Source organism: Saccopteryx leptura, chromosome 5 (genome assembly GCF_036850995.1).
Source record: "Saccopteryx leptura isolate mSacLep1 chromosome 5, mSacLep1_pri_phased_curated, whole genome shotgun sequence".
Classification (NCBI taxonomy): Eukaryota; Metazoa; Chordata; class Mammalia; order Chiroptera; family Emballonuridae; genus Saccopteryx; species Saccopteryx leptura.
The window spans coordinates 201,679,237-201,750,246 of NC_089507.1; the positions used below are offsets into that span (position 1 = coordinate 201,679,237).

The 71,010-nt window shown below is 48.6% G+C and overlaps 1 protein-coding gene across 5 annotated transcripts; it reads left to right on the forward strand.

Moving 5' to 3' along the window:
- Nucleotides 1–1,824: 1,824 nt before the first annotated feature.
- UBE2V1 (ubiquitin conjugating enzyme E2 V1) lies at nt 1,825–36,865 on the forward strand. Of its 5 annotated transcripts, XM_066387523.1 has the most exons (6): nt 1,878–1,901; nt 4,926–5,029; nt 23,150–23,298; nt 30,727–30,797; nt 34,030–34,155; nt 35,408–36,865. In XM_066387523.1, exons 3-6 carry the CDS (start codon nt 23,268–23,270, stop codon nt 35,552–35,554), a joined length of 375 nt encoding a protein of 124 aa, XP_066243620.1. In that variant the 5' UTR covers nt 1,878–1,901; nt 4,926–5,029; nt 23,150–23,267; the 3' UTR covers nt 35,555–36,865. The 5 variants fall into 5 exon arrangements, with proteins under 5 accessions (XP_066243619.1, XP_066243618.1, XP_066243620.1 ...); XM_066387522.1 differs by lacking the exon at nt 4,926–5,029 and having other exon boundaries at nt 1,825–1,901; XM_066387521.1 differs by lacking the exons at nt 4,926–5,029; nt 30,727–30,797 and having other exon boundaries at nt 1,831–1,901.
- Nucleotides 36,866–71,010: the final 34,145 nt, after the last annotated feature.

A 71,010-nucleotide genomic window follows, 5' to 3' on the forward strand; every position in this document is an offset into this window, starting at 1 on the left:
CAAGGCCCTGAGGAGGGAAAGGATGTGTTCCAGAGCCCTTGACAAATAGCTGTTGTAGCCCTGGCCGGTGGCAAAATGGATAGAGCACCAAGGTCACCAGCTTGACCCCAGGGTTGCTGGTTTGAGCCTTAGGGCATGTATGAAAAGCAGTCGATGGGTACACAACTAAGTGGTACTTCTCTCTCTCTCCTAAATCAACGCGTGGGGGGGGGGGGCAATGTAACTGGAGAGATACAGCAAGTCTCAGAGGTGCAGGCAGTGCCATTGAAGGGGGAAAGGGAGGTACCCAGGGTGCAAATTTTAGGGAGGCATTCACTTAGAGTTGTGCAAGTGCAGAGCTATGACCTCAGAGTGCAAGCCTCCTTAAATTTGGTGCCTTAAGACACTTAACTGGCCTCATTCTAGGCCTGGCCCTACATGCAGTATTGTGGGTAAGGTGGCCATCCATCCTGATTTGCCCTGGAGGATTCTGGTTTATTCTTGTTGTCCTAACAAGATTATACTAGGCCTCCTCTCATTCTGGTGATTGTCTTTGTTGGATGCTAATTCTATGGTTACTCAATTTGTAGAGTCTGTATTTTTATCCTGAGGGAGTAGAGAGAACCACTGAAAGTTTTAGTGGAAAGGTTTTTGAGCAGACTCTGCTACCATGTAGAAAATGGACCTTGGAGGCAGAAATAAAAGCGGCTGGCGTTATCGAAGTGGAAAACAAGGGCAGCCTACCCTGAGTAGGAAAAGTGGATGGTTGAGAAACATTCAGGAAGCATTGCTGTCTGAACAAGGTGATGAACTAGATGCGCTGGGTAAGGCTTCTGGCATTCTGGTTTCCTATACTGAAAGTTCTGGTCCTCCCTCTGCCAGTGTTTAGTTGTGTGACCTTGAAGCAGTCCCTTCACTTCTCAGAGCCTGTTTCCACAACCATGTAAGGGCTTCTCAGACCACTTACAGTAAAGAAGGATATATGTCTCCACAGCCTATAAACAAACTGCTTCCTCTACCTCCTCAACATTCAGACCTCCTTCTCATCATTCCGGTCTCCCTTGAAATGTGATCACCTTAGGAGTTCACCTTAGGAGTCTCTCTGACTACCTCCTGGCGCCCCTTCCCTGGTTTACTCTCTATCCTATCATAATTATGTTCTTTCCTATTTATTTGTTTACTTGCTCTGTCTCCGACTACAATGTAAGCCCATAAGAGTAGGGACTTGTTTCTTCAGAGATGTATATCCACTCTCAGCAACTAGCGCAGTGCCTGGCATGAAATGGATGCTTGTTTGTTTGGATGAACAAATGGATTGATCAGTGAATGAATGAAGGCTTTCCCTGCCACCTTAATGCCCTCAAAATCATTTAGCTGCCTCACTACAAGCTTCCTCTAGCCCAGGAGCATCAACTCGAAGCAAGACGATCTGGCCTGGCTTCAAATTCTGACTCATTCACGTAATAGCTGAGTTTAGAAAAATCGCTTAACCCCTTCAGCTTCATTTTTCACATTAATTCCGACCCAGTAGAGACGCTGTGAGGCTACAGCCAGATAGGAGAATGACCGAAGGGAAATAGGAGCTCTTATTATAGCTTTCTTCTTTTTCTTTTAACAATCGCGCCCTCCCAGACTGATCACCCGTGCCCTTCTCACCAAGTAGTTCAAGACCCCATCACACCCAAGGGCGCAGGACTTGCAGTTTGCTAGGCCCTTCCGCTCGCAAATATTTCCTCCCTTAGGCAGAGGGAAAAAAAAAACCTCGCCCGCGCCGGGTCGCGTGGTCCGCAGATCCGGCGTCAGCGGCAGCGTCTGCGCAATCGCGCACGCCTGCGCAGAAGGTCCCAGGAACGGGTGGGGGGTGAAGAAGGGGCCGGCCTTCGAGCGACAGCGACGCAAGATGGCAGCCACCACAGGCTCGGGTGAGCGGGGGTGCCGGGCCCGCCCGGCTGAGGGATCTGGGGCTCGGGTCGGAGGTCGGGGACTCGCAAAGGCCTTTGCAGCGTGACCAGGGCTTCTGCGCTGCCTCTGTCCGCCGGGATCCGTGGCGGCAACCCGGCCGGCCTGAGTGGGGAGGAGGAGCAGGCGGCGGCCGGAAGCACGGGCGGGGGCCTGAGGGGCCTGTGGGCGGCGCGGCGAGGCCCAGAAGCTCCCCAGGGCGGCGTGAGGGCCCCGTTGAGAGGAAGGGCCTGGTCCTGCGGCGCTGATGAGTAGCGGGAGCGAACGAATGGCGAGACCAGCGGCACTCCTCGGGGTCGGCGGCTTTTTGGGAGAGATCGAGAGGCTCCCTAGAGGAGGAGAAGGAGGCGCCCCAAAGCGGATGAAAGTCCTTTACTGGGTGCTGTGGGTCCGGGTGAGGGGGGAGTCTTGGAATGGCCGTTTGAGACTTCCGAGAAGCCCGTCGGGATGGATGAGAGGAGGAAACAGGATCCTGAGGGATGACTGAGGGGGATCCTCTACTGGCTAACTGGACGGCTCCAGCGTTAGTTTTGGGGATAGGATTAGTTGGGGAAATCTGTATTTTAATTAGAAAATGGAAGCCTTGGGCTTGTTGATTCTGGGGGGATTAAGGGCGTCTCCACACGATCGGTAAGGGGGGAGGGGAAAGGATCTCTTAGATTGCTGAGGGTGCTGGTTGGTGCGGCCGATAGTGAAATGACCCCGTCATTACCAGCCCCTATTGGAGGACACAAATGTTACCTTTCAGGAGGCAGGCTCCGATGGGGCAGTAGCTGGAAACTTGCGATATTGGGTAGAAAGCAGCAGAGATTGGGAGCCTTGGAAGTGTCTGGTTGGGGCGGGATCCCAACTGAGGGAAGCCCCTTGCAGTGTGGGTAAGAGTGGGAAGAGGTCACGTTTAAGAGAAGGAAATTCTCCCCCATTGGATGAGGGAAGCATACCCTGGTTTTATGGAGACTGGCACTCCTGCCCACTCCTTTGGACATTAGGAAAAGAGGGCTGGATGGGCATAGGGAGAGGAATACAGGCGATGGGAATGTTTGGGGAAGGAAGGCTGGGCAGCAGGAAAGGGGGGCTCCACTTTGGGGGAGGGGGGAGTTCTCCCAGTAGGTTATGCAGTACTGATTCTGAGGCTGAATTCCCTGCTCCTCACACCTAAGATGGGCCTGAGAATCACATCCGGAAAAGATCTTTTTCAGATTCAACATACCCGGGTGGGACATCGGGGGATGGACTCAGACTGGCCTTCCTGAGGTGGGGGGCTGATGAGACAAGAGAGTCCGATTCTGGAAGCGCAGGATTTGAGGGAGACAGTGCCCTTTTGTTGCTGAGGAGGCTGTACCCTGTAGTGCCCACCAGTGAAGTTGGCCAAGGAGGTCTTCCCAGATAGTGGGTGAGCTCTGATGGAGGAAGTAATCCCGACTACTAGCCTGGTACTGAAATCTTCTAGCTATTGAAGGCCCCACCGCAGCAGCCCAGTTTGGAGAGGGTTTGATGACCTAATATGAACATGTTGTTCCTCTAGTATCCTAAGGAGTCATCTTTGTCTGTTGGGTGGGAAGAGAAGGAAATGGATGTAGGGGATCCAACTAATGTGACCTACCACAGTTGTTTTTTATACTTAACAGCAGTAGGTGGAGGACCGAGGAGAGCTCGCAGTGCTTAGTCAATTCATTTACCAAGATACTGCCACAGATACTGTCAGAGAGAGAGGCTGAGTCAGGCTGGGCTGCTGTGCTAAACTTCTCACTAGAGACACTCCTGCCGGGCTGCTATGAACTGGGGGAAAAGGGATACAATGTACTTGTAGCAGCCAGTGTTATGGGGGTATTGCATCTCAGCCCAGTTGTCAGTCACTTGAGATTGGCTACCTACAACCTGGTTTAACAGCTACTTAATTCTAGTTTCTTGAGGCCCTGCCTATTGAAGAGTGCCTCATGAAGGCAGTAGTGGTCAGATAAAGCAATGTTAGCTGCTGTCTAGTGGAATACAGGAGCACTCGGCATGATTTAGGTAACACAGAACAGGTTTCCAGGTGCCTTAAAAGGGTTTCCCAAAACTCCTTTGTCTGTTTATTCAACAGATATTTACTGAGGGCCTGCTGTGTCTCATCGTGAATAGTGAACAAGGTGGGCATGGCCCCAGTCCTTGAGGAACTTCTGTACTAGTTAGGGAAAAGGCTATTATGGAGCAAATAGTAAAGAAAATTTCAGATAGCAGTAAATGCTAGGAAGGAAATTGTGTGATGTGATAAAGGGTGTCTGGAGAGGTGGTCAGGGAAAACTCTGAGAGGGGGCATTTGAACTGAGACAAATGATGGAAGGAGCCAACCCTACAGTGTGTGTTACTGGCAGGAGGGGAGGATACAGTAAGTGCAAAGGCACTGTGGTATACTGAAAGGAGAAGCCTTAGAATGCAAGGGAGGCTTATTAGCGATGGTGAGTTAGATGTGGCTTTGGATTTTATTTAGTCGTAAAGGGAAGCCATTGAACAAGTGCCTGGTGTGAAGTAAGCATTCAGTAAATATTTATTGAATAAATGAACAAAAGTCTGAAAAAGAGGGGAATGACAAGATCTGACCTATGCCCAAGGCAGTGAAAGGAGGACAGAGTGCTAAAATGGAAACTGAAAGATCTTAATTGGGTTAAACTAAAATGAACGTACTGGCTTGTTTGCTTTCTAATCCTGAGAAGTCTTTGAGTGTGGTCAGGGGCCCTGAGGCCTTCCTTAACTAAGTTTAGAACAGGCCCCTCTATTAGTTTGCCCCTGGTTGCCAGGAAACAGCTGTGAATCCTTTGAGTTCCTATAAGGGCTGAACTTGGTATTTTATGGTCACTGCTTTCACACTTGGTTAGGTACCTTCCCACCTCACTTGGTTCTGCAGGGTGTGATTTCTGCATAGATCCTGGAGGGTGGCATTATTATGAAAAGCGCACTAGAATTCCTTCAGATGCTTGTGATAGGTGACTTTCTCTTGCCTTGTCCAGGATTGCAGGACCTCGTACAGTGGCTCTTGGCTGCCAGGTCCTTCTTCTCACCCAGCATCCCATTGGCCTCCCTGACACATAACCAGAAACCGGGTGCCGGAAGGGTAAGCCCTGGCTGGGTGTGATTTTAAATTTACATATATTGGCATGGCCTCATACACACACTCAACTTATGAAAATTTAACCATATGGGCAGTAGAGCTTAAGTAATCTTCCATTCCATTCAAGGGTGTTCCCCACAGAGAGGTGGAGATAGGAGATGAAAACCTATAGGCTCTTAGTTGGTCTCGTCCCGAGTGTCTCACTGTGTGAGCATCTCGTTGTGCCTGTCGTAGCTAAGTGCCTTTTGTACAGCATGAGCCTGGCATTCAAGAGAGCTGCTTCCTACAGTGCCCAGCTGAAGAAACAGCAATCTGCTCCAGTGCTGGAGGGGTCACGCTGTACTGGGCCTGGACAACCTATTGCTGTCCTTAGGGATTCCCATGGTGAAATTTATTTTTTTTAAGATTTCTATTTAATTATTTATTTATTTTAGAGAGGAGAGAGAAGGGGGGAGGAACAGGAAACATCAACTGCCATAAGTGCCTTGACCGGGCAAGCCCAGGGTTTCGTTTGAACCAGTGACCTCAGCGTTCCAGGTCAACATTTTACTCTCTGCGCCACCACAAGTGGGGCCCCATGGTTGATTTTGATGATCATGATTTTTCCCTTCACGATAACTTTAAAACCACCCTTCTCCCCCAACCACATTCTTTTTCTCCCTCCCACTCTCTTTCCCCTGAATATTGCTCTGCAATAATTGGATCAAAGTGGAATACAGAATGTAAGGTCAGGAATCCTCTGTAATTCTGAAAAGCCCCGGTGAAGTACAGAGCAGCACATTGGTGAAGTAAATATTTGAACACTTCTACTTTTATATTATGTATTGTGCTTTAGAGTTTTCCAAGCATTTTGATTTACCTGCTGTGTCATCTCATCCAACTTGCCCCAACCCAGTGAACTAACCAAGGGAAGTGTCGGCCCTACCGTATTACTGAGGGAGATTGGTGGCCGGCCAAGGAGTGGTCACGCTCAGACTAGAAAGAGCCCAGGGGTTTTGACTTCAGTCCGCTCCCCAGCCTGCTCCTAGGAAGGCGTGGCTTTGGGCGTGTGCTCTTCCTAGGACCTAGGTCTTAGAGTAGTTACGCTTGTGAGAGAAAGGGCTTTAATGAGAAGCATCTGCCACCTGTAGCAGGAGCCCTTTTTATACCATCCCTGGCCCCTTTTTTATCCCGTTCTTAGCAACGTGAAGTCCTTTCTAATGTAGCTCCTGCTTCTACCTTATACTCAATAATTCAGTCATTGTGCTTGGGACCCCTCATATCATGTACAAAGTAGGTCCTCGTCTTCGTTTACATGCCAGCACTTCAGATTTCTTTTTAAGCTGCACATCTAAGGCTTACTGTGTGCTTACACGCTGCATTAAACATCTCATTTCTCAGAGCAGCCCTTTGGAGCAGGTTAACTGTTGTGAAGGTGAGGAAACAGGCTCAGAGCCAGTTACTTGCAGAGCCAGGGTACAAACCCGGGACAGTTCTGTTCCAGGACACATGCTCTTGGCTGCACTATCATTCTTCCAGCCCCCACTGTCTGTCCTTCAGCTAGGCATCTCAAGTTCCTTCAGCCAGTGACAGGTCTGTTGACACTTCTGCCTTGGCGGATTATTTCTTTCATGGGTAGGTAGCAGTGACTGTCAAGTAGGATTCTTTCCTCATCCTCATTCCCCCATCACAAGTCCAGTAGGTAGAACTGAACAATAGATGCCAAATCCTCCTGTTCTCCATAATGGTCTTTGTCCAGCCAGAACCATCTTCTACTTAGAAGTCTGCAAAAGCAAAAGCCTCCTCCGTCCAGTCTTGCCCTTTTCTAATACATTCTTCATGGAGGAGGCAGAATGATCCATAGAGGAGACTGAAAGAGAAACTGCCACACCCCTGCAGAAAGCTCTCCTTGCTGCACTTGGAATAAAATCGGTCTCTTCTCCATGGCCCACAAGGCCTTCTGCGATCTTGGCATTGCCTGCCCCCTGACCTGATGTGATATAGCAACACGCCTCTGCTTTTGTCTTTCCCTTTTGGGAATGTGTGTTCTGCCCCCAGATCTTCACATGACTGACTGCTTCGTGTTCTTCAGGTCTCAGCTCTCCAGAAAAGCCGTCCCCAACCACCCCATTCAGTAGTCTTCTCCTCAGTTGTTATCACATCTCTGTTCTCTTCTCTTCCAAAGTGCTTAACTTGTCTGAAGTTTTATCTGTTTTGCACGTTTTCTGTGCCTTTCCACCAGGATAGGAATCTGCCTTGTTCTCTGCTATGTCCCTAGCGCTCACACTCAGCATAGTCCCTGATGTATATATAATGGGTGCTCAATAAATATTGAAGTTTCTGTAAATTAATTCAGGCCTTACCTTGATGTAGCCAAATGTATAAACTTGACATATTTGAAGAAAACAATGTATCTGATAGGGCAGAAGCAAAAGTGATTGTTCAGTCTTTCCAAAAAGAAAGCTCTTGCCCTGATAAGCTGGTATTTATAAAGGGACTTAAGGCCAGAATTAAAACTGTCCTCTCCTTCCCTTACTGTCCTAACACACTTCCCACATCTTATTCTTTGTCTCCACCCCATCAGAGAAAGTCTGACCTTTGGCCTTGGTCATCTCAGAGCAAAAACCACAGGGTCTTGCATTTTGTCATTGGCTGTGTGCTTTCATATTGTCTGGCCTGTAAAGATTACCGTTGTTTCTTCCCCTCAATCAGTGGTTCTCAAACTAATGTGCATCAGAGTCACCTGGAGAGTGTATCAGACACTGAGCCCTACCCCCACCCTCAGTTTTAGATTCAGTAGTTCTGTGGTGTACTGTGGTTGTCCGGTGTGTAGCCTGAGAATTTGTATTTCTAGCAAGTTCCCAGGTGGTGAGTAGGCGCAGGTCTGGGGACCGTACTTGAGGAGCCACTGCTGTAAAGGAGAGGAAAGGACGCTCCTGGGCAGGCGCTGACCAGGCGGCCAGACTGCACCTGCCGGTTGCTCACAATAAAAGTGAACTTCCCCTGACTTCACATCCTCTGCTCAGGAACATTGAATCCAGCCAGGTACATCATCTTCCAGGCATCCTGATTTCCCAGCCAGACTCCTAGCTCAATGTAGTCTTCCCTGAATGGGCAACCAGATCAGTTTTAATTAGCAGTTTTCTTTTCAGGAGAAACCTGTGAGCCTCTACCATTTTTAAATCAAGACGCAGGCCAGGATTTTCCTAAGATTGGCATGCTGTAATAGCTGCTGCTTTGTGGTTATGATTTTCCCAAAAGCTGTTTCAAAATCCTTTTTTGTACCAGAAATACTTTAATATGTTGCTGTGTTGCATATTACTGCATTAAATGTTTTACTGTCATATGGTGTAAACCCCTACCAAATATTCATGCTTTTTCAACCTAGTTGTCATATTTTCCTTATAATACCCTGAGGCTGCTGACTTTTCAGGTTTTTTTTGTTTGTTTGTGGGTTTTTTTAGACGGAGAGAGAGAGACAGAGAGAGAGTCAGAGAGAGGGAATAGACAGGAACGGAGAGATGAGAAGCATCAATCATTAGTTTTTCGTTGTGCGTTGCAACACCTTAGTTGTTCATTGATTGCTTTCTCATATGTGCCTTGACCGTGGGCCTTCAGCAGACCGAGTAACCCCTTGCTCGAGCCAGTGACCTTGGGCTCAATCTGGTGGGTTTTTGCTCAAACCAGATGAGCTCGCGCTCAAGCTGGCGACCTCGGGGTCTTGAACCTGGGTCTTTCGCATCCCAGTCCAACGCTCTATCCATTGCGCCACTGCCTGGTCAGGCTGACTTTTCAGTTTATATGTAGCCAAGAGAATGACTGGCTTTTTAAAAAATTACCAATTTTAGAGAACCATCGATTTCTCTCATCAGTAAGTTGTTCCACTTATTCATTCATTCATTGGTTGATTCTTGTATGTGCCCTGACCGGGGATCAAACCCACAACCTTGGTGTATCTGGATGACACTAACCAACTGGGCCACCTGGCCAGCGCAACTGACTTGATACTGACAGGTCCAGGAAAAGTCCTTCTGGAAAGAACTCTAATTTAACGGGAACAAATGTTTTCTTTTTATTATTTATTTATTTATTTATTTATTTATTTATTTTTAGATTTTACTTATTCATTTGAGAGAGAGAGAGAGAGAGAAGGGGGGAAGAGCAGGAAGCATCAACTTCCATATGTGCCTTGACCAGGCAAGCCCAGGGTTTTGAACCGGTGACCTCAGTGTTCCAGGTCAAAAATAAGTTTCTTGACCCACTGCATGACTGAAGGTCAGGCAACGTTTTCTTTTTAAAATCTCATATTACTGTGATATTTTAGCACCTGGATGAAGTTATCTTAACATTTTCATAGGTACAATCTGTTAAAACTAATAAGGGTCAATATTTACATCTTCTGTATTGTCACTTGAAGCTGTTTCTCCAGCTGCCTCTTAGGAGTTAGACTCACATTAATGTAGGAATTATAAAATTTAGGTTGATTCAGTGCATTAAAGAAAAACATGTTAGAGTATTTTGAGTTTTTTTGATCAGCTGTGCTTCTGAGGGGTTTGGGCATATATAGATTTATGTTAAATATATTTATTGAAGCCCTGGCCGGTTGGCTCAGCGGTAGAGCGTCGGCGTGGCGTGCGGGGGACCCGGGTTCAATTCCCGGCCAGGGCACATAGGAGAAGCACCCATTTGCTTCTCCGCCCCCACCCCCTCCTTCCTCTCTGTCTCTCTCTTCCCCTCCCGCAGCCAAGGCTCCATTGGAGCAAAGATGGCCTGGGCGCTGAGGATGGCTCCTTGGCCTCTGCCCAGGTGCTAGAGTGGCTCTGGTCGTGGCAGAGCGACGCCCTGGAGGGGCAGAGCATCGCCCCCTGGTGGGCAGAGCATCGCCCCTGGTGGGCGTGCCGGGTGGATCCCGGTCGGGCGCATGCAGGAGTCTGTCTGACTGTCTCTCCCCATTTCCAGCTTCAGAGGAATGCAAAAAAAAAAAAAATATATATATATATATATATATATATATATATTGAAATCCTCTGTTAAAATTAATATATCTTGATTTTGAGCTTATACTCTCCATTTAGGATGGGATGAAGTCTTCACTGATATACTCACAAGGTCTACAGGATCTCTGAACTCCACCAAAGTTTGGGTTTATGTCCCTGGACTTCCCCTGAAAGTCTAGAACTAGAATATTAGAATATGGTCAGTTCATTTGGAATTAAATGTTACATTCTTGCTTTGTAGAAAATATTGATGTATTAACTTTATGTGCAGTTTCTAATGGTTTGACATGCTTCATAGGCATTTTATGAAACAAAGTTTATTTTGTAGTGGAGAATCCTTTGTTTTATGGTTTGAATGAAAAAACCATTTTTCGCTCATTAAAAATAAGTTTCTCTACCTGACCTGGTGGTGACGCAATGAATTAGAGTGTCATCCTGAGGTCTCAGATTTGAAATCCCGAGGTCACTGGCTTTAGCTTGGGATCATCAACATGATCCCATGTGGCTGGCTTGAGCCCAGAGTTGCTGGCTTTAGCAAGAGGTCACTAGCTTGGCTGGAGCTCCCCAGTCAAGGTGTGTATAAGAAGCAATCAATGAACAATTAAAGTGCTGCAACTACAAGTTGATGCTTCTCATCTCTCTCCCTTCCTCCCCCCCACCTCTCTCTCTCTCTCTCTCTCTCTCTCTCTCTCTCTCTCTCCCTCCTTCTCTTATAAAAATAAAAAAGAGTTTGCCTGACCAGGCAGCGGCACAGTGGATAAAGCATTGGACTGGGATGCGGAGGACCCAGGTTCGAGACCCCAAGTTCACCAGCTTGAACGCAGGCTCATCTGGTTTGAGCAAAGTTCACCAACTTGAGCCCAAGGTTGCTGGCTCAAGCAAGGGGTTACTTTCTGCTGAAGGCCCACGGTCAAGGCACATATGAGAAAGCAATCAATGAACAACTAAGGTGTCACAACGAAAAAACTGATGATTGATGCTTCTCATCTCTCTCTGTTCCTGTCTATCCCTATCTATCCCTCTCTCTGACTCTCTGTCTCTGTTTAAAAAAAAAAAAGTTTCCCTAAAAGTCTTGATCACACTTCATTTAAAAATAAAACTAAAAATAAAAAAATTAAAACTAGCTATCAAGTATAGTTATCCCAAACATAAAAGTGAAACTAAGAGACATTGATAAGAGTGTGGTGGTTACGGGGGGGGGGGGGGGGGGGGGGGGGGCACAAAGAAAACTAGATAGAAGGTGACAGAGGACACTGACTTTGGGTGATGGGTATGCAACATAATTGAATGACAAGATAACCTGGACTTGTTATCTTTGAATATATATATCCTGATGTATTGATGTCGCCCCATTAAAAAAATAAAATTATTTAAAAAAAAAAAGAAAAAAAAAAGTATAGTTATCCCAAAATAGAAAATGGTATCAGGGTCCAATATTTTGTCCACAATAGACCACATTTGAGTTTACAGTAGGAACGGAAAAGATACTGTTTAATCAGGAAATATTTATTGAGTACCATTATATGCCAGGCAGTATACCAGATTCCGGGGAAGCAGGATTAAATGAGTCACAGCTCTAACTTAAGAAGCTCAGAGAGTGAGTCAGACAATAAAAAGAAAGAAAAGATAATTTAAAAAAAAGAGTACAGCACAGACATTGTGTGAGGGTCAAGGTATCTGAGGGGGCAGTTCTGAGAGGACCTCTACAGACTGCCTAGCTTCTAATTTAAGATTTGTGTTTCTTCTTGAAATCTTTATACTCAAATTTTAATGTATAACTTTTCTCAGGCTATTCAAAATCCATAGTAAGTCCCTTTGATGATCTTTATAATGTTAGACTTACTTTTAATAATGCCATGAATGTTTCCTTGCTGTGTTCTCAGAAATACCAGAGTTAGAATTTTGTGACATTGAGCATCATTCATTCTGAAATAATATCCCTAGCTATTATATCCCTGGCTATCCCAGTCACCTGTTCGTTCGTTCATTCATTCATTCAACAAGCATTTGAGTGCATGCTCTGAGCAAAACATTTCAAGTATGGGAAAGTCAGCAGTAAACAAAACAGGTGAAGTTCTACCCTCATGGAATTTATGTTCATATGGGACAGATAGACAATAAACTGTCATGTGGTAATGAGTGCTGTGAAGAAAAATAAAGCAAGATACAGGAACAAGAAGTTAGACCTTAATGAGGATTAAGGGAACCAGCCAGCTGTGTAGAGCTCTGGGAGAATCCTAGGGTGAGGGAACAGCAAGTGCAAAGGCAGGAAGGTTGCCCATTCGGGAACTTAAGGATGGTACGGCGGAAGGAGAGTGAGGAGCCAGGAAAAGGGTAGCAGAAAATGGTGTTGGAGAAGCAAGTGCATCGCTAGGCGATGCAGGAAGGATTTGGGGTGTATGCTGATTGCAAGGGGAAGCCAGTAGAGAGGGCTTAGAGTAGGGAGTGATTGGGTCTGAGTTACCTTTAGAGGCTCACTGTGGAGAGTCTGCTGTAGGTAGAGACCATGTAGACTCAGAAACCAGGTAAGAAGCTGAGGTGGCGTGGACTGCAGTGATCCTATTGGAGATGGTGAAAAGGATCATACTTGGGCTATATTTGGAAATGGGCTGGATATGGGATGTAAGGGAAAGATTTCTTATTATGACTCCAAGATTTTGGCCAGAGCAATCTGGTAAATGTTCCATATACTGAGACTGAGGAGTGGGTAGCTTTGAGTTTTTGAAGAGTGTAAGGGAGTTCTTTTTTTTTCTTTTTTTTCAACAGAGACGGAGAGAGTCAAAGAGAGGGATAGATAGGGACAGACAGACAGGAACGGAGAGAGATGAGAAGTATCAATTATCAGTTTTTCATTGCGACACCTTAGTTCATTGATTGCTTTCTCATATGTGCCTTGACCATGGGCCTTCAGCAGAAAGTAACCCCTTGCTGGAGCCAGCGACCTTGGGTCCAAGCTGGTGAGCTTTGCTCAAACCAGATAAACCCACGCTCAAGCTGGCGACCTTGGGGTCTCGAACCTGGGTCCTCCACATCCCAGTCCGACACTATTCACTGCGCCACCGCCTGTTCAGGCTGTAAGGGAGTTCTATTTGGAAGTGTTTTAAGTTGGAGAGGCCTAATAGGCATCTAAATGGAGATGTCTAGAAGGCAGTTAGTTGAAAATACAAATTGAAGAGTCATCAGCTTCCTTGGTCTAGGAGAATCACTTGGGTGGTAGAGTAGACAGGCAGCAGAGGTCAGTGGGCTGTGCCCTGAGGCCTGGCAGTCTGATGTGGAAAGGGAACCTGTGACTGAGGGAGGGAAGGGAGAAAGTTAAAGGAAGAGGTGCTGCTGGGAGCTCCAGGGACTTGGGGTGGGGACTGAGAATTGACCTCAGGATTTGCCTGGAGTGTGCTGTTTGGTGCCCCTGACAAGAGCCCTTATGGTGAGTGACTAGGTAGAAAAGCCTGATTAGAGTAGGTGCAGGTAAAGTGAAGAATTGCAGACAAGGAGTCTAGACAGCCCTTTTGAGGTTTTTTGCTAAGGAACAAAGAAATGAGATGGTAGCTGGAAGGAAATTATGGGTCAATTTCCTTGACCCATAATTTTTTTAAAATTTGGGTTTTTTTAAATCTTTTGATTAAACACAGGACAATACAGTGCAGGTGGTGATTCAGTGCTCAGTGTCAGGTATTCTACAAGGCACTTTTCAGGTTTTACTTCATTTATCCCGCTATAGAGCAGGGAGTATTGAAATCCCTGTTTTTCTGAGACTCAAGGTAACTTGCACAGTCACACAACTAGATTGCTTGAAAGTTGTGGAGCCAGGACTTGATTCTAAACCTGTGCTCTTAATTCTCTGCTGAGAAATGAATGAATTTTCTCTAAAGTAAACTATACTCTGAATCTTATTTGTGGAAGATAACTTAGCCAATTACCCTGACCAGCCTTTTTTATAAATGGAGTGGTGACATGGCCTGGTAGTGCAGTTGATAAGAGTGTTGTTACGCCAAGGTTGTTGTGGGTTTGATCCCAGGCCAGGACACATACAAGAATCAACCAATGAATGCATAAATAAGTGGAACAACAAATAAATGTGTTTTTCCCCCTCTTTCTCCCTCTCTTCTCGCCCTTTCTGTCTCTCTAAAATCAATAAATTAAAATTCTTTTCTTTTTCTAATGGAGTGGTAGACACTTATTCATGGTCATAAAAAGTATCTAAAGATCATTTATATGAGTATGTACATACTGGGAAGCCTGAGTTGACTTTATATAGTCTTTGTATAAAAACTCCGTTTGCTCAGTTCTTTTAAATTTTTTGACAGATATTTATCTGAAGCCTGCAGGGTGAAGGCCAGTTGTTTTTTGTGTCACTGTTGTGAAAATAGCAGCCGCCACCACCAGTCATGCAAATCAATATGCCCTGCCTTAAGTCTCTTAATATTCCTCTGTTTTCTACCTATGTAGGCCTGGAAGAAGTTTGATAACATGTCCCAGTATAGTATTTGCTCTAAGCAGATTCCTTTGGCTTTATAGTCTGCGAAAATGCCTCTGGCGTTTGAAACTGTGAATAGTAGCACTTCCCTCACCTAGCCTCTAAGTCTCCCAGCCCATCCTGAACATTCCCCAGGAGACTGGTCTTATCCCTTGCCCTACTCAGAGCCTTTTGCAGCTCCCCACTACTTACCGTCAGGATCAAGTCCAGTCCCTCCTAGTAACATGGCCCTGCCTCTTGAGCTTTCATCAAATTCAAAGGGGTCCATGGTCCTCCCCTCAGAGGGTAAGACACATGATCTTGTGATTATACTTCTCATATATTTTAATACTGTTTTATTGAACTTGGTATGTGTAGATCTTGTTTCCATAGTGAGAATTTATACTCTGATTGGGAGGCCCTGATTTTATTTCATAGCCCTTAAAAGTTCTAACATGGTGTTGGGTAATATTGCCCAGAAAAAAAGGTGTAGGTGTGCATGTGTATGCATACATATATCACTGACTTCTTTTTTTTTTTTTTTTTTTTTTACAGAGACAGAGAGTGAGTCAGAGAGAGGGATAGACAGGGACAGACAGACAGGAACGGAGAGAGATGAGAAGCATCAATCATTAGTTTTTCATTGCGCGTTGCAACACCTTAGTTGTTCATTGATTGCTTTCTCATATGTTCCTTGACCACGGGCCTTCAGCAGACCAAGTAGCCCCTTGTTGGAGCCAGCGACCTTGGGTTCAAGCTGGTGGGCTTTTGCTCAAACCAGATGAGCCTGTGCTCAAGCTGGCGACCTCAGGGTCTCGAACCTGGGTCCTCTGCATCCCAGTCCGACGCTCTTTCCACTGCGCCACCGCCTGGTCAGGCTATCACTGACAAATTTATGAAAAGGGAAATTAAGTCTCCTTTAAATGCATTCCAGTATGTAGACTAAATTTAAGATTTAGTTAAATAAAGGTTAATAGAGTACTTAACCGCCTGATGCCTGACTAGCACAATGTTTATCAGTCTCTATTTAATCTTCTGATAAAAGAAAGAGTTTAAAATATCTGATCTAAACCTAGGATGTTAGAGTCCAAAGGGATTTTTGAGAACTTTTACGTGACCCCCGATGTTGGAAAGTGTTGGACCATAAGCAGAGTCTGATCCACAGACATTTGGTCAGAGCAAAGGAGTGACTATTCCCTTTGGACGGGACGTGTTTTCTCTAGCTTTCCTCAGTTCTTAAACCTGTTTTAAGCCAGACATGATAGAAATTTGCAAAGTCATACCACTCTCCTCACTAATTTATTTTGTTCTTTGGAAAATATAGTTATCTCATAAGGTATATTATTTATTTATTTATTTATTTTTATTAAGTGAGAGGCAAGGAGGCAGGCAGACTCCCACATGCACTCTTACTAGGATCCACCAGGCAAGCCCCCTACAGAGTGATGTTCTGCCCATCTGGGGCCACTGCTCCGTTGCTTGGCAACTGAGCTATCTTAGAGCCTGAGGCAAGGCTATGGAGCCATCCTCAGCATCCGGGGCCAACTTGCTTGAACCTTTTGAGCCATGGCTGTGGGAGAAGGGGGGGAACTGGAGAAGCAGATGGTCGCTTCTCCTGTGTACCCTGACCAGGAATCAAACCCAGGACTTCCATACACCGGGCCAGCGCTCTACCGTTGAACCTACCAGCCAGGGCCATGTTATTTATCTTAATACACAGTGGTTCATAGGGTTAGTTGTAAATGAATTAAATATATTTTTTAAGACTTTATTTATTTATTTTTAGAAGGGTGGGAGGAAGAGAGAAAGTGGTGGGAGCAAGAAGCATCAACAACTACATGTGCCTTGGCCAGGCAAGCCCAGGGTTTTGAACCCATGATCTCAGCATTCCAGGTCCACACATCATCCACTGCACTACCACATACCACAGATCAGGTGAATTAAATATTTTTGAATCCGTTTAATTTCTAAATTCAGTATATATCAATAGCTATAATGCATTAAACAAAGGCTCTTTGAAGTCTTAAGTAATTTTTAAGAATATAAAGGGCTTTTGCTCAAACCAGATGATCCCGTGCTCAAGCCAGGCGGTGGCGCAGTGGATAGAGCATCGGACTGGGATGTGGAGGACCCAGGTTTGAGACCCCGAGGTTTCGCCAGCTTGGACCCAAGGTTGCTGGCTCGAGCAAGGAGTTACTCGATCTGCTGAAGGCCCGCAGTGAAGGCACATATGAGAAAACAATCAATGAACAACTAAGGTGTCACAATGCGCAACGAAAAACTAATGATTGATGCTTCTCATCTCTCTGTTCCTGTCTGTCCCTGTCTATCCCTCTCTCTGACTCTCTCTCTGTCTCTGGAAAAAAAAAAAAAAAGAATATGAAGGGGTCTTAAGACCAAAAGAAGTTTAAAAATTGCTGTTCAAATGGAGTGTTACTATAATTAATCAGTATATAGTACAATTATTTTGATATTTGTATGTGTATTCCAACTCCTGCTTGGGATATTTTAATAGTGCCTAATAGATATCAGCCACCCAAAGTTTTTCATTTATTAAACTGTTTCTGATGCCTGCTTTATAATTAAGTCAAATCGAACTATCCTATAATGTAAGTACTGCAGTAATAACAAAAAGCTGGCTTTGCCTTCTGTGGTGCTCCGTTACATTACTAATCTAAAATAAGTTTGACTCTTTTTGTTGTTATTCAGTGTCGTGTATATGGGCTTTGCACTCTTTGCTTTTAAGTAATTGAGTGTCTAATTCCATGGAAATGTCTGTTGGAAGTTTAGGAGTCATTACTAATAAATACAGTTTGTCTGTAAAGTCATGGTGCACTTTTGACCGGTCACAGAAAAGCAACAAAAGACGATAGAAATGTGAAATCTGCACCAAATAAAAGGAAAACCCTCCCAGTTTCTGTAGGATGATGTGGCAGCATGTGCGCATACGCAGATGATGACGTGACTTCGTGTATACAGCAGAGCAGCCCACGGCCATGCCAGTTGAGATGTGGACGGTACAGAGGAAAGTTCAGTGTGTTCTGTGGCTTGCTAAATTCGAATCCGTGACCGAAGTGCAACGTGAATATTGATGCATTTATAACGAAGCGCCACCACATAGGAATCACATTACTGGGTGGGATAAGCAGTTGAAGGAACCCGGCAGTTTGGTGCAGAAACCCCGTTCTAGTAGGCTATCAGTCAATGACGAGTCTGTAGAGGCTATACGGGATAGCTACCTAAGGAGCCCTAAAAAATCTGTGCGTGAGCCCACATCAAACTGCACCAAATAGGTATGAAACTAGGAGAGTTTTCCTTTTATTTGGTGCAGATTTCACATTTCTATCGTCTTTTGTTGCTTTCCTGTGACCAGTCAAAAGTGCACCATGACTTTATAGACACACTGTATATTTTCCCCTACTTCACAAGTAGGAATCAAACATCAGAAAAATATAACTTGAGCCTGACCGGGCAGTGGCGCAGTAGATAGAGTGTTGACCTAGGATGCTGAGGACCCAAGGTTTGAAACCTCAGAGTTGCCAGCTTGAGCAAGGGGTCACTGGCTCAGCTGGAGCCCCCACCTCCACCTTGGTCAAGGCACGTATGAGAAGCAATCAGTGAACAACTAAAGTGCTGCAACAACAAGTTGATCCTTTTCATCTCTCTCTCTTTCTGTCTGTCTGTCCCTGTCTGTCTCTCTTTCTTGCTAAAAAAATAAAATATAACGAATTCATCACTTGTTTTGAAACTAATAGCAATGAACTTGTGACACTTGGATTCAGATTTCCTGATGAGCCTGACAAGGCAGGGGCGCAGTGGATAGAGCATCAGACTGGCACTCTGAGGACCCAGGTTCGAAACCCTGAGGTCTCCAGCTCGAGCATGGGTGTTGCCAGATTGAGCATGGGATCATAGACATGACCCCATGACCTTGGCTTGAAGCCCAAGGTCGCTGGCTTGAGCAAGGAGTAACTGGCTCAGGTGGAGCTCCTTGGTCAAGGCACATGAGAAAGCAATCAGTGAACAACTCAAGTGCTACAACTATGAGTTGGTGCTGCTCATCTATCTTTCTTCCTCTCTCTCTCTCTCTCTCTCTCTCTCTTTCTCAGAAAAAAAAAAAGAAAAAAAGGATGTCCTGCTCAGAGCTGGTTGTTAGATTGAAGAGGTAACATTTCTAGCCATAAGGATGTTCTTTGCCAAAGTTTACAAGAGAAATGGTCATACCAGAAATAGGTAATCCAGCCTGACTTAAATTTTATCTGACACAAGAAAGTAGCATATTTATCTTGCCAAAAACAGCAGCTTCCATTCAATAATGAAGGACTTCACTATGGAAACTGTTGTGCTTTACCATTGTGCGTTTGACTTGAACAAGTTTGATAATATTTTAAAACAGACACTTTTACAGTTAGTCACTTAGGGAATGCATTAAGTGAGGTTCTTACTCTCAGAGAATCTGTGACCCTTACTGCAATCAGGTTACATAAACTAAAGCCCTGAAGAAGGTGAGGGAGCATGACTGGTAGCTATCTGGGGGAGGGGCACTCCAGGCAGAGGGAATAGCAAGTGCAAGTGAAGTATGATGGACACGGGTCCTTAAGTGTATTGTTATTGTTCTGTTTCACAATAATAACGAGAGGTAAAAGAAATAAAAAAATACAGAAAAGGGGGTAAAATCATCCATAATCTTTATACCCAGAGATAACCACTGTTACCATCTTGGTCTCTAATTCCTTCCAATTTAAGATGTCACTTAGCATCTGTATTAGCTTACTAGAGCTGCCATAACAAAATAACGACCGGGGCGGGGGTTGTTAAACAACAGAAGTTGATTCAGAGTTCTGGAGCCTAAAAGTAAAAAAATCAAGTCAGCAGGTTTGGTTTTTTCTGAGGCCTCTCCCGTTGGCCTACAGCTGGCTGCCTTTTCACTGTGTCTGCACATGGCCTTGACTCTGTGGAAGTGCACATCCCTGTTGTCTCTGTGAGTGTCTAAATTTTCTCTTCTCATTAAAGACATCAGTCAAAATTGGATTAGGGCCCAGCCTAATAGTCTCACTTTAAATCACCCCTTTTAAAAGCGCTGTTTCAAAATACAGCCACGTTCTGAGATGCTGGGAGTTAGGGCTTCAGCGTGAATTTGAGAGGACACAATTCAGCTCATTATGCCATCTGTGAACAGGTTCTGGAGCTATTTATCAGTCCTATTAGTATGATTCTGTGCTCTTTGAGTATTCATTTTTATTAGTTTAGGTTTATAAACTCACCAATAGTAATGCACAGTGGGGTTTTTTCCCTTTAAACCAAATTAGAATTATTAAAGATTTAGTTTTAACTCTTTCTGAACAAAAGATGTTGTATTTTCTGGCTTTTTGCCTATAATGTCACAAACATTTTCAGTTTTGTGGTTTTTTTCTGGAAGAGATTTAATCCAAAATAGTTGAATAATCCAGTTGGCATTCTATGGATGAAGAATCCCAGTGTTTCCCAGACAAGCCCTTCAACTATGCTGTCAGATTTTTGCTGTGCTATTTGACATTTTACTTCAATCATTGACTCTCTTGCTTACATTTATTTTTGAAGGAAGATTTTTACTATTAACATAAATAGGAAGTTAGTATAATATCACTTGCCTTAATTAAGTTATTCTTAAAAATAAATACATGACTGTAAAAGCAAATGTTCTATCATGTGCCACCTAAAATCATCTAATGTGTCACTCCATCCTTCCAGTTGCTCAGACCAAAAGCCTAGGGCCCATAGTTGACTCTCCTTTCTCTCATACTTCACAGGCAATCTGACAGCAAGTCAGACCTCTAAACATCTAGAATTGGCCTGGCCAGTTGGTTGGCACATTGCCCCAATACACCAGGGTAGCAAGTTTGATACTGGTCTGGGCACATACAGGAGGAGTCAACCAATGGGTGTATGACTGAATGGAACAATGAATTGGTGTTTCTCCCCCTCTCCCTTCCTCTCTCTAAAATCAATAAACAATTTTTTAAAAAGAAAATAGAATTGTGCTATTTCTTACCACCTTCGCTGCCATCACCGTGGTCCACGCCAGCATTATCTTCTGCAGGATTCTTGCAGTAGCCTCCTTGTTGTTTCTGTCCTCGTTCCCTTCTCTGTGTTTTTCACACGGTAGTCAGAGGGATCCTGTTAAAAACAAGTCAGATTCTTTTACTCCTCTGTTAGAACTCTAGTGGCTTTTTTATTTTTTTACAGAGACAGTGAGTCAGAGAGAGGAATAGACAGGGACAGACAGACAGGAACAGAGAGAGATGAGAAGCATCAATCATTAGTTTTTCATTGAGCGTTGCAACACCTTAGTTGTTCATTGATTGCTTTCTCATATGTGCCTTGACCGTGGGCCTTCAGCAGACCGAGTAACCCCTTGCTGAAGCCAGCAATCTTGGGTTCAAGCTGGTGGGCTTTTTGCTCAAACCAGATCAGCCCACGCTCAAGCTGGCAACTTTGGGGTCTCGAACCCGTGTCCTCTGCATCCCAGTCCGATGCTCTATCCACTGCACCACCGCCTGGTCAGGCTCTAGTGGCTTTTTTTGTGTCACTCAGTAACAGTTGGAGTGCCTAATTTTCTGCTGCAGCTAAAGTGGCGTCTTTGCTGTTCTTTGACACTGTGGGCAAGGTCTCTGCCTGGTAGCTTTTCCCTCCAGCTACCCATAGGTCAGGCTCCCCATCCTCAGGTCTTGAGTCATGACACCTGATTGTAATAAGACTTTCCTTGATCACCCTACATTGTAACTCCTCCCCTCATTACTTTCTGCTCTAAAACACCAACTTCTGCTAAACTATATAATTTGCATATTTATTTTGGCAATTATATGTATCCTGCTAGAATGTAAGCCCCATGAGGGCAGGTATTTTGGTTTTATCATTGCTTATTCCCTGGTGCCTAGAAAAGTGGCTGATATATAGTAGAAGCTCAGATATTTATTAAAATTGAATTATTGGCAGCACGCATCTGTTTTTGGGAAATACAGGGAACACTGTCCATAGTCCTGAGTGCCCCCACATTGGGTCTTTGGTCTTTGTTCACAGTAATATGTTAAGAGCTGCTTACCTCTGAGAGTCTAGCTGGTTGGGGACTTAGCGTTTGAGTCAAAGAAAGCTCGAAATTTGCCTGGATCCTGAGTTTTATCCAGAGAAAGAGGTAGGAAGAAGGAAAGGTAGGCAGGACTGGTTGGGAGAGCAACCTGAGGATATACTAGGACAGTGGTCCCCAACCTTTTATGGGCCATGGACCAGTTTAATGTCAGAAAATATTTTCACGGACCGGCCTTTAGGGTGGCACGGATAAATGTATCACGTGACCGAGACAAGCGTCAAGAGTGAGTCTTAGATGGATGTAACAGAAGGAATCTGGTCATTTTTTAAAAATAAAACATTGTTCAGACTTAAATATAAATAAAACGGAAATAATGTAAGTTATTTATTCTTTCTCTGTGGACTGGTACCAAATGGCCCACAGACCGGTACCGGTCTGCGGACTGGGGGTCGGGGACCACTGACTAGGATATATGCTCTATGCTCCCCCACAGCCTCCTCTCCCCTTGGCCCCAGTACCAAGGCTTTGTTCTGGGAGAAACCCAGGAACTGCTCAAGCCTCAGCTGGAACTCTGAAGTAGTGGCTGGAAACTGAGATGTGTCTGTGTACTTGCTTTCATGAAATCCTTGTCAGCCTTTGGGATTTGTAAAAGCAAGTAAATCAGAGAACTGGCTACCCTCTTTAACTTTCTCTTTTAAGAGGGAAACCTGGCTTAACCAATTGAAAATGTTGTCCTTGGTCCCTTCATTTGACTCTTAGTTGATCAAGAGGACATCATTGTTATTTGACACAGGGTGACTCTTCCTCCTAAGGTAGTATGAAAGTCATTCCAACAAGTGAGCACACTGTTCTCCTCAGAAATGTATAATAAGAACAAACAAAAGAAATTGCGCCTGACCAGGCGGTGGCGCAGTGGATAGAGCGTCGGACTGGGATGCAGAGGACCCAGGTTCGAGACCCCGAGGTCGCCAGCTTGAGCGTGGGCTCATCTGGCTTGAGCAAAAAGGCTCACCAGCTTGGACCCAAGGTTGCTGGCTCGAGCAAGGGGTTACTCGGTCTGCTGAAGGCCCGCAGTCAAGGCACATATGAGAAAGCAATCAATGAACAACTAAGGTGTCGCAACAAAAAACTGATGATTGATGCTTCTCATCTTTCCGTTCCTGCCTGTCTGTCCCTATCTATCCCTCTCTCTGACTCTCTCTGTCCCTGTAAAAAAAATAAAAATAAAAAAAGAAATTGCTTCTTTTCTTCCAAGGCACTTTTGTTAGCACTTGGTATTAATGGTTTTCATCTCGAACTGGTGGACCCAAATTAATCAACATTTCCACATGTAAACCCTTTATGAAGTTTGTCAAAGCCACGGGAATGGGGTAGGGTGTCCTAGGTTTGGGCATTGAGCCCTGGTTTAGTTATCACTTCACCTGTAATAAAACTGTACACCCTTCCTTCTGGTTGTGCTGGTCAATTACCATTAGCTTGGAAAGCAGAAAGTTTGAGGTACAACAGCTTCCAGCCATTATTTGCATGTTAGCATCTTCGTTCCCCGGTAGTGATAATGAGCAACTACTCTAGGTTTACAAGTTCCCCTGGAGTTGCTAGTATCTTGAATTTCTTTCCATTTATTTTAGGAGTAAAAGTCCCTCGCAATTTTCGACTGTTGGAAGAACTCGAAGAAGGCCAGAAAGGAGTAGGAGATGGCACAGTTAGCTGGGGTCTAGAAGATGACGAAGACATGACACTTACAAGATGGACAGGGATGATAATTGGGCCTCCAAGAGTAAGCGTCGAGCTACGGCTATAAATGTCAATGTCTTAAATTCACTGTGCCTCCTTTTAAAAAACACTAGCCTTATCCTGGAAAAAGCTCACCAAGGGTATATTTTCTGAAATGTGGCTATTCTTTTTTGACCAGTTTCAGTTTATATATTTGAACCTCCTCTGATCCTGTTTAATCCCTCTAAATGGTAAGCAAAAACCTGTTTAGACTCATAGTGTGAATTTACATGACAATGTAGACAGTGAGGTTTAAGGTAATTATACCCTCAGATGTAGTTTAGAACAAACAAACTCTTGGGCTTATCAAAGAACAAGGCTCCAGATCTAGCCAGCGTTCCTGAAGACAGTGTCCAGATGAACCTTGGAAAACCTTCCGTTGTGACTTACATTTGTTGTGTTCCAGTTCTGCCATGCATCTGTATCCTCATTTTGGGCTCTTCAACAAAGGGCTCTTCCCCTGCCTTGTCCACTCTGGTCTGTTCCAGGCACTCTTAGGCCCAGAGGCCTTTGCAAAGAAGAGAGTGGAAAGTGACTGCTCTTCTAGAGCTTTGTGATTTGTGAGAGTTCCCAGGCTTCATAATGCCAGCTAACCCTTTTTTTCTGATTAAACCCCCCAGAGTGTCATTTTAATTCTCACGAGAACCTTTTGCTAGGTGCAGTTATTGTGTAGTTGCATTCAGTTTTACATGTGAGGAAACAGAAGTAAAGTTATTTGCCCAAAGTCACATGGCTGATAAATTCCCAAACCAGGTCTGACTCCAGAGCCTGGGCTCTTAACCACAGTGCTATATTGTGTCCCTCCTGTTTATACTTTGGGTTTTCCTCTGTTCCCATTATAGAATTATCTGGAGTGTTTAGTGCGATGGGATGTGGGAGTGAAGATGTAGATTCCATAACGTGATGCTTTTTCAGACAAGCAGTAGGAGATTCTGCCTGTGCCTAAGGATAATACTGCATGCAAGGCTCTGCACCACCTCTGTGGGAGACACAAAGTCACATGGGTCATGGCCCCAACTTAAACCAGGAATTGTCATGCTCATAGTGTTAGGACAACCTAATGTTGATCTTCGACTGTCATAAACACTCATGGCAAAAGACGGGCTTTGCCATTTAATGTTACTTCTTGAGTGATTTTTGTAACGCTATAGTTTTGCTACAGGGTTTAAAAATATTCAATATCGGCTCTGGCCGGTTGGCTCAGTGGTAGAGCGTCGGCCTGGCGTGCGGAAGTCCCGAGTTCAATTCCCGGCCAGGGCACACAGGAGAGGCGCCCATCTGCTTCTCCACCCCTCCCCCTCTCCTTCCTCTCTGTCTCTCTCTTCCCCTCCCACAGCCGAGGCTCTATTGGAGCAAAAGATGGCCCAGGCACTGGGGATGGCTCCGTGGCCTCTGCCCCAGGCGCTAGAGTGGCTCTGGTCACAACAGAGCGACGCCCCGGATGGGCAGAGCATCTCCCCCTGGTGGGCGTGCCGGGTAGATCCCGGTCGGGAGTATGCGGGAGTCTATCTGACTGCCTCCCCGTTTCCAGCTTCAGAAAAATACAAAAAAAAAAAAATATATATATATATTCAATATCTTTTTACTCATTTCTTGATCTTTTTTTAAATCTATGAAAGCCAGAGTTTTTCTGGATCTGTTAAATACTGGAGAAAACCTGATCTAGAAAGCTCTTTTCTTCATACAGATCATTTGTCTTGCTGTCTCTGAAAGTCCATTGCATGGCAATGGCTTCCCTTACTGTATTTCATCTCCTTCTTGAGGATGAGAACTATTAGTCCCTACTCCTTACCCCCAGAGCACCTGGGAATAACTAAAAATGAATAGACTAGTTGTTCAGTAGATTTGTTAATCAACAGACCGATTTTCAGGTTCTAACAACAGTGAACCAGTGCACAACAGTGTGAATACATTAAATACCACTGAATTATATACACTTAAACAAATGAACAAATAAAATGAACCACTAAATTTTGTTGAAGATATTCTGTTCTACCTAAAACACTTTAGATCAGTTGAGTTTCAGTTTATCTCTTTACAAAAAGGGCTAACTTTTCATTAATAACTTCAGCATGCAAGGAGCTGTCTATACATCCTTTTTAAAAAAATAACGGCTTTGCCTGACCAGGCGGTGGCGCAGTAGATAGAGCGTCGGATTGGAATGTGAAGACCCAGGTTCGAGACCCTGAGCTTGCCAGCTTGAGCACGGGGCTCATCTGGTTTGAGGAAAGCTCACCAGCTTGGACCCAAGGTCGCTGGCTCGAGCAAGGGGTTACTCAGTCTGCTGAAGGCCCACAGTCAAGGCACATATGAGAAAGCAATCAGTGAACTAAGGTGTCGCAACGAAAAACTAATGATTGATGCTTCTCATCTCTCCGTTCCTGTCTGTCTGTCTCTGTCTCTGTAAAAACAAACAACAACAACAAAATAATGGCTTTATGGAGATATAATTCACATACCATAGGACACGCTTTTTAAATGTACAATTCGGCCCTGGCTGATGGTGCAGTGGATAGAGAGTGCTCCTGGAGCACCGAGTTCACCATTCTATCACAGGGTTGCTGGCTTAATCCCGGGGTCACTGGCTTGATCCCGATCCCAAGGGCACTGGTTTGAGCCCCAGTCAGGGCAGATTTGAGAAGCAGTCACTGGGTACACAACTAAGTGGAACAATGAATTGATGCTTCTCTTTCTTTCCCTTCCCCTTCCCCCTCTTCCTCTCTTTCAAAAATTAATGGAAAACATAAAATGTACAGTTCAGTGGTTTTTGCTATACTCGGAACTGTACAACTATCACTAATTTCAAAACATTTTAATTACTCCAGAAGGAAACCCCAACCCCATTGGCAGTCACTCCCCACTCCCAACCCCCACTCCTCATCCTTGACAATCACAAATTTACTTCCATCTCTGAATTTGCCTGTTCTGGGCATTTCATATCAATGGAATCATTAAGATGTGCTTTTTTGTGACTAGGCTTTTACTTAGTGTAATGTTTTCAAGGTTTATCCATGTAGTAGCACTTAAATTTTTATAACTGAATAATATTCCATTATATAAATATACCATATTTTGTTTATCCATTAATTAGTTGATGGGCATTTGGATTTTTTCCACTTTTCCCCTATTATAAAAAATGCTGCTATGAACATTTATAAAGTACAGGTTGTGTGTGGATATATGTTTCCACTTCTCTTGAGTGTATATACCTGGAATGGAATTGTTGGATCATAAGGTAACTCTGTGTTTAACATCTTAAGGAACTGCCCAGACTGGCTTTCCACAGTGGCTCACCATTTTACATTCCCACCAGCAATGCAGCAGGATTTCGATATCTCTGCCTCCCCTGACCAATACTTGTTATCGTCTTTTTAACTCCTATAGTTTTCATTGTCCTGACCCCCAAGATTAAAAGCAGAGTCATAAAAGAAACTGTCTGCTTCTAGGTGCTTCCTGTGACCAGTCTGTTGTTGTTGTTGTTGTTGTTTTAATCTTATTTTTATTAATTTTAATGCAGTGACAGTGACCAGTCTGTTTTAAGATTAGCATACAGGGTATGTATGGGGGTTTTTAAAGCATCTAAATTGAGCACTTGAGTAACTCATCTTTCTGTTATATTTTTGTTATTGTATTATTCTAAAGAAAAGCCATTAAAATTTAAAAGATGTATACAATATGACCCAGCCATTCTGCTAGGAATTTACTCAGCTTTTCTTGAATGTATTGCCCAAAAGCCTGCGTGTACAAAATTATTTCATGCAGCATCTTCAATAGTAGCAAAATATTGGAAACCGCCTCAGGATCTTTCAGTTGACCATATTATATGTTATTTAGCTGTTTAAATGAATGATACAAATTTACATGTGCTTAAAAATGGGATGATCTCCATGATATTTAAGTGAAAAAAGGGAGGTACAAAGCAGTATACAGAACATACTGTCACATGGGATGGGGGAGAGTAGGGGAAAGGAAGAGGTCATACTTAATACTTGTGCTCATGTATGCTTAGTATACTTTTGGAAGAACATAAAAGAAATTGGTGACAATGGTTGCCTTCTTCAAAAGGGATCTGGCTGGTGGGGGCCAGTGTGGAAAAGAGACTGGCTTTTTACTATACATCTTTATGTTGTGTGTAAGCTATTTGAATGCCTTCCTCCCCCACTTCAGGGAAAGCAAGTTCTGCACCCCTGAACCCATGCAAATGCCCCTTGGCAAATTCAGGCAGATGTCCATTGTCCTCAGCATTATATGTAGAGTATTTCTATTCTGACTAGAGAGGTGCCAACAGTAGACAGATTATAGAGCAGGGTTTCTCAGCCTTGACTGTGACATACTGGACTGGATCATTCTTGTTGTAGAGCTGTACTGTACATTGTAGGATGTTTAGCAGCATCTCTGGGCTCTACTCGTTATATGCAGGTAGCATGTCTCTCCCCAACTTGTGACAACCAAAAATTTCTCCAGATGTTGCCTAGTTCCCACCCGTACCTAGGAGGGCTAGGCAGGACAGAAATCGTCTCGGTTAAGAAGCACTGTTATGCCTTGGGGTTTTCCAGATAGTGTTTTTATGTGTGGGTTAGAGCCTGGGTATGTGTTTGTTTACATACTTGGGTATCTAAAAGTACTGGATCCATACCTAAGGACAAAAGGTAACTTGACCTGACACAGTGGATAGTGTCAACCTGGAACACCGAGGTTGCCAGTTTGAAAACCCTTGCCTGGTCAAGACACATATGAGAAACACTCAATGAACAACTAAAGTGAAGCAACTATGAGTTGATACTTCTCTCTCTCTCTCTCTTTCTAAAAATCAGTGAATGCAATCTTTAAAAAAAATAATAAAGAAGAACAAAAAGTAATTACAGCAGTGTATGAAGTAAAAGGAAATGATCCTCTTTCCCCATTTCTATATTCCCCACAGAATGAAAACTGGTCATTTGGTGTGTGGTGTGTCTCTGCTGGCTATTGCTGTGGGTACACAAACAAACACATATCCTTTTTAATACAAATAAGACCTTGCTGTGCATAACATTTTGTAATTTTTTTTTCACTTAACAGATGGTGGACATCTTTCCACATCGGTACATATTGACCTGTCTCTTTTTTAAAAGCTTTAAGTTACATGTCTGATGTATGAATATAGTCTCAAAAAATTTTTAAACAATACAGAGGCCCTGGCCAGTTGGCTTATTGGTAGAGCATCGGCCCAGCGTGTGGATGTCCTGGGTTCGATTTCCAGCCAGGGTACACAGGAGAAGCGCTCATCTGCTTCTCCACCCCTCCCCCTCTTCTTTATCTCTTTCTTCCCCTCCTACAGCCAAGACTCCGTTGGAGCAAAGTTGGCCCAGGCTCTGAGGATGGCTCCATGGCCTCCACCTCAGACGCTAGAATGGCTCTGGTTGCAATGGAACAATGGCCCAGATGGGCAGAGCAGCACCCCCTAGTGGGCTTGCTGGGTGGATCCAGGTGGGGTGCATGCGGGAGTCTGTCTGACTGCCTCCCCGCTTCTCACTTCAGAAAAATACAAACAAACAAACAATACAGAGTATGTAGAGTAAGAAGTTCACTTTGTTCCCCTTAACTCTTTGCATTAGTCAAGAAAAGAGAAACCATACTAGGTATTTCAACAAAGATAATATAGGAAGTTGATCAAATAGGTGTTGGACTGGAAAAAGCAAAAAAGGTTCACTGTGAGAACACAGAGATAACACTACAGAAAACAGTAGCCACTGCCCAAGGCTCGGAGGGCAGGGAAGGTGGCTGGGGCCATTGGGACCTAGCACTGGAGAGGAGCGACTCTCTGTTGCTGGTCCCTGCGGAGGCCGAGGGGCTCTTGCTGTGGTGACACCGACAAAAACAGAAAGCAGATGAGAAGGAGCAAGTGCCTCTTTATTGTATTAGTATTGTGTGGTTAACCCGACACTTTAGTCTTTCGGATATAGAATATTCCTGTGGCGCTAGGACTGACTTAAAGAAATGAATAAAATGGACTCTAGATGGGTCCTGTGGCTCACTCAGATTCCCTGACTAGTGGCAAGAGGGAAAGTTTGTGTATAAAGGAAAATGGTGTCTTGTCACTGTCTAGAGCAGGGGTCCCCAAACTACTGCCCGTGGGCCGGATGTGGCCCCTGAGGCCATTTATCCGGCCCCTGCCACACTTACGGAAGGGGCACCTCTTTCATTGGTGGTCAGTGAAAGGAGCATAGTTCCCATTGAAATACTGGTCAGTTTGTTGATTTAAATTTACTTGTTCTTTATTTTAAATATTGCATTTGTTCCTGTTTTGTTTTTTTACTTTAAAATAAGATATGTGCAGTGTGTATAGGGATTTGTTCATAATTTTTTTTTTATAGTCTGGCCCTCCAACGGTCTGAGGGACAGTGAACTGGCCCCCTGTGTAAAAAGTTTGAGGACTCCTGGTCTAGAGGGCATGTGCAGGTGCCAATTAGTAAGCTCCAAGCTCACCTTTCTCTGCTCTGCTTTGGATACTAGGGCTGGCACTCTGCAAACTCCATTTTTCCTTTGAGAGGGCCTAAAAGGCCGGGAGCAGGGACCTGCTCCTTCCTGTTTGCTTGTTCTGTCTTTGCCACTTTCGTAACAGCCCTTCATTCTGGCATCAGCCGTGGGTTCCAGCCTTCAGCTTTTGGGGGCACTCCCAGCATCGACCTCACTGTGGTCCCTCCTCAGAGGTCTTTGTTCAGCTCCAGTGACCTCTCCTTTGAGCCTCTAGGTCTGATCAGCTGCAACCTGTTCTCTAGGTTCCCTTTTTAAAGCTTTTTCTCAGTCCAGTGACACCAGTGTAACCGATTCCCTATATTAACTTCTCTGTTAAAATACCTAGTGTGTCTTTTTTCTGGTTTATCCATCACTGCCGCATCCCTACCACTCTCCCCAGATTCCCCATGAGCCACGTGTGGTGCGTCTCCCTTCGCACCTTTCTCTGTATTGACTTACCTGTCTACATCCGAGTCATTAAGATCTCAGGCTCTCCAGTTTTACTTTGTAAGGGCTTACCTTTCATTCTAACATAGCATGTGTCCACATTAATCACACTTTTTATATAACTGCATTAAGATTTGAATGGAGTAGCAGTTGATATTTAGTTGACGTAATGTCACCATTTTATTATATATTAACTTAGATTTTATCATTTTCTTTGTATATTTTTAAGTCAATGCCTTTTTTTCTTTTCTCATATACATTTTTCAAATAAATTTTAATTTATAATAATTTTACAGAAAAGTTGCAACGCTAATATGGGAAGTTCACATACATCCTCTACCCATTTCCCTTATTGTTACTATATTAATTTTAGTATAGTAGTACATTTATAAAAACTAGTGAACAAATTATTGATACATTATTATTAACTAATGTCCACAATTTATTCAGGTGTTCTTAGTTTTTACCTTGTGTCTATTTTCCCTTCCAGAATCCTACCCAAGATACAGCATTATATTTTGTCGTCATATCCTGTGTTCCTTGTGGCTGTGGCAATTCCAGGTTTTTCTTGTTTTTGTTGCCCTTGACAGTTTTGAATACTGGTCAGGTATTTTGTAGAATGTTTCTTGGAATATGCCTGATGTTTTTCTTCATGATTAGGCTGGGATTATATATATATATATATATATGTTGGAGGGGGAGACATCTGTTTATTTTTACAGATTGTAAGTGTTCTGCACCCAGCTCTGTGTTGGCAATGTGTGTGCCTCAGCCTTTGAAAAGCTACAAAGTATTTAATCATATGAATATGCCATATTTGTTTAGTCAGTTCCTTGCAGGTAGACACTTAAGACTATTTAGTTATTTTTGCTGTTGCAGACAATGCTTCACATTTTTGTGAACAAGTATGAGTCTGCCTGTGGGAAATTCCTAGAAATGGTCTTGCTGGTCTGAGCATGCCTGTTTCACATTCTGATAGGCACTGCCAAATGATCTAGTGAAGCTCAGCGCCTCAACAGCGTGGAAAGTGTTTGTTTCATGATCAAATAATGAATCCTAAGAACTGTGTTTCTTCCAGAGACGGAATGTTCTAGCAGTTCTCCCATCAGGCACGTTTCCTTTCTTCCACAAAACGTTTTTAGCAGGTGCCTGGAGCACTCACAAACAAAAGAAGAAAACGGGAACTCTGTTCTCTATAAAAGTCTTACTTTGGGCTTTTTAATGACCCTTCAGGGTCTCTATGTTCACTTGATTTGAGGCATTTTTTACTGGGTTATAATAAAATTTCCAGTTGAACATCAGTGGGCAGAATTCAGTGTTTCTTTTTTCTTTCTAAGAAGTTAATGATAGCATGGATATTCTTAAATTAGACTTCATAGTGTCAAGAGTAATGTTAACATTTAATCTGTATAATAATCAGAATCCTATTAATAAGCTGCTTACCTTCTTAACAATTTTTGTTATTGTTAATAGACATCAGTGAAATTTTATCTGATAAGCCACACAACATACCAGCAGATGAATATATTGATGCATCAGAGCCTCCAAAGTGTGGTATCAGATATTTTAAAAGACATTGTGATTCTGGCAGTGACCACGAGCCCATGTCCCCATGGTCTTTGACTTGTCTGATAGACAAAACCATTGAGCGTTAATGCAGGACATGCAGGGATAGATTTGGGATCTGTGCAGTGGATTGAACACTTAGTATGTAGTTGCTATGGAGACTGCTGGGTTCTGAGGATGGACTTTTGATATTTTCCATTCCTCTGTGTGGAAATCATGTCCCTGTTTGCATCCTACCTGTTAGGTTTACTGAGTGATTTTTTTTTCCCTCTGAGGAAACTCCTTAATGGCAACAAGCTGTGCATTTATGTGAACACGAAGGGCAGCATTCATTCCCTCACAAACACTTGAGTGCCAGTTCCGTTGAGGCCCCTGCCCTCCTTGTTCTGTGTTGGGTGGGCAGGTCTGACACCAGCCTGGGTGTCCATCTTCAGGGGGGCTTGTGAGAGGAAAGTCTGTTTGAACAAGAGAGAGGTGGGACGCAGAAGAGGGACTGGCATAGAGGGACCCAAGATAGCGAGAAGGTGGTGTGTTCCGTGAGCAAGGAGAGGGCCTGGGGAGGGAGGCAGCGTAAAAGGAGAGGACGGCAGCTGCACCGGGTCTACTCTGGGAATGTGGGCCTCTTCCCGGGTCACTAGGAAGCCGTTGGAGGCAGTGGCCCACAGGGACAGCTTCTGGGTTTAAAAGGTCAGCCAGGCTGCTCTGGGGAGAACAGACTGTAGGGAGCTAGAGAGAAAGCAGGCTCGGGAGATTCGGATGAGGTACAGAGTGCTGGTGGAAAGTGGGTGGGCGTGGGGTCTCTTTTGGAGGTAGAAGCTGAGACTTTCTGATGACTGGAAGGCAGGGATATGGAAAAGGGAACTATGGCTGGCTGTTAGGTTTTTGTTTAACTCACTGCCAGATGGTGGGGGAGGTTGAGCGTGGGTGGAAATCCAGATTTAAGTTTTGGTTTTGTTATAGTTGAGGGTCTCTAAAGGGGATGTGAAAGGTTTCTATTGGGTATATTATGAATGCCTTCTGAATCTTAAAATATGTTCCAGTTTTTTTATTAGAGACAGGCTACTCTTTAGACACAAAGTTTTCAGGGATTTAAATCACATCCTCTGTAATTTATCTCCCCAAACATCACTAGATGTCGCTGTTTACACGAGAACAGTTGTTTGTTCAGTTCAGCATGCACTGAGGAAGGGGCACAGGTGCCTGAGAAGGGAACCGTGTGAAGGTGGCCCCTGCCTTCAGTGGGAGACATCACAGTGTGGTCTTCCGGTACAAGTGATAACAGTGCAGTTTCATATAGGACAGAAAGCTGTGGATTAGCCTTCTGGCCTTTGTGATATTTGAAGTGGGAGGTGTTTGACTAGGTGATGTTTGCATGGGGTCTGAAAGGTTGTGTGCGCATTCGGGTGGGTTCAGGGTACTGTAGGCAGGAGGAACAGCCTTAGTGGCAGCACATTTTGCTTCTCATTGGGTAGACATTTCAGTGAAAAGTTCATTGATGTGGGGGGTTGGACTTTGCCAGTGTCTCCCAGCAAAGGCGTGGCTGGTGTTTGAGGCAGGAATATTGTCCATGCAGGCCTGGTGTCCTTGGCACACACACACACACACCCCCACACACACACACACACGCATGCACACTGAATACCTATAATCTCTCAGGTCATCATAGAGACAGCAAGGGAGGGTTGGTACCTACTGGTTGAGATCCCTTGCTCAGTGCACAGCCTCAGAATGATGGTGACGTGGGAAAGCAGCTCTCATACCCCCCCACCCCCACCTTCTGCTTAATTTTGAAGTTCCCTAAAGAGATACCTGTTCTATGCTTTGGAGGTAACGACATTCAGTGCACTGGCTGATGATCCTGGCGTGGATAGACATTTAACGTGGCTTCCCAGAACAGAGAATGCCTCTACGCACCATCCTCAGAGTGCAGGACAGCTCTGCAAAGTAAAGGAATTAACATAGAAACAAGTCCATCTGATTAGCCGTAATAATACTAACTTAAAACTTTAGTGATGCTAACTTTCCTGTCTTTCTGTTCCCCCAAGGCCAGAATTCCAGAGACTAGTGTAGGGACTAGTTACCACTGCCCTATCAAATAGCACGTAGACTTTGGGTAATGGAGCAGATGCACCCATTCTGCAGTCAGGGGTAGTGGGATTTCAGAAGGTCTGTCTGCCTTTCTGAGTTCTTTTTAATTGTCTGACATCTTTGTACCCTTCTTTTCCAGACAATTTATGAAAACCGAATATACAGCCTTAAAATAGAATGTGGACCTAAATACCCAGAAGCACCCCCCTTTGTAAGATTTGTAACAAAAATTAATATGAATGGAGTTAATAGTTCTAATGGCGTGGTAAGTTGTTTTTTCTGCCCCTACCTGTTCCACAGGGTTGAGAAAAGCCTTGGACTTTACTATCAGGGGCACTTCAGGCCTGATCCCATGTGTTCCTTGGTAATTTGATGATAAAATGTATTGTAGTACAAACATGTGCAGATTTGGGGTGGGGGCCTGTTTCCCAATTGCATTTGACTATGACTCATGGCACTCACTCTGGGCCAGTGGTGTGCTGGTCACTTTGAGATACAAGCTCATTCAGTCCTCATGATATACCCCCATGAGGTAGAAATGAGGACACTGAGGCACAGAGATAAAAGATCTTGCTCAGGGTCACACTTTGACCTTGTGGGCCTGATTTGTGGACCACTGGAATATAATACTTTTTGTATTTAATGACCTTGCTTTTTTTAACTTACTGTTCCAACCATTTTTACTACCATAAATGGAAACCAGTCTCACTTGTCATAAGGCAGTAATGGCAACAAGAAATACTATGAAAACAAAGCAAAGTTTAATAAATTCTTCCTCCTTATGTTGCTTGTGAAGGGCTTTGAGCCTTTGAGGCCTGCTCTCCTGTTCGAAGCAGAGATCAGCAGGTGTTCAAGGGTGTGGCCCATCATGAGAACTAAGCCTTTATTTTGAGGGATTCTGAAGACTTAGGAGAAAAATATTAAAAAGAGGTGATCCTGTTACTGTGTGTTGTATATAATGTATCCAAGTTCCACCTAAAGTCCAGAACCCTGGACCCTACCCACACTCTGGGAAATATTTTTAGGGAATGCTGTGTTAACTTGAGAGGGTATGACTCTGAGGGAAGCCCTTGTCACTAGAGCTTGGGCCCAGGCCACCCACTGTCTGTGCTCTTCCGACTGCCCTGCACATATTTATCATCAACCACCTGGTGTCGAGTTGAGAAGGGACAGGCCCTGAGCAGTGGTAGCAGTGGGTCCAGAAGCAGGTCACTGTTTCAGAGCTGGTTGGGTTGAGTCAATTGGCTCTGAGTATCAGAGCCATTTCTCTAACAGTGGCTTTACTTATCCATAATTTTCTTCTCCCAGACAAGAGGGTTTGGGACATAAAAAGAGAAAAGACAGACTGGTGGGAGGGATCTTGCAGGTATTCTGCTTGTCAGATAACATTGTGTGATCAGTATGTTCAACTTGAAAAATGCGTTTACTCAAGTTTGTACTGTAGCTTAACTCCAGTGTACAGCTATTCTTTTGTTGGAGAGCCCATCAGTAATTGGTATTTGTTTGCCTTTTTATAGGTGGACCCAAGAGCCATATCAGTGCTAGCAAAATGGCAGAATTCATATAGCATCAAAGTTGTCCTGCAGGAGCTTCGGCGCCTAATGATGTCTAAAGAAAATATGAAACTCCCTCAGCCACCTGAAGGACAGTGTTACAGCAATTAATCAAAAAGAAAACCACAGGCCCACCCCTCCCCCCATTCGATTTAAGCAGTCTTCATTTTCCACAGTAGTAAATTTTCTAGATACGTCTTGTAGACCTCAAAGTACTGGAAAGGAAGTTCCCATTCAAAGGCAGTTTATCTTAAGATACTGTAAATGATACTAATTTTTTGTCCATTTGAAATATATAAGTTGTGCTATAACAAATCATCCTGTCAAGTGTAACCACTGTCCACATAGTTGAACTTCTGGGATCAAGAAAGTATATTTAAATTGATGCCCATCATAACTGGTGGGGCACATCTAACTCAACTGTGAAAAGACACATCACACAATCACCTTGCTGCTGATTACATGGCCTGGGGTCTCTGCCTTCTCCCGGTCCCCTCCCCCCACCCTTGCCCTCCCTGGAACAGCCCTCCAGCTTGGGGTGGCTTGTTAGAGTAGATGTGAAGGTTTCAGGTCACAGCCTGTGGGACTACTGCTGGGTGTGTGGGGGTGCTTAGTTTGCACCCCTGTTTTCTTTTTTTAAGTCTTAAATGATGCCCCCTTTCCAAGCCATCCGTCCCCCACTCTACCGCCACCCTTGGCCGAAGCATAGATTGTAACCCCCTCTGCTCCCCTCCAAAATTGGCCTTTGGTGAGGAATTCAGGGCTTTCCCCATATCTCTTCCCCCCACCTTTATATCGAGGGGTGCTGCTTTCTCCTTCCTTCTCAAGTCCCCTTCTGCACCTTCACCACCCAACACTTTCCATGACACTCCCTTGCTTTGGCCAGAAGCCATCAGGTGAGGTTGGAAAGAGTCTGACCTCCCTCGTTTAATTTTGGACCCACATTCATGACTCGCCACCAGCCTAGGAAATGAACGCTAGGTCCTCAGCTCTGCCACCCTCTGCTGTCATCAGCTGATGCGTTTTTTTAGCTCAGGAAGGCCACAGAAGACACTTGTAAGCACACATGGTCCCTCTGAATGAATTTTTCTCTGTTCCTATGATTGGTTTTCCTTTTACAAATTGACGTTTTAAACAGGGTTCTCATTTGGTCACCTTTGCCGTCCATTTGGGTCTAGTTTGGAATCTGACAACTGGAACACAAGGAACCTTGAATTCGGTGCATACTTTGGTCTTGGTGCTGCAGCTTCTCGCGGTCCTCAGCAGGGATAAAGCAAGAACTCGGTGTGCACGGCAGGACCCCGAAATGGGCGGGCTGGACTTCCTGGCAAATTGCTGCGTTTTCCCACTTTTCTGTTCAGGACCACTAAATGCTGAGGTGTGGATGTATACCAAAATAAAAGCAATTCATTGTGTTCTAAAGGGGTTTTTTTTTCTTTTTTGTAATTTAGTGTTTGTGTAAAACCACCTTTTGAAGCAGCAGCTATCAAGTCTGAAAAGCAATTGATGTTTCCATTAATCTTTTTCTGGGGAAAAACCTTAGTTGTAAGGATTTAATGTCCTGTAAGTAAAGTTTAACATAACAGTATTCCATAAGCAGCCTTTTTATTGTCAGACCATTGCCTGATTTTAATATAATAAAAAAAAAGTGTGCATTAATATTTAAGCAGCTGTGCGCTTCTTCCTCTTGATATAATAACTTAGGAACAGAATTTAAAGGTTTAGATGCTTTGGGATTCTAATTGATGTCCTAATGGGGTTGGCAAGCTTTTTCTATAAAGGACCTAAGTTAGTAAATATTTAGGCTTTGTGGGCCAAGGCGCAAAGTCAAAGATATTATGTAAGTATATGAGAAAACAAATTTCCACAAAAATTTTTGATGAAATTCAAAATGTAATTGACTACAATTTTTTTGCAATGATACAAGCCGCCTAACCAAAAAAAAAATGGGAATTCCTTTTTTAAGGGAGAACATTTTGCTTACTTGGAATACGAAGTTAATATTCCCTATTATGTCAGTTGCAAATGTTCATCTGCAGAACTGGTTCTTTATTCAAGGAGTCATACAAAAACAGGCAGTGGGCCAGATTTGTCCTGTGAACTGTAGTTTGCCAATCCGACCTAAAAGATTGTAAAAAAGGGGGCGGCATCCTTTGATTTAAGTAGCTTTGTGGACATCAGCTACAAGTCTCTGCTACAAGCTATTTATTGCCTGGATTTTGTCTACTGGATGGGGGGGGGGGGTCACACATTTCTGATCTATGAAGGACTTTTGATCTGATGATTGACAATTTGACTACCATTCAATGTATGAGGGTGGAAACATCTGTGGCTGTTTCTACCCAGGATTTGAACTTCCTGCTGTGGTCCCAACCGCCACCAGGCACACCCTCGGTGTCTTGTGGCAGGAGCCAGGCCATCCGTCCCCTTGTGGCTGTCGGGGCCAGCTCAGATGTCAGAACCTGGCTGTGTGGAAAGAGCCAGGTTGTTCCTAATAAGCCACCCAACAGAAAGCACTGCCCGAATTTCTGCCCAATGGCCCTCTCTGAGCCCTCTGGAGTGAATCGCTGCCTTTCAGCTTCCCTGAAAGGGGACTGGGCCAGGGACATTTGTGGGTTCTTTACCCTCACTCAACTCTCCAAAGGGAGAAAGGACAGAGGTTCTGAAATTTCAAAATCCTGCTGGAAAACCCCCAAAGCCAGTTCCGAGTGAAACCTAAAGACAGCACTCTTCTGTGCTGAGTGACAGAGCAGCTGAGTCCCACCTGAAATCTAGTGTCCCCCCTTCTCAGGGGTCATCAGGGAGTGGGGCTGAGACCTTTGGAAACAGAACTTTCTTGTGACCATTGTTTTGGATCTGCAAGCTGTGGTTATGACCCTCAGCTGTGTGGCCTGCCCTTTATTGTTGCTGCTGGATTCACAGGTGGTAAAGTTTATGGCTGGAGTTTAGGCCTAAACTTAGGGCAAAGAAGAAGCAGGTGGCCTCCCTGGATCACACTAGTCCCCAGCTCCTGCCAGGTCTTCTCCTGAGAGAAGATACTTCCACTGTTACTCACTGTAGAACCTGAAGGTGTGAGAAGGCAGGGAGGTCTCCACAGTGACCTGACAGGGTTGGGGATAAAGCCCCCCCTCGAACTGACAACAGCAAACCAGTGATGGGTCTCTCCTGCCCACAATCTTGGGTGAGGGCAGGTCCTTTGAGCTGTGTCTCTGCTGAGGAAGCTGCTGGCCCTCTGTGTGGGGATGCCACTGATACACAGTGCCCCTAGTTATGATGTAGCAACGTGGATAGTGTCGACACTGCCGGCAGGTCCCGAGGCCCCTTGCCCTTCTACCCCCCGCCCTGAGAGTGAGGGGACACTCGGTCATGTTCCCTCCCCTCGGTGTGCTAGCCCCACAATGTTCCCCCACCACAGAACCCTGTGGCAGGACAAGGGACAGGCACCGGGGCTTCCTCTTTCTCGTTACACAGAAGAGGTGGTTCCGAGGAAGGGCAGCTCGCCTGGTTCCGAGCTGTGGGGATGGTACCGGAACGTGGAACGTACCGAAAGGCTTGGTGAGCCTTCCACGACGTCACTACTGTTTTTGGTCAGAGCTGCTGCTGCACATTGGTGGTGGTGACCTTGGAAGAAGGAAGATCTCAGTGCCAGAGTCAACCTCATTGCACTAGTGATGTTGTCACCAGGAACAAGACGACATGGGCCACATCTAGAAGATTCTGGCTGATGATGGGTGAATGTGAAGGTACTACTCAGTGTCAGGAATATGGGCTCAACAAATGCCCAGTCTTGCCAAGAGAAGCCGTGAATGTGCATTTTTATGTGAAATCTCCCAAAATTTGTGTTAATAATAAAAAGCAAGTCACACAACTCTGGGAGATACTCTTCATTCCCTGTCACAGCCGGCCGGCCCCAGTTGAGACCATCACGGTGGCCTTGGACCTCTGGGAGGCCTGCGGTCCTGGAAGCTCTGCTCAGGAACAGGCTGTGGGTCCTCGGAGAAAACATGCTACCCGTTATAAGCGTAAGACGTGATTGTAAGAAACGTCCCAATTCCAGACTAACATGTGAAACTCTCCATTTTAGAATTGGTGAGAACAGTCTGCCCTGTGGTGGCTCAGTGGATAGAGTGTCAACCTGGAACGCTGAGGTCACCAGTTCAAAACCCTGGGCTTGTCTGGACAAGGCACATATGACTAGCAATCAGTGAACAACTAAAATGAAGCAACTATGAGTTGATACCTCTCACCGCCCCCCATAAAATCAATAGATAAAATCTTTTTTAAAAAGAAAAAGGAATTGGCGAGAAGCAGGTATATTTGTTGGTGGTGACGAGGACGGAGGTGGCAGCCACACTGGAGGTGAAGGACAGAGACATCACAGCCCCTGTTCATATGAATCTGCCCCTTACACCCCAGTGGGCAAACCTGAGCTGCAGACCCCGTTTTCATTGTTACTAATTAGAGACTACATGAACCTAGAAGTTAATTCAAACAGTAGAAAGAGAATCAAATGGAAGTTCCCTCCTGCTTCTGACCCCATCCTCTCCAGGTACCTATGATTGGGGCCTCTCCTTCACTCTCTTTTCATCCCACCCATTCTTTTTCCTAATCCTATTGGGAACGTGGCCTCCACTTGGCTGTTCCCAGGAAGCTTTTCTCCCTAGCAGGACCTCTTGGGGTTCCTGCAGAGCAGCGCCCAGGGAACCCTCTGTGCTGCAGAGCGCCCAGGAACTGGGTGTGCCACCACCCCGGTGCCCAGGCCCTGGCTGGTGGACACTGAGGCAGTTTTGCTCACTAGCCTCAGGGTTGTGTGTGTGTGTGTGTGTGTGTGTGTGTGTGTGTGTGTGTGTGTGCATGTGTGCGCGCGCATGCGTGCCATGCACATGCACATGCTCGTCCACAGAATGAAGTCCTAGAAGTGGACTTCTCTATCCAGGGACAGGAGTATTTTTAATTTTGTCATTTTCAAGTTGCCTACAAAGAAGTAGTAACTTCCCCTCCCACCAACGCAGGAGGACAGTTTGCTTCCCTCCCTCTCTCTGTGATCATACTGCTCTGCCTGGCCGCCTTGGAGCTGAAGGGGCTATTTCCCAGTTTTCATGTGCGTTTCTTATGCGTGAAACTGGGTGTCTTTTCTCAAGTTGAAAAGCCATGTTGTTTCCGGCTCAGGTGGACCTGCCAGGCATGGGCACTGAGAAGGGAAGGGTTTGCTGGCCTGTGAGGCTCCTGCCACCTCAGCCATGTACTCATTAAAGGGTGGATAGGCAGCAGAGCGGTTGGTTGGTTGGTTGGTGGTGGGACAAATAGATGGACTGGCTAAGAAGTTTGGCAGTCCCAGGTGAAGTCTGTGAATTGGTAAGCGGACGGAAGGACAGACACACATGAGTGAGTGGGTAAAGGTGAGGTCATCGGTAATCTTTCTGCCTCATGGGTCCCAGGACAGGATCTAGAGTCAGGCAGGCCAACCCCAGCTTGGTGGGCAGGTCCCTAACCTCTCCGTGCCTTTTGGTTGTAAGGACAACGAGGTTTTAGTGGGATTCTCACAGTCTTTGGTATGTAAAGACTCTCTTTTACTCCATTCCAGGAAAAGTGAAACTACCCGGGTCTCCAGCGTTGGGGCTCCCGGTTCTGGCTCGGGCCTGATGCCCGCTGTGGGCCTGCAGAGGGCGCCCGCGTGCTGCGGACCTGCCCGGCTCAGCCCGGCCCAAGTCGGCTCCCAGCCCGGCCCCCAGGGCTGGGCGTGGAGGAGGCGACAGATGTGGCTTCTAGGCTGGGAGGCACCGTCTCTGAGCTAGGCTCACTGGCATCTGGCTGTGTGCATTTGACGCAGGGGAACCCTGCAGAATGCCCGGGGAGAGGGGTGCGCAGCTCCACCCACCCCCCAGACCTGGAGCAGCTCCACCCCACCCCCAGACCTGGAGCAGCTCCACCCCACCCCCAGACCTGGAGCAGCTCCACCCCTACCTGGTACACCTGGGCTACCAGCCCAGAGGTCCAGCTGAGGCCCAGAAAGGACGTGGCTAACGTCACCCAGTCATGGTGTGCTTGCGAGGAGAGGGTCGTGCCGAGTCTCCACCGCTGCCTCTGGCCGCAGGGCTGGAAAACTCAGCCTCAGGGACCTGCTGGGGGCCGCGGTGACCTGGTGGACTGACCGGCTGGAATGCCAGATCAAGATGCCAAACCTTTTGATTTTTTCGAGAGAAGCCAGACATCAGAATTTAGTAAAAATCTGGTGCTCGCTTTGGCAGCACATATAACTAGAATTTAGTTTTAAAGTCTCGATTTTTACGGTGGCTATGGAGTAAAGGCTTTTAAAATTTTTTTTTCATCACCAGTTGCCACCTCTGAGCTACCTTTAATGCCCTCTTGGAGGAAGGCATTTTGAGAACGCACCATCTTCCCCCTTTCTTCACCTGCCCACCCAGTCCCCTCCTTCAGGCCTCAGTTTACTGCTCATCTTCTCCAACTGGCTTAGGAGCCAAATCCCATCCCTAAGCTTCCCCAATGGAGTTTTCCCCCATTGGTTTGTCATTCATTCATTCATTTAACACACGTTTCATGTAACACACATTTATAGAGCGGTGTGTACTGACTCCTCTGTTGGGAACAAAACTCACACAAAGAAACCTACCTTTTGTGGAGCGGATTTCTGAAGGGAGAAAGAGGACAATAGACAAAGTGATATTTGAAGAATTAAGAACATACCCAACAGAACGGAATGGGAGGGCAGGGCAGCACTGGGCTGGTGAGAGGTGACTTTAAGTGTGCGTATTGGGGGGAGGGAGGGTCCTGCCATGCCTAGAACCTGGCACAGTAGACAGTTCCAGGTAAAGGGAATGGCAAAAACAAAGGCCCTGGGGTACATGTTACATCGCCACATTAAAAGCCCACAATGCCTGATGCATAGTAGACACTGAACAAGTAGATAAATGAACATGGATGTGCTATACTAGGCTGGGGAGGGCAATACCTGATGGATGGGAGGAAGGAAGGAAGGAAGGAAGGAAGGAAGGAAGGAAGGAAGGAAGGAAGGAAGGAAGGGAGGGAGGGAGGGAGGGAGGGAGGGAGGAAGGAAGGAAGGAAGGAAGGAAGGAAGGAAGGAAGGAAGGAAGGAAGGAAGGAAGGAAGGAAGGATTTGCTAGAGTCCAACTGCTGCTGCCTTGATTTCAACTTGATCTCAGGCCTCTCCCACATGTGTGCTGGCCTCATCCACAGCCAGCTCGGAATGACTTTCCAGTCCCACCTCTGGCTGGAAGAGCCCCTGCCCAGACCCAGACATCCCCCAAATCTGGCCTAAGCCCCCTTGTCTATGGCCTAGAAACTGTGCAAGAGTGGGTGGAGAGGGGGAGCTGAGTCAATAGCTGATTTCCCTGGGCCGGGCTGGGCAGGAGGCACTAGGAGCTTTTCCTCAGAGGAAGGCAGTGATCTGGGAGCTACAAAAGCCCCCACCCCACCCTTGTCCTGGGCTGGAATCCAGTTGGGAGGAAATAAGATCTTTCCTGAAGGGTGGACTAGTTGGCACATCCAGTCACAAGTGGCACCAGAGAGAGGACACCCCTCAGGACCATCCTAGGAAGGGCCATCAGTTCTTTCAGGTTCTATCTATGGCTTATAATATCAGCAGTCCCCTCTGTTGACCCGTGGCCCCCAAGGCCTGAGAGGTGGGAGTGGGCACTGCCTGGCATGAGGTGCCAGCTCAGCCTGTTCCAGGGTCCCTGAGGGCACCCCGGCCTAGAGCCTTCCCCAGGAGATGTCCCCTGCCTGCCATGTCCCCCATTCACAATTTGGGAGCACCTGGTGAGGGCTGAATCTCAGGTGGAGACGCCACCTGCCCAGGCCAGCCCTGTCCCTCCCCCACCCCCTCACCTCCTGCAGTGGCTTCAGCGCCCAAGCCATGGAATGTGATTACTTTTCTTCCCAGATAATTCAGGCCAGAAGACTGGGCCCGCCACTTCCGGCCTCCCTGTCCTCACTGGCTTCCTGACCCTTTGCTCCACAAACTTGACACTGTGGTCAGAGGCCTAAAGCCAGACCCAGAAGCCCCCTTGCCCTGGTTCCTGATCAGCACCCAGCTCTGGAATCTGTCTGTAAACACACAGGACCCTCAGCTGCTCGTTTCCCACAAACTCCAACCGAGAACACGCTGACTCAGCCGTGGCATCTAGTGAGTACAGCACACTACAGTTTACAGGGTGATTCAAAATCACAGGGCTCCCTACAGCTCCCCAGTTAACCCAGGGACACAGCAGCATCCACACTTCCAGCTCCATTCATTCAACAAGTATTTAGTGAGTGTCCTTCGGGGAAATAAGAGTGACGGTGTCAGTGGCTTGAGCACTAGCCATGCCCAAGGGCTAGGCCAGCATGTCACATAGAGTCACTCTGGTCACTTTCTACAAGCCTTTGAGGGAAAAACTGTTATTATTCCCCCTTTGGCAGAGGAGGAAATTGAGGTACAGAGAGGTTAAGCAATTTGCCCAATGTCACACAGTGAGTAAGTGGCGGAACAGGAATTGGAACCCTCGCTCCAGGGCCCAAGTCCCCACCGTCCAACCACAGGGTTCCTTCATCTTTGCTCACTGCCTCTAACATCAGCTGAAGGAGGTTTTCTTTTCTTTTCTTTTTTTTTTTTTTTACAGGGACAGAGAGAGTCAGAGAGAAGGATAGATAGGGACAGACAGATAGGGACAGAGAGATGAGAAGCATCAATCATCAGTTTTTCTTTTTTTTTTTTTTTTCTGAAGCTGGAAACGGGGAGAGACAGTCAGACAGACTCCCGCATGCGCCCGACCGGGATCCACCCGGCACGCCCACCAGGGGGTGACGCTCTGCCCCTCCGGGGCGTCGCTTTGCTGCGACCAGAGCCATTCTAGCGCCTGGGGCAGAGGCCAAGGAGCCATCCCCAGCGCCCGGGCCATCTTTGCTCCAATGGAGCCTTGGCTGCGGGAGGGGAAGAGAGAGACAGAGAGGAAGGAGAGGGGGAGGGGTGGAGAAGCAGATGGGCGCTTCTCCTGTGTGCCCTGGCCGGGAATCGAACCCGGGACCGCTGCACGCCAGGCCGATGCTCTACCACTGAGCCAACCGGCCAGGGCCTCAATCATCAGTTTTTCATTGCGACACCTTAGTTGTTCATTGATTGCTTTCTCATATGTGCCTTGACTCTGGGCCTTCAGCAGACCGAGTAACCCCTTGCTCGAGCCAGTGATCCTGGGTCCCAGCTGGTGAGCTTTGCTCAAGTCAGATGAGCCCACGCTCAAGCTGGCGACCTCAGGGTCTCGAACCTGGGTCCTCCGCATCCCAGTCCGATGCTTTATCCGCTGCACCACCGCCTGGTCAGGCTAAAGGAGGTTTTCAGTTGAGTTTTGCCAGTTGTCTAACACTTGAGATGATTAAAACTGCTAAAGTGACAGGTGCCCCTGTACCTGGACACTACCCTCCTACCTGAGCCCCAGACACCCTGCTTTATGGTGGGTCCCAAAGAGGGGCCAAGACCACTGGGAATTTCACGCCCCCTCCTGCCCTGAGCAACTTCAAAACCCTTCGTGTCATGAGCCCTGCTTTGATTTCAGGCATTTTATGGGCATGAAATCTAAGCCTTGGTCCCCCTGAAGATACTGAACTCCTTAGGGGTGGGGTGGCCTCGTGGGGCCACTAGACAGACCCTGGGAAAGGAGTCAGGGCTTTGAAAGGATCCATGGTCGGGAAAGTCTAATCCCCTCTTTAGGATCCAGGGCGGTGTCTCAGGAGAGCAGGGCCCAGGGCGCACTCGTCTTCATGAACACCTCTGGGCCAGGGGCTCCGCAAGCCCGGACCAGCTTCACCTCATTCATTTCACAATCGCTTCCTCGAACCCAGGCGACTTGCCTCCAAGTACAGGTGGAGAAACTGAGGCGTGCGGAGGAGCAGCCACTCACCCATCACTCAGCACAGAGTAGGGTTACAGGCGCTTTTCCCTGCATCCCACCACCTTCCGATCTCCAGAGGCCAGCAAGAGGGATTACGGGCAGACAGGTGGTGAACTTCCCTCCTAGCAACCTGGGCTCTGGGCTGTAACTGAAGGTGATGAGAGTCACTCAGGTGGACATCCTGAGGAGCACCCAGGATTTGGGGACAAGCACTGGCTGCAGAGTATGTGCAAGGCGTCAGCATCAGTAGAGGGTCAGGCCTCCAGACCCCAACCCTGAGTGTCCAAGCTGGGTGTGGACATGGGCTTCTGGGGAAGGGGGTGACATCTACAAACCTTATTTCTTTTTTTTTTTTTTTTTCATTTTTCTGAAGCTGGAAACAGGGAGAGACAGTCAGACAGACTCCCGCATGCGCCCGACCGGGATCCACCCGGCACGCCCACCAGGGGCGACGCTCTGCCCACCAGGGGGCGATGCTCTGCCCATCCTGGGCGTCGCCATGTTGCGACCAGAGCCACTCTAGCGCCTGAGGCAGAGGCCACAGAGCCATCCCCAGCGCCCGGGCTATGTTTGCTCCAATGGAGCCTTGGCTGCAGGAGGGGAAGAGAGAGACAGAGAGGAAAGCGCGGCGGAGGGGTGGAGAAGCAAATGGGCGCTTCTCCTGTGTGCCCTGGCCGGGAATCGAACCCGGGTCCTCCGCACGCTAGGCCGACACTCTACCGCTGAGCCAACCGGCCAGGGCTACAAACCTTATTTCTTTGTCACCTTAGCCGGTTGACTTCAAGAGCTCTTCACACCCACCCAGCTCCTGGCTGGACCGCCTCCCAATCATAAGGGATGAGGGCTGTCCCCTCGCCACACATGGCCGACCCTGGAGGGCCACCGAAGCTGAGCTGCTGTCAGTTCAGTCCTTTGCTCACTTGTTCACCCATAGGAGTGAAATCTGGATGAGTTTTCTGCGGCTGCTGCAACACATTGCCACCAACGTGGTGGCTTAAAACAAGACAAATGTATTCTTCCACAGTTCTGGAGAATTTTGAAATGAAGGTGTCAGCAGGGCCAGTCCCCTCTGAGGGTTCCAGTTAAGAACTGCCCTGTCTTGTCCAGCTCCTGGGGGGCTCCCAGGGGTCCTTAGCGCCCGCTGGCTTGTAGATGCATCACAAGCTCCGCCTCCGTCTTCCCATGGGCCTTCTTCTGTGTGTCTCGGTGTCCCCCTTATAAGGACACCAGCCACCTCAATCACATATGATCTCACCAGTCACCCCAAGCACATATGATCTCATCTCAAGATCCTTAATTAATGACATCTGAGAAGACCCTATTTCCAAATATAGTCACATTCTGCACTTCCGGGTAGACATGAATCTCGAGGAACACGTTTCAACTCACTACAAGTGCCTACCATGTACTCCAGGCCCCCGGGGACAGAGCGGGGAGCATGACAGAGTGGGCTCTGCCCTCATGAAGCTCGAGTTTAGGGGTGGGCTGGGGAGACACAGAAATGGGTCACTACAAAAATAACACTGAAATAAGTGCCACCAAGCAACATCGGACCTAGGGACACACACACACAGCAAGAGGCTGGGCCTTCAGCAGGCTGGGGGCCAGAGCACCAGCACCCCGGCTGACTAGCAGCCTCCCAGGTCTGTGTGGTGGCCGGCACAGGACTCTCCCACCACCGTTAGTCCAGTCCCGAGTCCTGGGGTCTCAGCTCAGAACTCACCTCCTCCTGGAAGTCTCCCCAGATCCCGAAGTTGCCCCCTCTTGGTTCCCAGGCCCCTGGTCTTCCTCCCGGCATTGGTAGGTGATAGGGTTGTATTTTTTTCATACTCGGAAATTCTTCATGTCTATTTATTTACACAAAGAATGCATTCTGCAGGAAAAATTTTAATGAAAAGCATTGACAGAAAAGTGCACTGACTTCTTCCTCTCTCTCAGTCCCCTGTCTGGCAATTCTCTCTCTTGGCAAGCACATGCACTCAGTAGAGACCCTGGTACACAGTAGGTGCCCCATAAATGTTTGAATACATGTTGGCTATTGATAGGTCCTGGGGCAGGAAGATGATTAAGTCACTATCCCAGCCCCCAGGAATTCACTGAGGTACAGTCTCTATGCTGCCCAGTCCAGGGTGGGGTAAACAGTCAGTGCTCCATAAATGCTGGCAGCGGTTGGGGAGTTGCCCGTGGGGTCCCTCCATTTCTGCCACTGTCCTTGGTGAGGGGAGCCCTTGTGCAGTCAGACCAAGACCTGGGTGAGGTGGGCCCAGGAGGCTGGTGAGATGGTCACTGGGTCTTCAGTCCCCAGCTGCTGCCTAGATATCAGGATCTTGGGGTGGGGTGAGGGATCCACCCCATTTATTGAGCATTTATTGAGCAGCTACTATGTGCAAGAGGCTGTGGAACCTGCATGGCAGTGAATAAGACCAGCCCTGTTCCTCCTTCAAAGAGTTTATGATCCAGGTGGGCTATTGACAGACAAATCAGTAAGACATCTGTCCCAAGTGCCAAGGATAAAGAAGGCAGAAGCACCCGGGGAGTGGCCAGTATTAAATAGGGAGGCCAGGGAGGCCTCCCGGAGGAGGTGACAGTTGGCAGGATCAGGAGGGGTGGGAGAGAGTGTTAGATGTCTGGGAAAGAGAGTTTGGGAAAAGCAGAGGAAAGGCCTGAGGTGGGAGGAAGAGGGAGGCGTTGATGTGGCTGGAGCTGAGTGGGGGGTGGGGAGGTCATGGCACCTCCTCAGGGCCTTATGGTCCTGGGAGGACTCTGGCAGTTCTCTGGATGAGCCATGCAAGGTCTGAGCACAGGACGGGCTATGACGTGACTAGAGTCTAAAGTAAATGTCTCCGCCTCAGCACTAATGATGTTGGGGCCGGGCCATTCTCTGTCTGGGGCCATCCTGGGCCCTGTAGGATATTTAGCAATTCCCCTGTCCTCTGCCCATTAGATGCCAGTAGCATCCCCCTCTGCCTGCTGTGACAACTTAAAATGTCCCCCAGACATTGCCACATGTCCCCAGGGTTGGAGGACAAAATCGCTCTGTGAGCCAGCGAGGAGAAACTATCAGGGAGGAGTCTGGGAGCAGAGTGACCAGTGAGGGGGGGACCGTGATCGTCCAACCAGTGGGGCTGGTGCTGGACACTGGGGAGCGGGGAAGCTTTATTCTCTAAATCTGCAATTTCTGTATTTTCTAGTTTCTGAACATGCTTCTCTTTTGCAATCAGAAAAAGAGGGGGCTGGTTTTTTAGGAAGGACTCGTGGAGCTGTTTCAGCTCACCCGTAAGAACAGCTTCCTAGCTCTGTGCCTCAGTTTCCTTGTGTGCGGCTGCATTGCTAGTGGGACAATCAAGGACACAGACCTCAGGGAGAGCAGCCAGTCAACAGTGGCTCTCGGAAGAGAAAATGTGTCTTACCCTGCAGTTCTACTTCTAGGAGTTGATCATCTAGAAAATACTTGCCTGAGTCCCCAAAGGCACGTGGAAAGGGAGATCATGTCACAGTATGGTCTGCCAAAGCGGGCCTGAAGACAGGCATGGTGGCTTCACCCCGTGGAATACTATGCAGCTTGGAAAAAGAATGGGGCTGCACTGTGCCATGAAAACAGCCAGGTGCTGAACAGTTTATATCTTCATACTCTATGTAAAAAAAAAAAAGAAAAATAGGAAAGAGAATGGGTGGACTTGTTTGTGGCTTCTCAGTCCCTGGAAAGTACCAGGAGACACTCTTCACAGCGGCAGGGCTCAGAATCAGGAGCAGGAGGAAGTCTTAATTTTTTTTCCTTTTCTTTTCTCTAGTTATTATTCTTTACTGATACAAAATATGTAGTTCAGGCCAACAAAGAAAATATAAAGAATAACATCCCCACCATCCAACTCGAGAAAGAAACTATGGGGAGAACTGAGCCCCTGCGATCCCTCCCAATTAGCTTTCCTCCCCACCGCTCTGAACCTGCAATTCGCCCTTCCCACCCGCGTTTCCACTCTGGCTACTCACTTAGCATCCCTGGAATTTGATGGAGTTTTGCACTTTTTTTCCTGTGTGGATTACCTTTCCTCCTTGGGGATGTAAAAAATGAATTAAAAAGAGGGGTTTTTTTTTGCATTGTCACCCCTTCAGATTTCTCCCGGAGCTTTGGCTTCCCGGGAAAGGGGGCCAGACCCCCAGAGGACCCAAGGAAAACAGAGGAGCGGGGCTGTGGAGCAGATGAAGACGTGGGCACAAAAGCCCAAGTGCAGCTCGCTGGCTTCTGCAAGCCTGGGGCTTGGAGCCAGCAAGCTGGAGCCAGGCGGCCTCCCGGGCCTCCTCACAGCCGCTTTTGATAAAGCCCCTCTGTGCACGGGGTGGGGGGGCCCGGCCGGCTGGAGCCAGCTCACATCTGGAGGCCAGCACAGGCCCGGGGCAGCCGTCGCGGCTGACAGCGGCGCCACCCCGAGCCACACGCCCGGCCCTGGGTAAACACGCCCGCGCCCACCCAGCGGCTCACCTTTCGCCCACAAGGCTGCCTTTCTTCTCGGACCCCAGCCGAGGCCACCACGAACATTCTTCCTGGCACAAGGCAGCATGGCTGCTGACCTCAAGGCTGGGCCTAAATCTGAATCCAGGCGCTGGGCTATGTTGAGGGGCTATAGAAAAGCACCTACTATGTGCCAGGAGCCAAACTCATTTCAGGCTCATTGTTCTGGGAGTGGATACATGTAGTTAAGAGTGTGTACTCGGGAGCTAAAAGGCCTGGGTTCAAATTCCAGCTCCAGCTGTGTGACCTTGAGCAAAGCACTCAACCTTTCTGAGCCTCAGTTTCCTCACCTGTAAAATAGGAATAATAATAGCCCCTCACCCAGCAGGTTATGTAAATATTAAGGAAGTTACCATAAGTTAATTGTTCAGAAGAGTCCCTGGCCCATACGTGCTCAATATATGACTACTCAGTCACTCATTCAACAAAACTGTCCTGTGCTGGACACGGCGTTAAGACGGTAAAAGCAGGACTCAGCCATGGAGGCTCTGCATCCGTGCTCAGCTGAGCAGAAAGAGATGATCAGCAGGCGAGCCCTGGAGAGCAGATGGCTTCCATCTTGTCCTGCAGCCGCTTCCCTGGGATGACACTACTAGCAGCCCAGTCACTCAGGGACATCCAGGGTCAGCCTGGCCAGGAGCAGGGGTCAGGCCAGGGCACCATATCCCTTTCCCTGGGGATCATGACCCCAGACCAGACTGGGGGCAGCAGACATGAGTCCTCACATCATGGGCCACAATGTGGGCTTTCAGGCTGCTGGGCGGGGGCCAGAGAAACAGGCAGGTCTCCGGTCTTCAGACCAGGTGCTTAAGACCAGGAGTGTCCAACCAGCTCCGCCTTCTCCTGATGGTGGGGCCCGCAGTGCAACCTGCTACTTCCCTGACCCATTTCTTCATCTGCAAGGGCGAGTGGGTGGGGACAATGGTACAGGTGTCTCCTGACCCTCCATTTCCTCATTAGCCAGAAGGGCAATAGCATGGGTACCAGTTGTGCCACAGCATTGGGGAGATTCCATGAGGGAGGCCATGGGAAGGGCATAGTGCCTGGCACAAAGGGAGAGGTCTGAGTGGAAGTCAGGGTGGCTTCCTGGAGGAGGCCAATGTGCTCTTACAGGTGGGAGTAGCAGGAAGAGAGAGAACTGAAAACCTGCAGCCTACACAGCCTGCCACCCAAGCAGTTCACAGAAGCCACCTTGCTGACTTCCAGGAAGCTGACAAGGCCTGTACCACAGCCTTCCCCATTTCACAGATGAAGAAACTAAAGCCCAGGGAATGAAAATCATTTATTCCTTCAAGAAGTAAAAGCCAAAGGCAGAATTTGAACAAAGGAGGCTATTATGCCTCCTTCCCTTCCTTGAGTGTTGACTGTGGGTTGGATCAGACACAAAGCAAGCCCACTGTAAACCTTCAGGAGCCCTCTCCTCACTTCTATTAACTTTGAACTGTACCTTGCCCCTTCCTGTCCTCAGTTTCTCTCCTCCAAGCAATGGGTTCAACCTCTACGCCCTCTGGCCCAGTGTCCCTGTCAAGGCAGCATGGATGAGAGGCAGCAGGGGCCTCCCAGCCCCAACGAAGTGGGCTGGGGGTCCTCCACCTGCTGCCACCCCCCCTCTCAGTCCCCCGTGAACCTGCTCGCCAGGCTGGAGCCAGCCGCCATCTGGAGCGACGGGCTGTTTATGGAGCCAGGCGGCGGCGGCCCTGGCCCTGACCCGGCCAATCTGGAAGCGATTAGCAGCCTGGGCTGGGGAGCATTTGGAGTTCTCATCAGTTGGTTGGGACCCCTCCCAGCCCCCACACCCCACGCCACCCGGAGCCAAGGCCGCTCTGGGGGTCTCCAAGGAGCCCCCTTTCTTGTAGGGCACTCCAGCTCGGACCTGCTCCAAGGCCTAGAGCTCTGAAAACCAGCAGTGGCGAGACTGGGCCACACACAGGCCAGGATGCGGGGGTGGCGGGGCGGGGATCTGGGGCCTTCCCGAAGGGAACCTCTGACAGAGCTGCTTTCTGGCGGGTTTGGTTTTGAATATACATACAAGTGCACAGGGGAGACATGCCCTCAACACACAGCTCAGACAGCACAAGGGGGTAAAGGGTGCAGCGAGAAAAGTCAATGTCCCTCGGCCGTCTCCCCACATCCCTGCTCCCCCCACCAGAGGAATGGCAGGTCACCAGTGTCCTGGACCTCCTGAGATGGTGTGAGCATCTACGCACATGGCATCTAGTTCTTCTGCTTGCCATTTTCTACAGGTGGCGGCCACTTGACACTCTGTCTTCCCCTTACTCTGTTTGTCCCTTGGATTAATCTGTATTTCTGTCCCTACTGTGTACTGCTAATCATCAGAACGTTCATATGGCGGCAGCAGAGGTTTGTCCGGGTCTTACTATGTGCTGGGCACAGTTCCAAATGCTTAACATGGATTAGTCTATTAATCATGGGGTGAAGCAATCCTGTTAGCGGGTTCTATTATTCTCGTCATCCCCACTTTGTAGATGGGGAAACTGAGGCATGGGGTGTGACAAGGCACCTGCCAGTGCCACACAGCAGAGAGTGGCAGAGCCGGGGTTCGGGCCTAGGCTGTCGGGCTCCCGGGTTTGATCTCCAAGCCTCTGCACCTCCTGCCTCTCTTTCCCAGGGGCCAGAATATTCTGCTATCTGGATGGACCCCAGTGGACTGGATGAGACCTTGGAGACGCACTATCTTGTGCTGGTGCCAAACGTGTTGTGAACACACTGATGGGACTCATGCCTCACAGAGTGTCCATTCCCGGGAGGGCCTGACCAGTCACAGGACGAGCAATCCCAGGGCCAAGGGCCACTGCCTAAATGTCCTCTGTGGGAGAGGTGCTGCTGACGCCTGACCCAGTCCCCGGGGAGAAGGGAGGAAGCCTCCTCAGCAGCCACATCCTGGGCCTGTTTCCAGGGAAATCCAGGCCCAGCCCAGCACGTCTTAGCTCCTCAGTCTGTGCTCAGCCCAACCACGGCCTCCTCTGATGGGTGGACAGGACTCCCATCTCCGCTCAGGTCTTCCTACCTCCGGCCTCGCCCTTTCAGTTGGGGTTCCACACTGCAGCCAGAGCAAACCTTGTAAAATCTAAATCAAGTCAGGCCTCTCCCAGCTTACCCCCACCACCCTCGGGACCAGGTCCTAAGCCTCTCCCCCATCCCGGCCAAGCCATAGGCAGGTCCTCAAATTGCCATGGCCACCTCACCCCCAAGCCTTTGCACAGTTCAGTTCCTTCATCTGGAACACCCCCTGCAGCCTCCCTCCATATTACTTCTCCTTCTCATCCTTCCCGTGTGAGCTCACAGCCTTCCCCAAAGCCCCAGACTGTGCTTTAGGCAGGTGCCTCCCTGGTTCCCCCGACCAGGCCCCAGTGAATCTTAGCTCGGATCACTCTGTTGTCAGATGGCTGCCTCCCCTGATAGAATGTCAGCTCCAGGAAGATAGAGGGTTTTTCTTGGTTTATTCATTTCGGTAACCCTAGAGCATAGAGCATAATCTCTAGACCACACAGTAGGTGCTCAAGAAACACCACTGAGCCTGACCAGTGGTGGCGCAGTGGATAAAGAATCAATCTGGAACGCTGAGGTCGCTGGTTCAAAGCCCCAGGATTGCCTGGTCAAGACACATATGGGGCCTGACCAGGTGGTGGCATAGTGGATAGAGCAGGGGTCCCCAAACTTTTTACACAGGGGGCCAGTTCACTGTCCCTCAGACCGTTGGAGGGCCGGACTATAAAAAACTTATGAACAAATCCCTATGCACACTGCACATATCTTATTTTAAAGTAAAAAAACAAAACGGGAACAATACAATATTTAACATAAAGAACAAGTAAATTTAAATCAACAAACTGACCAGTATTTCAATGGGAACTATGGGCCTGCTTTCGGCTAATGAGATGGTCAATGTCCGGTTCCATGCTAGCCGTAACAAGTGATATGATGCGCTTCCGGAGCCGTGACGCATGCATCCCGTGTCACCGGAAGTAGTACTGTACTCGCACTGACCACCAATGAAAGAGGTGCCCCTTCCGGAAGTGCGGCGAGGACGGATAAATGGCCTCAGGGGGCTGCATGCGGCCTGCGGGCCATAGTTTGGGGACCCCTGGGATAGAGAGTCGGACTGGGATGCGGAAGGACCCAGGTTCAAGACCCCGAGGTTGCCAGCTTGAGCGCGAGCTCATCTGGTTTGAGAAAAAAAAAAAAAGCTCACCAGCTTGGACCCAAGGTTGCTGGCTCGAGCAAGGGGTTACTCGGTCTACTGAAGACCCGCGGTCAAGGCACATATGAGAAAGCAATCAATGAACAACTAAGGTGTTGCAACACGCAATGAAAAACTAATGATTGATGCTTCTCATCTTTCTCCATTCCTGTCTGTCTGTCCCTATCTATCCTTCTCTCTGACTCTCTCTCTGTCCCTGTAAAAAAAAAAAAAAAAAAAAAAGACACATATGGGAGTTGATGTTTCCTGCCCCCCCCTTTCTCTCTCTCTCTCTCTCTCTCTCTCCCCTCACTAAAATAAATAAATAAAAATTCAATAAGGCACCGAGGGTGCATCAGGCCATTCTCATTTCTATGGACAGCAAGACCCATCATACAAATGAGAAAACTGAGCCCCTTCATTTACTCCTCACAGCCGTCCTGTGAGCCTCCAGGCCCTGGGCTGGGCGCTGGGAGACAGCAGAGAATAAACCAGGTTGGACCCTGTTTTTCAGAGCTGATGGGGAAAGCAAACCCAAGAGGAAGTGGAGTGGAATGAACCAGAATTAGCACCTTGGCACCTCGGTGACACCACTCCCAGCCAGCTGCTGGTGTGAGTCCTGGCACCACCATGACCAGCTCATTTAGAAGGTTGTATTCTTGACACAAGTGATGTCTGTCTGCCCCCTGTTCTGGGTGTTGTGGCAATAATGTGCTTACTGTGCACCAGGCCCTCATCTAAACACTTTACACAAATGAGCTTGTTTAATTCCAACCAGTTCTCTGGAGCGAAGGGGCTTTTCTCATCTCCATCTTACAGATGAGGAAACTGAGGCCCAGAGAGGGTAAGTGATTTGCCTTGGGGACACTCAAAGGTAGACCCAGGAAAGTAACATGAAATTACACACAGGCTCATGGCTGCCAAGTTCAAGATGAAGTCATTTCTGGAGGGAGGATGGGGGATTCACAGGGATCTCTGCCACGTTTTATTTCTCTGTTGGAGGTAGGGACGTGGACACTCAGGCAACATTTCTCAACTCTTTTTCAAGTCAGACACAGTCCATCGCAGCACGTAGCCATGGAGCCACATTACGTGACGTGACTAACAGTAGACATGGGGCAGGCCTTCGACCCAACTGTGTCTGACTTGGGGTTCCTCCAGGCCCTCCCTCAGCCTCCTGGCCGGCTTAGCTCTCGGTGACGTAGCTGTGGTGGTGTTTGGCAACCGGGCTACCCACAGTTACGACAGCCCCTGCATCTGCCAGCCGGTAGGGGTGAGGGGTGGGGGGGAGGGGCAGAGCCTGGGGCCTGCCCCTGCCTCTGCCTGCTGACCCCTCCTTGGGCAGCCTAGCTGAAGTGCCCTGGTGACCTCCCTCCTGCCCCTCCAGCTATACCTTTCCTCATAGTACTTTGCACCACCTGACATCACAATTGTGTGCAGTAACCAGAAACCAGCACCTCAGGGCAAGAGTCATGCCTGAGTTCATTACCACTGTCTCCCTAGAACTAGCATACAGTGTCCCTAGACACTCAATAAGTATTTGCTGAATGGACAAATGAGAAACCGTATAAATGAACTACAACCCCTTCATTCCTTTCTTCTTTATCAGAGTTAGTTATCAAGCACCTACTGTGTGCCGGGCCTTGACTAGGGGCTGGGGACACAATGACCAATGAAACAGGATCGCTGTCCTGACCATTCCAGAGAGGACGCTGGTCAATAAAGCAGTCATCCTACCAACCCAGTGCAGAGCCGCCGCAGCGGAAAGGGCCGGGAGAGCGGTTCTGGGCCGGGCCGTGAGCCCCTGCAGTCGAGGCTGACCTCCAGGGAGGTGGGGGCGTCCCCCCCAGGAGGTGCCCCTGCACGGGCTCCTCCACACATTGACCGGCACCTCTTACATGCCAGGTAACGCTTTCTTGTGCCTCCTGGGAAGCTTGGAGAGCAGCGAGACGACACATGTTAGAAAGAGGAAACTGTCGGTCACTGAGCAGGAGTGCCAGGGCCTGACCTAGCCCTCTGGCCCGGAAGCAGCCCTGAGGAAGTGACGCCCGTGCAGTGCCCGGAACACTGAGCTGGTTCTCAGTGGCCGGGAAGAATATTCCGGGCAGAGGCACCAGCTGGTGCAAAGGCAGGAAGGTGGCCACCTTCCTTGAGAGCCGCTGGCTCTGCACAGGATGTCCCGTCTCTGGCCTCAGTTTATCCTTTGTGAAAAGGAAGCTGTGCCCCTGCCAGACAGGGATGCTGGAAACTTCTCGGGGAGCCTTAGAGGGGCTGGGTGCCTTGCTTCTCCGTCTTCCCTGCCAGGCTGCCAGCCCTGTGGGGGGGTCTAACACAGCCTCCGCAGAGCAGGTGCTTAGGGGTTCCATGAGCCAGTGAGCCTCAGTTTCCTCATCTGTATGGTGGGGACAGCTCTGGTGAGGCCGTGGGGGAGGGTCCAGCACAGCCTCCGCAGAGCAGGTGCTTAGGGGTTCAATGAGCCAGCGAGCCTCAGTTTCCTCATCTGTATGGTGGGGACAGCTCTGGTGAGGCCATGGGGGAGGGTCCAGCACAGCCTCCACAGAGCAGGTGCTTAGGGATTAAACGAGCCAGTGAGCCTCAGTTTCCTCATCTGTATGGTGGGGACAGCTCTGGCGAGGCCATGAAACAGGAGTGAAGCACTTTGAACACTCTCACGCTGTCTCCTCTTCCCACTTCTGGTGGTGGGCCAGGCCTCTTGGACCCCTGACTTCTCAAAAATGACATTCCCAGGGGCTGGGATGGGGGAGGAGAAGAGAGGGTGGGCTGAACAGTTCTCCAGCTCCATCCAGACTCTGAGGCGAGAGACTGAGGTGCCTAGAAGGAAATGACCAGCAGCCTCGTTTACAATGGAAGGAAACTGAGGTACAACAACAATAATAATACAAACCGAACGCTTAGTGAGCACTCGCTCCAAGCCAGGCACTGTGCTAAGGCCTTTGACCCAAGTTATGTCGTTTAATTCTTTCAACAATCATCATTGTGGAAAGCTAACACTATGACCCCCATTTGACAAGTAAGGAAATGAAAACTCAAAGGTAAGTCAAGGCCACACTACCAGCTAATGGGGAAGCTGGGGTGGGGACGCAGGTCTGGTTCTAGAACCAGAATCTTAAATCTGGCACTTCCTGTGGGGAGGTGGGGATGGGAGGGTAGGGATGAAGGTCACTGGAGCTAAGTCCTCATCTGGGGGACCAAGTTCTGGGGAATAAATAATTGCAAGAGTGAAGGGTCATGGGTCATTCTCGTGTCCTTTCTATCCAAGAAGGCCCAGGGCAGCTTTGAGAAGCCTTAGGCTAGCAACCTGGAATTTATTTTCTTTCCTTCCTTCCTTCCTTCCTTCCTTCCTTCCTTCCTTCCTTCCTTCCTTCCTCCCTCCCTCCCTCCCTCCCTCCCTCCCTCCCTCCCTCCCTTCCCTCAGTCAATAGGAAGCAGAATGCAGGATGGCACATAATCAAAGATATCCATGTAAACAATAAATGTAAATGTAAATGGATTAAAGGGGTCCATTATACAACAAAGACTCATATTAGATCAAACTTCATGGGGCAAATATTTATTAAATGCCTAAAATATTCTAAGTTCTGCTTTAGATTCTAATGATAGAATCTAAAAATAAAAGTTCTGTTACAAGAAGGGAAAATATGGGGCGAAGGTGAACCGGGGAGAGAGACCCGCAGGTGCAAATGCTGTGAGGCTGGGAGGCTGGAGAGAGGGGAGGGGCTGGAATGGCTGGGGAGCAGCATGAGCATGTGGGTGCAGTGGGCTGGGAATGCCAGGCACCCAAGAGCACAGGACAGAGGCTGAGGCCAGCTGCCGGCCCCAAAGAGGGTCAAGATGCAGGAGATCCGGGACCTGTGGGGCAGTGACTGCTACTCACGCTCCCAGCAAACCCAGCTGGACTCTTGACCCTTTCCATCACCCCCACCGTGGAGCCAAGATGGCGTGCACAGCCTCCCCTCTGGAAAGAAGGCCTCCCATGATTTGAAGTTCTCCGGGGTGCCAGACTCCACCATTGGGGGTTTACATGTTTAATTATCTCATTAAGTATCCTGACATCAAGTTAGTTTTCTCCCCATTTTGCAGAAGAGAAAACTGAGCCTCGGAGAGCTAGGTGACCTCCCCAAGGCCAACAGCTGGTGGGTGGCAAGGCTGAGGTTTAAACTCAGGGTCCCTGACACTGTGATGTGCCTTCTTGGCCCTGCACAGGCTGTCTCCTAGGAAATGCAGTGGAGAGACCTCAGCTGGCCATGTCCTGACCTCTAGGCCTCAGTTCTGTCTACAGCTGAGAAACTGCATGTCAGGTCCGTGTCAGAACCTGGATGACTCACCCCTCACCCAGGGCAGTGAAGTTCCCAAAGTGCTGAGCAAGCATTTCTCATTTCACCCTCACAATGACTACACTCGACAAAGAGGAAACTGAGGCTCAGAGGCAGAAGTGACTGTTCAAGGTCATGACCTAGGGTTCCTCTGAAGACCTGGAACTCTTTTGCTGAGTCTGTTTATTGAATTATATGAGTGGAGACACCCAAGGATGGGGGACAGGAGCAAGGACACACAGACAATAATAAGGGAGAGTGGGCCTGGAACCCAGGAGACTGAGCCCGGGCTCTGGCCCTCAGTGCCTCCTAGTCCAGGTTATTTCCCGAGAGCGGGAAGGGGCCATGGGAAGTGTCCCCGCATCTCCCTGCTCAGGTCATGTTCTGGGTCCTGCCCAAACAAACAGGAAATGCCAGGCCGTCCCCCCACCCCCACCCCAGGGCGTGGGAAGGCTCCCCCTGGATTCCAGTGATTCCAGCACTAGCCCAGCCTCCATGGGGATCTGGGCCCTTACAGGCTTACGTGACCTGGGGCAAGGCCTTTCCCCTCTTGGGGCCTCAGACTTCCCCTCCATAGTCACAGGCTCTGGGTCAAATAGAGCTCTGCCACTTCCTGGCTATGTGACTTCAAGCAGGTGTCTATCCCTCTCTGAAGTCAGCTCCCTCTTCTATAAAATGGAGTACAGTACACAGGGCATGTGCTCCATTAACTGAGCCATTATTACCCCAAACCAGGGCATGATGGGGAAGGTGACCCTCTGGGAAAGATATCGTGGCTCCCTTGGACTCAGGACCACTTTGTGCATCTCAGTTTCCCCGTCCGTAGAAGAAGCAGAGCTGTGACACAGGCTGAACTGCAGGGGCTGAATGACAGAAGTAATGGAGGTGGAGGTGGAGGTGGAGGTGGGGAGGTGGCAGCGGAGGGGGTGGAATGAAGTGGGTTCAGTGAATGAAGTGGGTCTTGGAGAATGTGGCCTCCTGGTCATTCATTTCTCTTTCCTAATGAGAAAGGCTGGCCAGGCAGGGCTGGGTGGAGCAGGGGAACAGGGCTGGACCCCATCTGTTGGGAACTTGCAGAGTGCTGATAGGGGGGAAGGTGGGAAGGAGAAACAGGCCTGGGGCAGGGATGAAGGTGGCTCTGTTCCCTCCGCCTGTTCCTTCCAGGCAGGAAGGAGGTGCCCCCAGGTGCAAGGCCTTCTGCGCCTGGTTCTCACTCCTCCCCAGATCCCAGCTCCTGATCCCAGAAACCTCTCAGCAAGCTGTCACTCCATGGAGTTGGCTACACCTGGCAGTTCAGAGAGGCACAGCAATTTGCCCTAGGCCACACAGCAGAGTTGCCATTATTTCCTGCAAGCCCTCTCTAGAGACAGCGGGATCCCGAGTGTGAATAGGAAGGAAGCCGCCTGCCAGTGCCATGGTAGGGGGCAGCGTGGGCCCCAGACCCTACAGGGACTCGGGGAAACAAAGCACCAGGGAGGATCTTCTGGCCAGGCCTGTCCTGGGGCAGAACCTGGCAAATGGGTGCAAGCTCCCTCATTCCTCCTTATCACAGGCACTAAATCACAGCACGGCTCAGAAGCTGGGGCTCTTTGCTGTAACGTGCAATATAAAGTGTGATAAGGGTGAGAGATAGCAATGTAAGGTGGTGCCCAGAGCACAGCTCAGTAAACTGGGCTGTTGCTGTTACTGTTAGAGACTTGTTCCAAAATCCCTCTGAGCCTCAGTTTCCTCATCTGTAAAACAGGTGTGACAGACCCCCTCTACAGGGATGTCCCACTGAAGATTCTAAGACTTATCCCACATAAAGCATTTACTAAGTGCCTGGCTTTTTCTTCCACTTCTATTCCTATACCCAGCACAGTGCCCGACACATAGTAGAAGACCAATATGTCTTAGCTATTGTATTCTTCTTATTATTATTCTTACCCTAGCTCTCCCACTCCCTAGTTGTCTGAGATCTTAGGCAACTCACCAACTTCCCACTTTGCTCAATTTCACTTTCCTCCTTCATAAAATCGAAATAACAATAGCACCTGCCTCCGGTGCAGGGTGAGGATCCATTCATGCATTCCACAAATGCTTATGAAGTGCCTACTACTTTTAGGAACTGGGGGTACAGCTGGGAACAAAACAGGAAAGACACAAACCGCCCTGCCCGCACGCACGGAGCGCACACTGTTGGGGGAGACAGACAGGATGGGTGGCTGTTTTACACTGTGTGCCGGATGGACGGGGATGGAGCAGGGAAAGGTGGCCGGGCCCAGGCTGGGGCAGTTTTATGTGGTGAGGCTGGATCTGAGTGACAGGGGAGGGTGGAGGTGGGCGAGGCCATGTTGGGTCTGTGGACAGGGGTGGGGTGAGGGGTCCTTCTGTGTGAGGTGGGAGCCCTGGAGGGTTCTGAGCAACAGGGACATGGTTTGACTTAGGTTCTCTGGCCGAGTATGGACTGCAGGGGGGAGAGGGGGAAGATAAGGCCGCCCTGGAGGAAGACGCTGCCATGGTCCAGGTGGGAGAAGATGTGGCTGGACCCCCGACAGCAGGGGAGGTGAGGAGACACCATAGGCTCCTGGGTCTGTTTTCATTCTCAAATATTCCTCAGGTCGATTTTTATGTCCCCATTTGTCTGAGGAGCAATGGAGATTCAGAGAAGGCTGGTGGGATCCCCTAAGAGGCCCCTGGAAAGTGCTACTTCATCAGGGCCTTGGGCTGCAGCCCCGACAAGCCTGCACTCGGCCTGGGAATCCTCACCTTTGGGCCCTCTCCTCGCCCAGACCTCCCTGGAGGAGCAGGCGAGGGGCCTGGACCCTCCCCATAGCCCCCTAAACTTCCGCCAATCCTCCTGCCCAGGACACAGCTCCTCCCCAGAACGCCTGAGGGTCGGTACCATTATTAGAGAAGTAATACGCTATAATGGTAAGGCACAGAAATAAAAATCCATGGTCTAAGGATACTGAAAGAGATACTTCCATCAGCTCCACTCGATGTCTGAGGACAGAGTCTGGGGGTGGGGGGTGGGGATCACTACCTGAGGTCACACAGCAGCGCTGGGATTTGAACCCTCAGACCAGCAGTTCCAGAGGCTGAGCTTTTTGTCAATGACACAGAATGAAACAGTCTGTCCAGAGGTTCCAGTCAGCCTCCCCTTTCGCGACAAATGGGGGAACAGGCCTGAATGGAACCAAGGATCTCCAGGCCTCTAGCCACAGAGAGACCCCGAAGCGAGTCCAAGTATCCGAGAGGCCCCCTTGCACACGCTGTGAGGCTCTGGGCCCTGCAGGAAGTGGCCGGCCTGGGACAGGCCTGCTGCTTTGATCAGCTTTACGAGCCCTGCTGTTTATGGAGGCCCAGGCCCCCACCCCCGGCTACCAGGACTGTGTCTCGTCACTGGCACTCGGGATATTAGCAGTCCCAGGGGAGTCTGCCTGCTGGGGTCTTGGCCCCATTTCCTCCAGCCTGGCCCATGCCCTGCCCCTTGGCCTCCACCCCTGGGAACAGGGTGACAGGGTCCCTCAGGCCAGATCCCCACAGGGAGGGGCCTCCCGGCTGCTGTCTGCAAATGCAGAGCAAGTGGCCCCAGCGCAGGGCTTTTGCCTTGGCTGTGCTGGCTGCCCAGGGCCAGTCCGGGCTCCCTCCACGTTGCTCCTCCTCCTCACGGCACCTCAGGTACTCAGGGCGGCCCCTGACCTCCCGGTCACCCTCCAGCACAGCTTCCATTTAATTCTTCATTGCCCGTATCACTGGAATGTTCTTGCTCATTCTTTCCACGGTGGATTTTCTGACTTCTTCCCAGGACAGGGACCTCATCTGTCCCACTCATTCCTGCGTCCCCAGCGCCTAGCATGGTTTTGGCACACAATAGGTACCCAATAAATGTTTACTGAGTGAAAGTATAATCAGTTCTTTTGGTGGGGAGTGAGCTGTGAGCAGCCTGAGGCCCCAAGCATTTCTCAGAGCCCCCAGCTCCCAACCTCGACCTTGCCTGGGAAAGATGCTACGTACAGAGAAGAATTTCAGTCCCACTTTATGGATGAGGAAACTGAGGCTCATTCAATCCCAGGTCCCACTGCAGCAGACCTCGTGGCCTCTGCCCCCCTATTTCTCACTTCCTCCCTATGGCCCTCATGCCTCCTTCCCCCTCCTCACCCTTTCAGCACCATCTGCCCCTCTCCCCAGGCCTGGATCGTGCCTATGATGGCTCCTGACAGGAAGCAGCTGGGAACAGGTGTCAACAAGCCAGGCCAGTTCTGGAGCATGTATGGGGGGCACTCCCCCCACCCTGGGGCAGTGCTGAAGGATGACAGGGGACACCTGCTCCCACGCCTGCCTCTGCCTCCTCACCCTCATTCAGGCCCTGCGAGCCCCCAACACCCACAAAGGCCACAATGGATGGTTTGTTCTCAGAGACCCTGGGGCGCCCGCTCCCCACTCTGCCTGTGCTCTGTGACCTGGGGCAGGTGCACCCAGCTCTGGCCTGGGGGGAGCCGCAGGCGGGAGTTTTCCATCCCTCTGCACAGACACCGTTGGCGCCAGCCTCCCCACTCCTTCCTGCCGGCTGCTGGGGAACCTCGGGCCTGGGGCGGGGGGGGGGGGGGGCGCATGGGCACCTGCTGGGGACAGGCCGGTTCCCATTTCTCATAGAATGTGCTGGTCTTCCCCACAAGCCCCGAGACAGTCTGTGGTCCTCCCTCATTCAAGCTGAGGCAATGGAGGCCCAGTGACAGAAAGGGGAGGGCACTCGCCCAAGTGACACAAGCGAGCAGAACTGGAACCCAGGTGTGCTTGTTTTTTAATTTTTTTTAAATTTTATTTATTCATTTTAGAGAGGAGAGAGAGAGGGAGAGAGAGACAGAGAGAGACAGGGGGGAGGAGCTGGAATCATCAACTCCCATATGTGCCTTGACCAGGCAAGCCCAGGGTTTCGAACCGGCGACCTCAGCATTTCCAGGTCGATGCTTTATCCACTGCGCCACCACAGGTCAGGCTGTGCTTGTTTTTTCTATGCCTCTTCCTTACCACTCCTGGGACCATCAAAGTCACTGTAACCTTTGCTGAAAACCTACTATGCATCAGGCATTTAACTGGGTCTCCAGTCATTCAAAACACTCGACCAGCGGGTAGGGATTTGCCACGTACTACGCTGGGTCTGGGGATAGAGCAGAGGGCTGGCCTTCCAGCAGAGAATCAGCAAGCAAAGGAAGGAACCAGAGGGATTACTCAGCCGTGATAAGGATGATGAGATAGAGGGGACTTTAGAGCTGAGACTGGAGAAGGAGGTGGTGCTGCCCCGCAGAGGAGACAGGGTCTTGGGGTGGGGGGGCTGGGCCCGTGGAAGCGAAGCCCCGAGCGAGAGCGCCTGGGCTGTGTGGGCACAGTGGGCACTCCCATTTTACAACAATGTATTGACTACCCACTGGGTACCAGGGTCTGATCTAAAAGCTGGGGACACAGAGTGACCAAGATGACATAATCACTGCCCTTTGTGGGAGTGTAGTTTGAGCCCAATTGTCCTAACTCCCAGGCCAGCAGCCACAGAGCGGCTTCCAGCCCCACCCCTCCTCCAGGAAGACTTCCATAATGACCCTGGCCTGCTAAGACCTGCCTCACTCCGGGACTCCACAGGCCGACTCTGACACCAGCCCCTCCACCCACAGGTGCCCAAAGCCACTCCTCTGGAGCTGGCTCCTGCCGCAAGATGAAGGGGAGGGCTTAGGCACTGGCAGGATGTTTTATCCATTAAGGTCCTGGCAGACGCCAGGAGATGGGTGGGGTGGAGGTGGGAGTGAGAAATGACTTCTGCAGGCAAGAAAGTGCCTCCCCTACTGTCCAGGTCTGGCTGTCCCAGCTCTCTACCCTACGTATCCTCTACCAAGCCTGGCCATGGGAAAAACTGAACGCAGAGAGGCCTGGGACTTCTCTGGGGCACACAATGAGGTCCCAGCCTCTGGCCTCAGTGGACAGGCAGACCACACACTGGAGGCCGTCAGACCAAGCCAGATCCACAGAGGGACAGAGGAGTCATTCTAGCCTCTACAGTGTTTGAAACAGCTTCCCACAGATTTCCAACAAAATCCAGACTTTCAGTTTTCTCATGGCAATGGGCCCACTTTCCTGCAAAATAATGAATCCCGCCCACCACAGTCCCCACCAAGCCCTATTGCCTCACACTTTGCTCATTTAAGCACCTGCCTAGCATCTGGAGTAACTTGAGTTGTCTGACATTTGCTTAAAGCAAGGAAAAGTAGAACAAGTGGTGGAATTTCAGGTAGAAGTAAGGGGAGGAAGAATCTGGGCTCCCAAGAGCAGCCCCTGGAGGCAGTGGGACTTGCAACCCCTGCCTGGGAGCTGACCTCTCCAGGCTCTGCTGGCCCCAGGGCTGTTCTCCAAACAGGGCTCTGCCCACGAGTGTGTGCACAGCGCTTCTTCCGGGCAGATTTGGGGATTGGCACACACATTTCGCAGACAGATGTGTTTGTGTTCATGGGCACAGAATACTTCTGGGGACTCAAATCTTGGATCTGTCATTTCCCGGTTGTATATAGTTCTGGACAAGGGCCTTGCCCTCTCGGGGCCCAGTTTTCTCATTGGTAAAATGAGCCTAGGGCTGGTGCCAGACAGGAAGAAGAGTGACTTGTACTATTTGATAAAAAGCCAAGTGCTTGAGATCTGCTAACACTTTCAGTCCTTAGGCAGGGATGAGGAGGCCAAGGCACAGAGAGGTGAAACACTTGGCCCCAGGCAACAGTCGATCAATTAAAAGAATTTAACACCTAACAACAGGATGAACTGGACAGTAAGCTCCTCTCTCCACACCCGATGACCAGCCCCAGGGGGGTAGGTTGGGAGGGCAGGGCCAGAACCAGCACCCAGGAACAAAGCCTGGCTCCGCCTCTCCTGCCTTTCACTTCCTTGTGCCTCGGTTTCTCCATCTGTGAAACAGGGACAATGACAGTTGTTTGAGGATGAATGAACTAATTCCTGGAAGGTTAGAAAAAGGTAAGGCACTCAGTCTGTCCTACTGCGTTAAGTGTTTCCAGCTCCTTCCCCAGGCCTTCTGGGACCCCCATCTAGGTTCCCCTGCTGGACTTCTGCACTCCCTGCAGGCAGGGACAGGGACCGTGTCTGTCTTGCTCCTCACTGTTCCAACTCAGTAGACGCTGGTGGAGTGAATGAATACACGAATGAAAGAAGGAGGGAACGAACGAACCAGTCCAGGGCCAGGTACCGCCGGCCCAGCTCAGGAAAGCAGCAGTGGGAAGACTATTTAGCAAGATTAGGCCCCAAAGAGCAAAGGCTTGGACCAGAATGCCACAGACACATCTCAGGGGATGGGGTTTGCTGCTCAATCTGGTAGAGAAGGCAAAACTATTCCCAGAAACCCTTAATTTGTTCAAAATGATCAGAAGACACCTGACTTGTGGTGGCACAGTGGATCAAGTGTTGACCTGGAATGCTGAGGTCACCAGTTTGAAACCCTGGGCTTGCCTGGTCAAGGCACATACAAGAAGCAACTATGACATGTTGATGCTTCCCACTCCTCCCATCTTCTCTTTCTCTCTCTCCTTCCTCTAAAATCAGTAAACAAAATCTTTTTAAAAATTAAAAAAAAAAAAAAAATGGACAGAGGACTTGTCTGCCATCCCATCTCTCCTGCTGTCAGCCACACTGGCCTTTTGCCTGTTCCTTGAACACACCAGAATGGGCCCAGCCCTTCCCTACCAACCACCTCCCAGACCTGACCAAGGCCCTAGCTAGCCTGATAGTTATGAAGAACTTCCCTCAGGGCCATTCCAGCCTCAGGGCCTTTGCACTTGCTGTTCCCTCTGTCTGGAATGCTCTTCCTGATTTCCAAATAGCTGTGTGGCTCCTTCCTTTACCTCCTTCAGGTCTCAGCTCAAATGTCACCTTCCCAGTGAGGCCATTCTTGACCCCGGTTCATCCCTTGCTGAAAGCGCCCACCCCCTCCCTTTTCAGCTATAGTCTGTGATCTACCTTTTTGCTGAGATTGTTCTCACAGTTCTCACCACTACCTGATGATGTGTTTTCATTTGTTGCTAGTCTCCTGATGAACTCCTGGGATCTTGCTTTATTCAAAGTTGTAACTTCAGCACCTACCTAGAACACTACCTGGCTCAATAAATATATTGAATGAATAAATAAACACAACAGAATAGAAAGAAATGGAAGGCTCTAGAACAGACCAGAACATACAGCAGAGCCGAAACAATGCCATGGAATGGACGTGATATACCATGACAACCAACATGACCCAGCAAAGCCAGACTGACCCTCAAGGCCTCAAAAGAGTAAGACAGAACAACCAAGAACCCCCTGCTGAAACTATGATCAAGAACCCAGCAGGCACCACTGGGGCAGGTGGCCCGGAGCTGTATTTGGACTGGGGTCATCCCATGCCTCCTCTGCCCAGGCCTCTTGGTCTGAGAGCATTTCCTCCCACTCAGTCCCTGTTCCTGTCCAGTTGGACAGGTCAGGGGTGGTTTCTGGTCTGGGCACCGGGGTACTGGCTCCTGTCTGTGGCGATTCCTGCTGAGTCACTGGCCACGGCTCTTGGATAGAATCCCATGGGCCTGATCATATTGGTTGGGGAGTGGGGGATAGACCTTGGCCAAAGGGATGAGACACTAAGTCTACATGGTGGGAGGTGGTGTGTTGGACTGGCCACAGGCTGCTTCTCCCCGTTACTAGTGGTTTCTGCTTCACCCCCACACCCCAAGCCCCAGCATGGCTCAAAAAAGGCCCAGCCCTTCTCTAGCAACCACCTCTCAGACCTGACCAAGGCCTTAGCTAGCCTGATAGTTATGAAGGAGAGAAAGCTTAGGGTACCTTCCTCCAGAGAGCCCTCCATGAGGGAAGGCTGGCCAGTGCAAAGCTGCGTCCTGCTCCACACAGACTGAGGCCTAACCTTGGAAGCTTCCTTTTATTTGTAGACTGGGGTCCTGACTGAAGGCCTGGGCCTCATGTCAAGGTGGTGGTGAGGGAGGGTTGATCTGACTCTGATCTGATCACTATCCTGACGCCGCCCTCTCCCCAGCCCTCACCCCAGCCTTCACCCTAACCCAGCCCTGAGACAGGTCAACTCCCCCGCTAAACCTACCTGGAATCTGACCGCTTCACTACCTTTGTCACCCCTCTACTCAGGACTCAACAGGAGCTCGCACCTCACTCAGAGCAAAAGCTAAATCCTGGGCCTCGCCAGGTAGCTCACTTGCCTAGAGCATCCTCCTGATACACCAAGGTTGCAGGTTCGATCTCAGGTCAGGGAACATATAAGAATCAACCAACAAATGTATAAATAAGTGAAACAACAAATCAATGTTTATCTCTTTTTTCTTTGACCTCTCTCTCTCTCAAATTAATAATAATAAAAAAATACAAGCTAAATCCTCACCATGGCCTGCTTGAGCTGCCTACCCTATTCCCACCTCACCTACTCAGTTGCAGCCATGCTGACCTCCTTGTGGCTCCTTGATTAGGCCACCTATCTTCCTGCCTCAGGGCCTTTGCACTTTCTGTTCCCTCTGCCTGAAATTCTTCCAAAATACTTACATGACCTCTTCTCTTACTTCCTTCAAATCTTTGCCTGGCATTATTTCCCGAGAAATACCTTCCCTCAGCCCTCATGAGGGCGTGGCCACCCAACATGGAGGCCACACCCTCTCACATCCTGACTCCACCAGCTCTGCTTGGTTCTTCCCTTGGGACCTTTATTTCAGGAACCTGTATTACATACTCACTGGTGCTCGTCTGTCTCCCTTGGTAGAATGACAGACAGCTCGGAGGGCAGGGAGATTGTCTGTTTTATTCACTGTTTATCCCATATGCCCAGAGCAAGCCCTGGCCTACAGTAGGTGCTTAGTATATTTTGGGCAGATGAATGAAAGAAGGGATGAGCTAGAGGAATTGGGAGGGAGAGCACACTTTAAAGCTCAGGTGCTCAGGGAGAGCCTCTCTGAGGAGGTGACATTTAACTGAAGACTGAGGTTGAGAAACAGCCAGTCCCTTGAAATGTTTGCAGCAGAAGAAATAGCAAGTGCAAAGGCCCTGAGGCTGGAACCTGATCCACAAACTCAAGAAACAGAAAGAAGGTCATGAAGTTGAGTGTAGTCCCTGCAAATGTGGGAGGAGGAAGGGACAGAATTAGGGAATGTGGGATTGAGTTTGCTGCCTATAACCCAGGAGGTACAAGGATCCTGCTCTAATACCTCTGGACCCCCCTCTATCCGACAGATGTTTTCTGTCTGTCCCGCCCAACAGCAGCCACACTGGGATCTCAGCTCTCCACCCAATCTGTCCCCCAGAACTCTCTCCCTCCTCCACCTCCACCCACATCCCCCTTTCCCGCCTGGTGCTGGCAGCAACGGGAAACAGTGACTCAGGAGTCTGGCTGGCTAGGGCCCTCCTCCCCCCCACGTCCGTCCGGGCGGCCAGGCAGGAGCCAGCCTTGGCAGACACCAAGGGCCCGCCCACCTGACGTATAAAGGGCTCAGGCCAGGGATGTCCTCCCCTCAGCCGGGCAGACACTCCACGTGGATTCTTATTGGCAGCAGCAGCAGAACTAAGAGCAACAGCATCAACCACATAACCTTCCCCACTGTGTGCAGTGGTTATCCCCACTTTCCATGGGAGAAAATCGAGGTTCAGAGAGCCTGTTACACTGGCCTAGGTCACACAGCAGAACTGGCAGCCTGGGAATTCAGTGTGGGCAGTGGCGGTGCTCAGTTGGCAAGTCCAGGACAGCGGGCTGGGTGGAGCCAGGCCCGTGCCAGTATAGACAGACCACATGCTTCCCCAGGCATCTTTTAGGTGGGAGGGACCCTGGGCTGCTGACCTGGCCTTCAATCCCAGCATCCCCCAGCTTCAAAGCGGGGAGGGGGGGTCTCTCTCCTCTCACTAGCCTCCTAAACCACACACACTCTCTAAGAAACAACTTGACCAAAGTCCAGGAAGGAAAATACACAGCAAATGAGACACACGGAGCTTCTTGGGGTGCCTCTACCCCTCCCCATTTCCTCCATCGGCAATCTTCCGCCCACCAGCCGGACACCATCACTTCATTTTGCAGAACACGAAAGGACGTTTTTCCCGCCCTTCCCTGAGAAAGGCTCATGGTGGTTCAGAGTGTGTGGGCTTTGTACATATCCTGACTGTCTGGGTTCAAACCGCAGCTCAGCCACTTCTTAACTGTTCGACCTTAGGAGCCAAGTGTCTCCACTTCTCTGGGTCTCAGTAGCCCCATCCGTACCACCTTCCAAGGTTGTCTTGCATGTTGAATGAGTCAGTGCCGACAGCCAGCGATCAGTAAATGTTCCTGGGGTTCTCTGAGTGTGCAAGCCCGAGACTGCATTGAATCCAGCAAAGAAGCATGGGAACCCCCAACCCATTGCCAGCATGGAAAGCTCACCTGTGAAACTCCCCAGTGACCCTGTCCCTCCTGTGAGAGTTGCATGTCCAGGTTAGATTTTATTCTCTGGACCCCACTTAACAAGCAGTGTGGTTCTAGGGAATTAAAGGGTCCAGGCTACTTTCTCCTTTGATGAGGTAGTGTTCAAGCATTTCTAGAAAACCATGTCCTGTTTTCCTATCCAAGACATTCCATGACACATAAACATGGCATTTCAAAGTAGACACCACTTCTACCCCCGGGCTGTCTACTCCTTCCAGCCCTGGGCCCTGTTGTCTGCCCTACCCGGGCTCCTCTGAAGAAGAGATTCTGGGGGTCCTTGACTCCCTTCTGCCCCCAGCTCCACCCAAACTAAGAGCACGGGATCTTATGGGATTCTCTTAGCACCATTTAATAAGGCCCAGAGAGGTGAACCAGTTTGTCCAAAGTCACACAGCCAGGAAGGAGCATGAGAGATTAGAATCCAAGCAAGTCTAATCTCCCAGTCTAATATTCCAAGAGTAACACTGGTTTTTACCTCTTTCCTCGGTTTCCTCTATAGATGGCGAGTCAAGAGGCTAAGGATGGACTGAGGACAGCCTAGCCCCCGCTCTCCCCTTCTCGGGTTCCAGCTTGCGTTCAAGTTGGTTTGAAATACACTGGACAAAATTCCATTACTTCTTACCAGTGTGACTTTGGCTCTTGAATTCTACCTTCTGAGCCTCAGTTTACTCATCTGCAGAATGGGTGCAATGCAGACCCTCCCTCATTAGCTTGTTGTGAGAATTCCCCAAGATCACACATACTTTTAAAAAGTGCTTAGCTGGCAGTTCCTCAATAAATGAAACATAGAATTACCATGTAACTCAGCAACTTCACTCCGAGGTATACACACCAAAGAATCAAAAACAGATGTTCAAACAAAAACTAGTACACAAATGTTCATAGTAGCACTATTCATAATAGATGAAACGTGGAAACAAATGTCCATCAGCTGATGAATAAATGAACAAAATGTGATACATCCACACAATAGATTATTATGCGGCAATAAAAAGCAACGAAGTCCTGACACATGTGAAGACACGGAGGAACATGTGAAAAGAACCAGACAGAAAAGGCCACATACTGTATGATTCCATTAATATGAAATACTCAGCGAAGGCAAAGTCATAGACGCAGAAAGTAGGTTAGTGGTTTCCAGAGGCTAGAGGGAAGG

Excerpts from the sequence above, each read along its gene's own strand:
- UBE2V1 (XM_066387521.1), top strand. The coding sequence starts at position 1,880 with ATGGCAGCCACCACAGGCTCGG. Across the intron at positions 23,299-34,029 it reads TGATAATTGGGCCTCCAAGA|ACAATTTATGAAAACCGAAT; the intron begins GTAAGCGTCGAG and ends CTTCTTTTCCAG. Across the intron at positions 34,156-35,407 it reads TTAATAGTTCTAATGGCGTG|GTGGACCCAAGAGCCATATC; the intron begins GTAAGTTGTTTT and ends GCCTTTTTATAG.